This window comes from Eriocheir sinensis, unplaced genomic scaffold (genome assembly GCF_024679095.1).
Source record: "Eriocheir sinensis breed Jianghai 21 unplaced genomic scaffold, ASM2467909v1 Scaffold151, whole genome shotgun sequence".
Taxonomy (NCBI): Eukaryota; Metazoa; Arthropoda; class Malacostraca; order Decapoda; family Varunidae; genus Eriocheir; species Eriocheir sinensis.
This window is the reverse complement of record NW_026110862.1, coordinates 1-72,089: the sequence shown is the minus strand read 5'-3', so window position 1 is coordinate 72,089 and position 72,089 is coordinate 1. Positions and strand designations below refer to the sequence as shown.

At 42.9% G+C, this 72,089-nt stretch overlaps 1 protein-coding gene and 1 long non-coding RNA gene across 2 annotated transcripts; one reads left to right on the top strand and one right to left on the bottom strand.

Moving 5' to 3' along the window:
- Positions 1–50,622: 50,622 nt before the first annotated feature.
- LOC126990257 (piggyBac transposable element-derived protein 4-like) lies at positions 50,623–51,865 on the bottom strand. Its single transcript, XM_050848807.1, has one exon. It carries the CDS (start codon positions 51,787–51,789, stop codon positions 50,623–50,625), a length of 1,167 nt encoding a protein of 388 aa, XP_050704764.1. The 5' UTR covers positions 51,790–51,865.
- A 14,645-nt stretch (positions 51,866–66,510) lies between these two features.
- LOC126990258 (uncharacterized) lies at positions 66,511–70,249 on the top strand. Its single transcript, XR_007744179.1, has 4 exons — positions 66,511–66,604; positions 67,557–67,658; positions 68,815–68,907; positions 69,850–70,249. It is a non-coding gene; the product is annotated as an uncharacterized LOC126990258 (long non-coding RNA).
- The last annotated feature ends 1,840 nt before the right edge of the window (positions 70,250–72,089 follow it).

Here is a 72,089-nt window from a genome sequence, read left to right as displayed (position 1 = left end):
TTAAGAGAAGATAATGTGCCTAGGATGAATTGGCCTTTGGGCATTATTATTGATTTATTTCCTGGCAGTGATGGTATAGTAAGGTGTGTAAATGTGAAAACTGCCAAGGGAGTTTTGTGTAGACCTGCTCAGAAATTACATGACTTAGAGATTTTCTATGATGCAAACAGTGCCAAAGAAAATTCAGAGGTTCCCATGGAGCACCATATACAAGACAATGAAGAAGTAGGGAGAATGACGGAACTGAATCTCTTGAACATGTAAAGATAACAAAGAGGGGCGTGTGGTCGCCACGTGCTGTTCTTGATTTGTGAAGTTTTCCTGGTGATAGTGGGGTTACTTATGTATGGGTATTGTTACTGGTTCAGTGACAGGAACTTGTTGTTTGTGATACAAGATGAGATTATACATGTTTTCTTTGATAGGAGCTTGAGTGCTCCTATGGTGGGGAGTATGTTAAGGATGAAATTACACCAATGAATATTGAGCGGTTTGCCTCAGGCTGCTTCTTGGTTCAGTCCCCCTTGCTACTGCCAAGTTTTCTTTGATTTCTTTAAGAAATGCAAGTATTATTTTTTCTAGTCTTTTTATAAGAAAATTAGTAAAAGCATTTGTATGATTTATTGCATTGTTTTATGCATTTGCTAAGACTTGAAAAGGATGGTAGATATCTACCAATTGTATTTTTGTACGTTTGTTTTTGTAAGAAATACAGCTGGCAAGATGGATCCTCTCGTGTTTCCATGACCGAATCCTCTCCATGTCTTATGATCAGACGTCGCCTCACTTTCTACACTACTAACTATGTAAAATTCTTTGACTATTTGAACTCTAAAGTGGAGCACATCTTGACTCACTCTCCCTTTGCTGAAATCTCCATCTTGGGAGATTTCAATGTTCACCACCAGCTTTGGCTTTCATCCTCTTTCGCTGACCAGCCTGGTGAACAAACCTACAGCTTTGCTCTCCTCAAGGACCTACAGCAGTTGGTTCAGCACCCTACTCGTATTCCCGACCGTCTTGGAGACAGGCCCAACATACTAGACCCCTTCCTTACCTCTAACCCTTCTGTTTACTTTGTCAAACTGTTCTCTCCGTTGGGCTCCTTCGATCACACCCTTATTTCTGTATCCCGTCCTATCGCTCCTGTACACCCTCTGGACCCACAGAAAAGGCGATGCTTCTGGCATTTTGCTTCAGCTCGGTGGGACGACCTGAGGATGTATTTTTCCGATTTCCCATGGAATGATTACTGTTTCCAGGAGAGAGACCCCTCTGTGTGCTCAGAGCATCACAAAGGTTATTGATTCTTGAATAGAGGCATACATTCCACGTACTTTTCTACTCCTCATGCTAAAAAAGCCTTGGTTTAGTCATGTTTGTTCTCGTGCTATTAAAGATAGAGAGGCAGCTCACAAAAGGTTCCAGAGCCTTCGAACAACCGCTAACTTTGATCTTTACATTTCAGCCCGGAATCGTGCCAAATCTATTCTCTGACTTACCAAAACTTCTTTTATAAATAGAAAATGTCAACACCTTGCTTCTTCTAGTTCTTCCCGTGACTTCTGGCATCTAGCCAAGAATATCTCCTCCAATTTCACTTTTTCCTCTTTCCCTCCTCTCCTTAACCCTGATGGCAGCACTGCCGTCTCATCTGTCTCTAAGGCTGAACTCTTCGCTCAAACTTTCTGTAAGAACTCCACCTTGGACGATTCTGGGGATATTCCTCCCACTCATCCCCTCTGACTCCTTTATGCCTGTTATTAAGATTCTTCCTAATGATGTTTTCTATGCCCTCTCTGGCCTCAACTCTCAGAAGGCTTATGGACCTGATGGAGTGCCTCCTATTGTCCTTAAAAACTGTGCTTTTGTGCTGACACCCTGTCTGGTCAAACTCTTTCGTCTCTGCCTATCAACATCTATCTTTCCTTCCTGCTAGAAGTATGCCTTTGTACAGCGTGTGCCTAAGAAGGGTGGCAGCTCCAATCCCTCAAACTACCGCCCTATAGCTTTACTTTCATGTCTATCTAAAGCTTTTGAATCAATCCTTAACCGGAAGATTCGAAAGCACCTTTACACTTCTAACCTTCTATCTGATCGCCAGTATGGGTTCCGCAAGGGGCGTTCTACTGGCGATCTTCTTGCTCTCTTAACTGATTCTTGGTCATCCTCTCCTAGCCATTTCGGTGAAACTTTCTCAGTTGCACTACATATCGAATACCTTCGATAGAGTCTGGCACAAGTCTTTGCTTTCTAAACTGCCCTCTTTCGGATTCTATCGTTCTCTCTGTTCCTTTATCTCCAGTTTCCTTTCCGGCCGTTCTATCTCTGCTGTGGTAGACGGTCACTGTTCTTCTCATAAACCTATTAACAGTAATGTTCCACAGGGCTCTGTCCTATCACCTACTCTTTTCATGTAATTCATCAATGATCTTCTTTCCATAACAAACTATTCATATACAAGGGCATTGTCCGCCCTCATATTGAGTATACATCTCACGTGTGGGAGGGCTCCACTCACACAGCCCTCTTGGGCAGAGTGGAGTCTAAGGCTCCTCGTCTCATCAGCTCTCCTCCTCTTACTGATAGTCATCTAACTCCAAATTTCCGCCGCCATGTTGCATCTCTTTATTTTCTATGGATACTTTTATGCTGACTGATCATCTGAACTTGTTAATTGCATGCCTCCCTCCCGCGGCCCCGCTGCACACGACTTTCTACTCATGCTCATCCCTACACTGTCCAAACCCCTTATGCAAGAGTTAACCAGCATCTTCACTCTTTCATCCCTCACGCTGGTAAACTCTGGAACAATCTTCCTTCTTCTGTATTTCCTCCTGCTTACGACTTGAACTCTTTCAAGAGAAAGGTATCTGGAATCCTCTCCTCCCGAAATTGACCTCTCTTTCGGCCACCTCTTTGGATTCTTTTTGTGAGCAGCGAGGTGCGGGCTTTAAATTATATTATTGTTTACTTTTTACTGTGCCCTTGAGCTGTCTCCTTTGTTGCAAAAAGAAAAATGAGAAAAATATATTATGAAAGCCATGGAAAAGGAAATGAAGGGCGAGAGGACGATGTAATGAGAAAAAGAAAGAAACAGGAATGTGCAGAAACAAAGGAAAATGAAAGTAAATGAAAGCGGAGTGTAAGGATGGCGTGAAGAAAAGGGACTGGAAGCTAACAAAAAAAGTATGAGGGAGAAAAAGGAGAAAGATGCCGTGGAACACACACACACACACACACACACACACACACACACACACACACACACACACACACACACACACACACACACACACACACACACACACACACACACACACACACACACACACACACACACACACGCAAAAGGTTGTAATAGGCTATTAGATACCCCAGAAATATAAGTAAGTACAAGCGAACTTATGATATAAATGCATAAATAAGGTTGAGTGAATGAAACTTACCAAAAAATATAGATGACTGGAGAGAGAGAGAGAGAGAGAGAGAGAGAGAGAGAGAGAGAGAGAGAGAGAGAGAGAGAGAGAGAGAGAGAGAGAGAGAGAGAGAGAGAGAGATACTTCTATAACAAGCGAGTAATCATTTCTCATTATGCTCAATACATACAGAAAGATTTTTCACACACACACACACACACACACACACACACACACACACACACACACACACACACACACTTGCTGTCATTAGGTTGATAGTATTTCATTTCCTTTTGCCGGCCAAGCTTGTAAATAAAAGAAATAAAAAAACAGGTGCGGCGCTTGGACGGCCAAAAAGGCCAAAAAAGTATCCAATTTGCCCCCAAAAGGGTAAAAAGTTTCCAGTTTTGTCTAATAATTCGATTTTGTATCCATTTTGCTCATCGGCGCATGCATGTACGAGCACCGTCAAAATGTATCCATTGGATACAATTGTATCCATACTTGCAAGACTGCCTGCAGATTTTTTATATGCGAGCCTGCGAGGTGGGCACGAGTTGTCACGTGCGCTCCTCCGGTCCATCTCATCTCCCCGTGTTGAATCGTGTCTTTGGGAAGTTCACCGTTGATGCACTTCACGTTTAGAGGTAATGTACGCTTTTCCTGCCAGCAAATCGTCATGGCGGATCAAACGTGCAGTAAATTCAATGTTACATCAAATCAAAGGCAACCCGCGGGCCTGGCAGGAGTAACCCTCCATGCCGCTGTCGTAAGAATTTTCTGGCAGCTGCAAAATAGCTCGCCGAGAGAGGATCAGCTTGCTTACTGTTTCCATATTTCCCTCACCGCCACCTTTTGCTTGTCCTGTCATGGCTCCGATACGCGCCACAAGCATCAGAGCAACACTTTTAATACGGAGGAGGGCTTATAACAAACGAACAGGGCGGATTTTAGAAGAACTACCCCACGTTGATGTTCACTCAGTTCTTTCAGGTTTGGGCAAAATCAATCAACACAAAGGTCATAAGTGGACAAACTACAACACAATAAGCCAAATTAACATGCTCTCCTGCTGTGCATTCCCCCAGAGGACATGCGTAGTGGACACAGAGCGAAATATTTATGCGTTGAGCTATTTATCGCAACACCGCCAGACAGGTGAATTTACTTACCACCTGTTTATCCTTTTTCTCTTCTCTTGTAATGACATCAGCGTCAGCATTGTTCAGCTAAACGTGAGGCTTATGGAAATAACATGTCCTGGAGAACTTCAAGCAACAGCAGCCGGGGAGAACCAGTGGCGAGTACCTGAACAAAGGCGAACACTTCAGCAGAGGAGGGCAAATGCGGTACTTAGTGCGGTAGTGCGGTAGTACCGCGTCACAAAAAAAGAACCGCACTACCACACTACCGCAAAATTTCTGAAAATGCCGCACTACCGCGGACCGCACTAAAAAATCCTGCGGTACGTTTTTGCGGTACTTTGAAAACTATTGAAGACGACATTTGCAGCGCGGCATGCTGCTCACATAAATGTTCATTTTTTTTATTTTTTTTTACAGTGAATCGGACTCAATCAGTCAATCGGTATCAGTCATCACAATCAGTGATTCAATCATTCTGGCTTTTCAGTTATTGTTCAAAATTAAATACTATAAATTATAGACAGACTAAACTACTACACTGCGAGTCTTCTCTAACCCGCGCGATGCCGGCCATTTCAACCCCGGACCCGGACCCTTTGTGCAGGCCGATTTTTCATTGTACTATTTTAAGCATGTTTCCTTTGTTTGGATAGCTAGGATAGACACTGACGTATTTTTTGTATTTTGACTACCGCTGCCGCAGTACCGCACACCGCGTACTGCACTTGGAAAGAAAAAATGGGACCGCACTACCGCAACCGCAATGTTAGGCTGGGTTCACACAAGCCACTTTTAGTGGTCAGTGGCCGCCACAAAAAGTGGCGACCACAAAAAATGGTCGCCACGAAAAGTGGCGGGTAGGTGCACCATGCACACGAGCCACTCGGTGGCAGCCACTAATGAGGTCAGCACGTGGCGTTATGGATCTCGTCGAGGCAGCGGCTGTCTGTGCTCTCTTATCAAAAAGCGCTGAAGAAAGTACTGCCATGGGTTCACCCCATATACTTAGCAACAGACTACTGCGTGTAGCGTTCCACACATTATTTACAGAGCTAAAAGAACACGATAATTTTTTTACTACTTCAGGAGGTCACAGGATAGGTTTAATCATCTTATGACAATAATTGATCCACGTATAACACGGCAGGACAGGAGGAGGTGTATGCCAGTAGAAGAGAGACTTGCGGTAATTTCAATATAAGACTGAACATGAAGAATATTAAGTCACATTAGATGTAATTTATTGACATAATTCAGCAGTCTTTGCGGTTACATAACATTTTCCCCTTTCTACTTCCGGGTAAATAAAACTACCACATTCAGTAATAAATCCATACCAGAATCTTAATATGCAAAACTGTGAAACGAAATGAAACATTAGTTCTGAAAGCATATAAGAGCTTATCCATTATATCCTGAACACAAGTTTTGCGAGAAGGTCATACTTATACATCATTACGACAGTTAAAATTCAGGTGTTCGAGTGTCAAGACAGAGGGAAAGCGGCGGGTGGCAGGGTGGTGGTCACCGATAGTGGCTCGTGTGCACGCTGCCATTTGAAACAACGGTATCTAGCGCTGGCCACAGTGGCGTGGTCGGAAAATGGCACCGCCCGCCACAACTCGCCACTGTTTAGTGGTGACCACAAAAAAAATGGCCCGTATGCTTGCACCCATAGAGATGTGTGTGTTCTGTTTTGACCATTATTTTGTGGCGGCCACTGACCACTAAAAAGTGGCTCGTGTGAAGCCAGCCGTACCGCACTACTCCGGAAAAAAATACCGCACTACTGATTTTTCAGTACCGAGCCCACCTTTGCATATCAGAGATTTTTGGCAGGATTTTCGTAGAGTTTGGTGCCTTCAAGAGGTACCTTTATGACCCTGGAGGTAGTGTGACTCTACTTCTGTACCGTGAACGTGAAAACACCATGAAAACCCAATTAATATCCTTTTTGGCCTTTGGAAATAGTTGACGAGAGTGTTGGAGGCGTCTGAGGATACCTACCCAGGAAAGGATACATATTAACCCGGTAGCAGTGACGGGCCAAATTTGTGGCCTTACCGTGTATCAGCGACGGGCCAGATTTGTGGCTTTACCGTGTATCAGCGACGGGCCAAATTTGTGGCTTTACCGTGTATCAGCGACGGGCCAAATTTGTGGCTTTACCGTGTATCAGCGACGGGCCAAATTTGTAGCTTTACCGTGTATCAGCGACGGGCCAAATTTGTGGCTTTACCGTGTATCAGCGACGGGCCAAATTTGTAGCTTTACCGTGTATCAGCGACGGGCCAAATTTGTGGCTTTACCGTGTATCAGCGACGGGCCAAATTTGTGGCTTTACCGTGCATCAGCGACGGGCCAAATTTGTGCCATGATATAAACCCCCCAAAATATATGATACGTAAACTGATCACAAATGCTTTGATATGTATTATGTAATGATTTGTGTGAGTGATGATTTTTTCTCATTTTTCTCGCTTGGAGGGACCATTAAGAAACATGATCCCCGCTGCAACCGGGTTAACGAGGACGAGAAACGTAAGTGCACGGCAGAATAAGGCCAGCAACTTGCCTGTCTAGAATGAGGCGGAAGTTTCCCATTAATATGTACGGAAGAGTTTGAACTGCCGGGCACTGAGCAAGCCTCCCCTAAAGTCTCGCGGACACACAGAAAACCAGGTTGTCGAAAGGGTAACTAGGATACATTATTGTGGAGCACTACGGATTTATTTATTTATATATTTTTGCAGCAAGGGAGGCAGTTCAGGGGAAAAAATAAAAACGACAACAAAAATGGGCCACTATGCGCTGCTCCGAGCAAAGAGAAAAAGAGCGAGACGCCAAAAGCGAGGTGGAGCGAGCGGCGTCTTGATGCTGTCCTCTTCATTGTGAAAAACTCGTGAATACAAACAGATATACAGAGACGATACAAACATGATGACAGGGCGATAGCTAAATGTCAGCTGGTGTGTGAGAGAGAGGGAGAGAGAGAGCAAGAGGGGAAACCAATAACCAGCAAAAAGTGCTCATCACCAAGAGAGAAAATACAGAGATTGCAGGAACGTAACTAATGGACACCAACACCAACATATAAAGACATACACTACTCCCATACAGCTGCTGCTGCTGCTAAGATTAATCCCCATGTATGAGGAACCGGACCTTTGGCCGTACGGCGGTCCGGTAAAGGAGAGTCGAGGCAATGCAAGCTTCGGTAGCGGGTGTAGGGGGGCGTCCCCGCCGGCAGGTGCGCGCGGCGGAGGCACGGGTGCGCTGGGCAGCCCGTAGCATGACCCGGGTGAGCAGCCAGACAGTCAGCTTAAAACCGGCGGACCGGAAGGGCGGGCCAAGCTGCTCACTCGAGGAGGACTGGCGTGTCTCTGTCTCCCATACATACACCCACAGAGACATATACACCCTCAAGGACAGACATACACCACTCCAATAGACATATACACCCACATACAGACATACACCACCCATACACCCACAGAAAGACATACACACAAACTTGGACAGACATGCAATACTCCCATAGATCCACAGATATATAAGTATACTCCCACACTGACAGACATACACCATTTCATTACACCTATAGATATAGACATTTACACCCACATGGATAGACATACACTCACTGACACAGAAGTAAACACATAGGCTTACACCACTTCCATACACCCAAAAGAGACATATACACCCACAAAGAGACATACATCACTCCCATACATACACACCACATAGAGAAATACACCACTCCCCTACACCCACAGAAAGACATATACACCCACATAGACAAACACAACTCCCCTACACCCACATAAAATCATATACGTACACTTTCAATGAAAGACATACACCACTCTCCAACACCCACAGAAAAAAAAAACATATACACCCACATAGACATACACCACTCCCCTACACCCGCAGAAAAAACATATATACCAACATAGACATACACCACTCACCTACACCCGCAGAAAAAACATATATACCAACATAGACATACACCACTCACCTACACCCACAGAAAAAAACATATATACCAACATAGACATACACCACTCTCCAACACCCACAGAAAAAAATATATATATACCAACATAGACTCACCTACACCCGCAGAAAAAAACATATATACCAACATAGACATACACCATTCCCCTACACCCGCAGACAAAAATATATATACCAACATAGACATACACCACTCACCTACACCCACAGAAAAAAACATATATACCAACATAGACATACACCACTCCCTTACACCCACAGAAAAAACATATACACCCACATAGACATACACCACTTTACACCCACAGAAAAACATATACACCCACATAGACAACCACTCCTTACACCCACAGAAAAACATATACACCCACATAGACATAAACCACTCCCTTACACCCACATAAAAAACATATACACCCACATAGACATACACCACTCCCTTACACCCACAGAAAAAACATATACACCCACATAGACAACCACTCCCTTACACCCACAGAAAAAAACATATATACCCACATAGACATACACCACTCCCCTACACCCACAGAAAGACATACAACACTCCCCTACACCTAAAGAAAGACATACACCACTCCTCTACACCCTCAGAAAAAAAACATATACACCCACATAGACATACACCACTCCCCTACACCCACAGAAAGACATACAACACTCCCCTACATCCACAGAAAGAAATACACCACTCCTCTACACCCGCAGAAAAAAAACATACACCCACATAGACATACACCACTCCCCTACACCCACAGAAAGACATAAACACCACTCACCTACAACCACAGAAAGAAATACACCAATCCTCTACACCCGCAGAAAAAAAAACACCCACATAGACATACACCACTCCCCTACACCCACAGAAAGACATACACCACTCCCCTACACCCCCAGAAAGACATACAACACTTCCCTACACCCACAAAAAGACATACACCGCTCCCCTACACCCACAAGAAGACATACACCACTCCCCTACACCCACAGAAAGACATACACCACTCCCCTACACCCACAGAAAGACAAACACCACTCCCCTACACCCAAAGAAAGACATACACCACTCCCCTACACCCACAGAAAGACATACACCACTCCCCTACACTCACCGAAGGACATACACCACTCCCCTACACCCACAGAAAGACATACACCACTCCCCTACACCCACAGAAAGACATACTCCACTCCCCTACACCCACAGAAAGACATATACACCCATTTGGATAGACATAGAATACTCCCACAGATCCACAGAAATACAGGTATACACCCATAATGACAGACATACACCACTTCCATACACTCACTGAAAGACATATACAGCGGGTATTCGATATATGCGAATTCGCTCATATGCGACTAACCTGTATGTACCAAGTGTTCGTTTTATGCGAAAAAAATCGCTATTATGCGAGTAGCGGCGCTGGTGCGACTGGTTGGGGAGGTATGGTGGCCGACTCGCACTAGGGACAGTGGCGTAACACCCGTAGTACCGGGGTGGACGAACTCCAAGGGCCTTGGAGGTCGTGGGACGAGAGAGAGAGAGAGAGAGAGAGAGAGAGAGAGAGAGAGAGAGAGAGAGAGAGAGAGAGAGAGAGAGAGAGAGAGAGAGAGAGAGAGAGAGAGAGTGGCGGACTTACATGGAGGCTGCAGCCTCAGGCCCTGGGTATTCAGGGGGTCCCCGATGAGGCAATGATTAAAAAAACAAATAAATTAGCAAAAGAAACAAAGCCAACAAAAATAATGTGAAAATATCTTTTTACTTTCCCAAAATTTACTGCTTTTCTCTTCGTACTATTTTCATTTTAGCTAAAATACTATAACTAATGTGTCAACACTGCAACAAACAACAGTGGCAACACTGTACTGCCACTGTGTGGGATCTGTATCTTTCGCGGTTTTCAGAGTGAAATATCAGGGACAAAGTTGTGTTGTGTATATCAGCATGACCTGTAATAGCCACTGATCACTGTCAGACAGTGATAAAACCATAGCTGGGCACGATAACAGAAAACCTTATTCCCGATAACCGATAACTGATAATGGAAAACCTTATCGGCGATAACCGATATTCGTTAACTGGAAACACAAATATAGGCGATAACCGATATTCGATACCCGATATTAATCCACAATTCCGATAGCGATAAGTCCGATAGGCGAAAATGATACTATATTGATATTTCCAATAAAAAAAACATTGATGAATTCAAATTTTCATTATTTGTATTTTAGAAAACTTACAAAACCTGAAAACCAGAAGTTGACACGTACCTATGGACGGTAATACTAGAACGTTTGAACCGTGTTGTGTTTGGCGTCCCCACCGTCAAATGTTGGCGCTTTTGTTTACAAACACTGGTCTCTCGTGAACTGTGCATGCTCAGACCAGCAAGCGTAGACCTGTACAGTCTCACAAAGCTTTTTAACCGTAATTAAAAATTGCTGGAAGGCTGAATCAGACATACAGTACCACTTCCACCATCCCCGCTGTTTCTAGAACGACACTGTGCGAGTTGTATTTATATGTACAGAGTGCCGTTTTAGAAACAGCGAGGATGGTGGTACTGTATGTCTTAATGTGTTAAAAAGCTTTGTGAGACTCTACAGGGCTACACTTACTGGTCTGAACATGCGTAGTTCACGAGAGACCAGTATTTGTAAACAAAAGCGCCAACATTTGACGATGGGACACCAAATAACACAACACCGGGTGCCTTCAATACCATGGCATGCTCACAAACGAATATGGAATATCAAATTTGAGGCAGTGAATAATAATTTTGGGGGGCAAAGTTAAATGATTTTATATATATATATATATATATATATATATATATATATATATATATATATATATATATATATATATATATATATATATATATATATATATATATATATATATATATATTGATTTTTGAGTCTTGCATAAAAAAAAATAACCTAGTGTTTTAATGGTGATGATCAAAGTATGAAATATCTTCACCGATGATACTGTCGGGTTCATAGCGAGGAACTTCGAGTGTAAAACGCCAGACGTGATGCTATCCTTGTATAATTCCATGGTAAGACCGCACCTCGAGTATGCAGTACAGTTCTGGTCTCCTAATTACAGAAAGGACATTGATTTACTGGAAAGGATTCAACGACGCGCCACGAAAATGATACCAACCTTAAGGGCTCAACCGTACGAGGAACGACTCAAGCGATTCAATCTCTTTACATTGGAGAAAAAACGCCTACAAGGGGATATGATTCAAGTCTTCAAGTATCTGAAAAAATTCAATAACGTCGATTACTCAAATTTCTTTGAATTGCAAACCACCTCAAGAACTAGAAATAACGGTTTACCCATTCAGTCTAGTCGATGTAACACAGACATCGGAAGGAGTTTCTTTTCAAACCGAGTCATCCGTCACTGGAACAATCTTCCTTCAGAAGTAGTAAATGTGAATACTATCAACTCCTTCAAATATAGAATCGACCGTCACTTCGCTGCGTCGGGAGTAAACTGAATATTGAGTTGCTTTCATCTGCTTCTCAATATCGAGGTGCTTTCATCTGCTCCTCAATGTCGAGGTGCTTTCATCTGCTCCCCAGGCCCCAAGTGGCTGTCGAGCAAATTAAATCACCAAAGCGGGCAACCTCGTAATGAGCCAATAGTCTTTCTGTTGCCTGCATTTCCACGTTTCCATGTTTCCATGATATTTCATACCCCGAAGTTTTTTCATACAACACCGGGCGCCCGGGCCACGTGTAGGGAGGAGACAACGTTTTTTTTCTGAGTCGGAAAAAAAGTAGCGATTATCGCCAGTTTGGTTACAAAAGTAACGAAGATACCGATATATATTTAAATAAGTAGCGGATGGCCGATAACCCGATTTTGTTATCAGCGATAAGGTATCGCGATAACTTATCGCGATAACGCCCAGCTATGGATAAAACCCGGTCGTTGCCACAGACATGATTTGTGATGAGTCTTGCAGTGTTGACTTGATCTCTGAAATGAGAAACAAGGCTGGCTGATGGCCGCTCGGTGCATGGCATGGTTCATGGTGGGGTCTGTATTTTAATAACTTATGTGCTGATGGGTAAGAATCCGACTGACTGATATTATAGTGAATACGAGCAACAACATTGTGTTGTGTTTTATCAGCATTCGGCATGCTGTATAATGACGAGTGATCATTGTCGGCCAGAAAGTGACAAAACCCCGGTCATTGCCACATACAAAGTGCGATGAGTTTTGCAGCGGTGTGTTGAGTGGCATGATGCGTGGCAGGATCCTGCTGTTCTAACAACTTTTGTGCTGAATAGTGATTATAAGGACTTGTTGGATCTTTGTTGTGGTATAAACCGTAGAATGCAAGGGATGCATGTTTAAAAGATAAGAAGATTGCACCTAATCCTCACCCTAATCCTAAGTCCTAACCCAAATCCTAATCCCTTCCCAACCTCCTGAGCCCCCCGCACAACCCCCGCATACTATACCACCCAAATGCGGCCTTTTGCGGATCCGTGACTTGAAAACTTGAATACGCACGATAAATATATTATGTGGCCGTGGTCCATGTGGGAGACTGGTCAGCTGGCGTTGTGATGCACGACGCCAAAAGTACCACCACCAGGTGCCACCTACGAGGTGCTGTGCCTGTAAGTATGTTTCTCCGTTTACTGCGTCATGACTGACTGACGTAGTCGATTTTGATCATTTATTGCACGAATATTACATTGTTGACAACTAAAAATAGCGTAAGTGATAGTTACTATTGCCGGTTACCTTCATTACTTCATCCCGAATAGGTATGGCTGCCAGCTATATGAACTCAGTAATAATATTAAAATAGGCTATAATAATAATGTTAATATGATAAGCTAAAATAATATTAGTATAATAGGCTACCTATGTAAAATATAACATTAGGATATATTAATGATATAATAGGATATAGTAATTATAATAATGTAATAGGCTACTTATATTAATTTTAATATAATAGGCTGAAATAATATAAATATAATTTGCTGTAACGATAATAATAGTAATAATACCTAATAATAATAGGCTACACTAATTACTAAAGAATTATGCGCATACTACAGGTTTGACAAGTTTACCAGGAAAATGTCTTGCTATTGAAAATTGTGAGCTGTGATATTTTTTTTTTTCTTTTTTTTTTTTTTTTTTTTTTTTACAGCAGATTACCAGCCCGCGGCCATGGCGCTGCTTCGCTTACCGGCCGCCTCCGGCAAAACTTCACGAACAAAAGTTTGTCCAGGGCCTCCAGTCAGTCTGTTACGCCATTGACTAGGGGGCGCTGCGTGCAAATGTTTTCCCGCACTTTCCTCGCCTATAATTAACATTTTCCTCCCTCTGATCCTAAAGTTAATACTCAGGTAGCTAATTACCAGCCTAACTTTGGGTGTGTCTCCCCGGAAGCAATCAGCAGCCCTGGGTTGTCAGACTCGGTGAAGCTCTGCCTTGAATAAGGCACACACAGCTTCGAGTGTAATATCCATGTCCTGATTTCCCTTCAGTAAGAATCAAAATACATATGAATAGACATTACGTGATATAGCAGAAAAAAAAAACATGCATATTATAACTGTTGCTTTAGTGCTTTATTATTGTGAAACGATGCCGGAATAAATAGTTAGAGGGTTCGAAAACGGGTCGTGGAACATACCCCCCTATAATTAATGGGATGATAGGTTCGATATATGCGGATTCTCTTTATGCGAGCTTTTTGCAGAACGTAGCCCTCGCATATAACGAACACCTGGTCTTTATCCTCTTTGACAGACATACACCACTCCCATTCACACAAACATAGACATATTCACCCACATAGATAGACATAGAAATAAACACTAACATTGACACATACACCACTCCCATACACACACAAACACAAACATATACAATCACTTTGACAAACAGACACCACTCCCCTACACCCACAGAAAGACATATACACCCACTCTGAGACATAATACTCCTATAGATCCGCAGATATATGGATATACACCCGCACTGACAGACATACACAATTCCAATACACCCACAGACATATATAATCCCACATAGATAGACATACACCCAAAGACATAGACATGAACCCTCAGAGAAAGACAAACACCCACAGACATGGACATAAACCAACACAGATAGACATAAACCCACACAGGTAGACATACGCCCACAGACAGACAAAACCCATACTGATAGACATACACCCACATACATAGACATAAACCCACACAGATAGACATCAACCCACACAGGTAGACATACACCTACAGACATAGACATGAACCCTCAGAGAAAGACAAACATCCACAGACATGGACATTAACCAACACAGGTAAACATACTCCCACAGACATAGACATAAACCCACACAGAGAGACATCAACCCACACAGGTAGACATACACCTACAGACATAGACATGAACCCTCAGAGAAAGACAAACATCCACAGACATAGACATTAACCAACACAGGTAAACATACTCCCACAGACATAGACATAAACCCTAAGAGAAAACATACACCCAAAGACATAGACATAAACCCTCAGAGAAAGACATACATCCACAAACATAGACATAAACCCTCAGAGAAATGCATACACCCACAGACATAGACATAAACCCTCAGAGAAAGACAAACACCCACAGACATAGACATAAACCCTCAGAGAAAGACAAACACCCACAGACATAGACATAAACCCTCAGAGAAAGACAAACACCCACAGACATAGACATAAACCCTCAGAGAAAGACATACACCCACAGACATAGACATAAACCCTCAGAGAAAGACAAACACCCACAGACATAGACATAAACCCTCAGAGAAAGACAAACACCCACAGGCATAGACATAAACCTTCAGAGAAAGACAAACACCCACAGACATAGACATAAACCCTCAGAGAAAGACATACACCCACAGACATAGACATAAACCCTCAGAGAAAGACAAACACCCACAGACATAGACATAAACCCTCAGAGAAAGACAAACACCCACAGACATAGACATAAACCCTCAGAGAAAGACAAACACCCACAGACATAGACATAAACCCTCAGAAAAAGACAAACACCCACAGACATAGACATAAACCCTCAGAAAAAGACAAACACCCACAGACATAGACATAAACCCTCAGAGAAAGACAAACACCTACAGACATAGACATAAACCCTCAGAGAAAGACAAACACCCACAGACATAGACATAAACCCTCGGAGAAAGACAAACACCCACAGCCATAGATATAAACCAACAAGATAGACATAAACCCACACAGGTAAACATACACCCACAGACATAGACATTAACCCTCAGAGAAAGACAAACACCCTCAGACATAGATATAAACCAACAAAGATAGACATAAACTCACACCGGTTATCATACACCCACAGACATAGACATAAACCCACACAGTTAGACATACACCATAGCTGGGCGTTATCGCGATAAGTTATCGCTATACATTATCGCTGATAACAAAATCGGATTATCGACCATCCGCTACCTATTTAAATATATATCGGTATCTTCGTTACTTTTGTAACCAAACTAGCGATAATCGCTACTTTTTTTCCGCCTCTCAGAAAAAAACGTTGTCTCCTCCCTACTGCGCATGCGTGGCCCGGTGTTGTATGATAAAACTTCGGGGTATGAAATATCTTCGGTGATGAGATTTCATACTTAGATCATGAAAATTAAAACACTAGGTTATTTTTTTATGCTACTCAAAAATCAATATATCATAAAGAAAAATCATTTAACTTTGCCCCAAAAATGATTATTCACTGCCTCAAATTTGATATTCCATATTCGTTTGTGACCATGCCATGGTATTGAAGGCATCCGGTGTTGTGTTATTTGGTGTCCCATCGTCAAAAGCTGGCGCTTTTGTTTACAAACACTGGTCTCTCGTGAACTGCGCATGCTCAGACCAAAAAGTGTAGACCTCTACAGTCTCACAATGCTCTTTTAACCCATTAAGAGTTGCTGGAAAGCTGAATCAAACATACAGTACCACCATCGTCGCTGTTTCTAGAACGACGTACACTCTGTACATATAAATACAACTCGTACAGAGTGCCGTTCTAGTAACAGCGAGGACGGTGGTAGTGGTACTATATGTCTGATTCAGCCTTCCAGCAGCTCTTTATTACGGTTTAAAAGCTTTGTGAGAATGTACAGGTCTACGCTTGCTGGTCTGAGCATGCACCGTTCATGAGAGACCAGTGTTTGTAAACAATTTTTGACGGTGGGGACGCCAAATAACACAACACCGGTTCAGGCATTTCTAGTATTACCGTCCATATGTACGTGTCAACGTGTGGTTTTAAGGTTCTGTAAGTTTCCTAAAATACAGATAATGAAAATTTTAAATCATCAATGTTGTTCTATCTGAAATATCAATATAGTATCGTTTTCGCCTATCGGACTTATCGCTAGCCAGTATCGGAATTGTGGATTTATATCGGGTATCGGTTATCGGTTATCGCCTATATTTTTGTTTCTAGTTAACGAATATCGGTTATCGCCGATAAGGTTTTTCATTATCAGTTATCGGTTATCGGGAATAAGGTTTTCTGTTATCGTGCCCAGCTATGACATACACCCACAGACAGACAGAACCCACACAGATAGACATAAACCCACACAGATAGACATACACCCACAGACAGCCAAAACCCACACAGATAGACATACACCCACAGACAGACAGAACCCACACAGATAGACATAAACCCACACAGATAGACATACACCCTGGTGATCTCCTAGCCTTCTTAACTAACTCTTGGTCATCCTCTCTTAGCCGTTTCGGTGAAACTTTTGCTATTGCGCTGGACATATCAAAAGCTTTTGATAGGGTCTGGCACAAATCTTTGCTTTCTAAACTACCCTCCTACGGTTTCTATCCTTCTCTCTGTACCTTTATCTCCAGTTTCCTTTCTGATCGTTCTATTTCTGCCGTGGTAGACGGTCACTGTTCTTCCCCTAAATCTATTAACAGTGGTGTCCCACAGGGTTCTGTCCTATCTCCCACTCTTTTTCTGTTGTTCATTGATGATCTTCTTTCCAAAACGAACTGTCCTATCCATTCCTACGCCGATGATTCCACTCTGCATTATTCAACTTCTTTTAACAGAAGACCCACCCTTCAGGAACTTAACGACTCAAGGCTGGAGGCTGCAGAACGCTTAGCCTCAGACCTTACTATTATTTCCGATTGGGGCAAGAAGAACCTGGTGTCCTTCAACGCCTCAAAAACACAGTTTCTCCACCTATCCACTCGACACAATCTTCCAAACAACTATCCCCTATTCTTTGACAACACCCAGCTATCACCTTCCTCAACACTAAACATTCTCGGTCTATCCTTAGCTCAAAATCTCAACTGGAAACTTCATATCTCATCTCTTACTAAATCAGCTTCCTCGAGGCTGGGCGTTCTGTAAAGTCTCCGCCAATTCTTATCCCCTGCACAGTTGGTGTCCATATATAGGGGCCTTGTCCGCCCTCGTATGGAGTATGCATCTCATGTGTGGGGGGGCTCCACTCACACAGCTCTTCTGGACAGAGTGGAGGCTAAGGCTCTTCGTCTCATCCGCTCTCCTCCTCATACTGATAGTCTTCTACCTCTTAAATTCCGCCGCAATGGTGCCTCTCTTTCTATCTTCTATCGATATTTCCACGCTGACTGCTCTTCTGAGCTTGCTAACTGCATGCCTCCCCCCCTCCCGCGGCCCTGCTGCACTCGACTTTCTACTCATGCTCATCCCTATACTGTCCAAACCCCTTATGCAAGAGTTAACCAGCATCTTCACTCTTTCCTCCCTCACGCTGGTAAACTCTGGAACAATCTTCCTTCATCTGTATTTCCTCCTGCCTACGACTTGAACTCTTTCAAGAGGAGGGTATCAAGACACCTCTCCTCCCGTATTTGATCTTCCTTTCGGCCACCTCTTTTGTTTCTTTTTTAGGAGCAGCGAGTAGCGGGCTTTTTTTTTTATTATTGTTTTCTATTTTTGTGTGCCCTTGAGCTGCCTCCTTTGTTGTAAAAAAAAAAAAATAATAATAACACAGACAGCCAAAACCCACACAGATAGACATAAACCCACACAGATAGACATACACCTACAGACAGACAAAACCCACACAGATAGACAAAACCCACACAGACAGACAAAACCCACACAGATAACAAAACCCACACAGACAGACAAAACCCACACAGATAGACAAAACCCACACAGATAGACAAAACCCACACATACAGACAAAACCCACACAGATAGACAAAACCCACACAGACAGACAAAACCCACACAGACAGACAAAACCCACACAGATAGACAAAACCCACACAGATAGACAAAACCCACACAGACAGACAAAACCCACACAGATAGACAAAACCCACACAGATAGACAAAACCCACACAGACAGACAAAACCCACACAGACAGACAAAACCCACACAGATAGACATAAACCCACACAGATAGACATACACCCACAGACAGACTAAACCCACACAGATAGACATAAACCCACACAGATAGACATACACCCACAGACAGACAAAACCCACACAGATAGACAAAACCCACACAGACAGACAAAACCCACACAGATAGACATAAACCCACACAGATAGACATACACCCACAGACAGACAAAACCCACACAGACAGACAAAACCCACACAGACAGACAAAACCCACACAGATAGACATAAACCCACACAGATAGACATACACCCACAGACAGACAAAACCCACACAGATAGACATAAACCCACACAGATAGACATACACCCACAGACAGACAAAACCCACACAGACAGACAAAATCCACCCAGATAGATATAAACCCACACAGATAGACATACACCCACACAGATAGACATACATCCACAGACAGACAAAACCCACACAGATAGACATAAACCCACACAGATAGACATACACCTACAGACAGACAAAACCCACACATACAGACATACACCACTCCCATACATACACCCACAGTAACAGACATACACAAATCCCATGCATACGGCCACAGACAGACATATACACTAACATAAGACACACATACACACACCACTTAGTACACACACACAGGCGAAGAAATTCACATATACATCCTTTTTAATATCTCAGACAGGTGTTGAGAGAGAGAGAGAGAGAGAGAGAGAGAGAGAGAGAGAGAGAGAGAGAGAGAGAGAGAGAGAGAGAGAGAGAGAGAGAGAGAGAGAGAGAGAGAGAGAGAGAGAGAGAGAGAGAGAGAGAGAGAGAGAGAGAGAGAGAGAGAGAGAGAGAGAGAGGGGCAAGGATTGAAACCGTACGAGGGGAATTATACTGTTATTGACTGACTGGTTGGGTATGACCTGTGTGGCATAGGAAGTAAAGGAGAGGGATTAAGATAGTAGAGGATGGAGGGCGGAAAGGAGGGAGGGAGGGAGGTAAGAAAGGGCGTCTGACTGTCTCGCAAACTGGCTGGCTGGCTTGGATTGGTTATTATAGGACAATTTGAATGATGTAAATGGGTCATCCTTTTAGAGTTTTTTGTTTACGTTTTCAAAGGACTATGGATAGGAGGATGAAGGCCTTTTCCGATGATTTTCAAGGCAATAGGAGTAAGAGGACTGACTGATTCTGGGGGCTAGGTCATATTAGACGAGCTGATGGCTATAAATGGGCCTTCCCTTCAGAATGTTTTTGTTTACGCTTTCATAAAGACTGTGGATGGGAAGCTAAAGCCCTTCTCTAGTGATTTTTAAAGCAATAGGAGGGACGAGACTAGCTGTTTTGGGGTTTGGTTATAATGGACGAGGTGATAGCTTAAATGGGCCTTCCCTTGATTCAGTTGTTGTTTACGGTTTCGAAGTACTGTGGATGGGAAGGTGAAGGACTTTTTTGGTTATTTTGAAGGCAATGAGAAAGACAAGACTGACTGACTTTTAGTTCTGGTTATATTAGACAAGATGAATGCTCTAAATGGACCTTCCTTTAATGTAGGTTTTGTTTACGCTTTCCAAGTTGGTACTGTGGATGGGAAAATGAAGGCTTGTTTTGGTTATATTGAAGGAAATGAGGAACAAGACTGATTTGCTGGCAAGCTAAATTTGTTTTTGTTGCATGAACCAGGATCTCAGGGCCATAAAAGGACCATGTTTTGAGAGCTGATATAACCAAACTGCTACGCTTCTAGGGACGGTGTAGAGGTGGACGGACGTCGTGGAGAAATTAGGAGAGAGGAGAGAGATAAAGAGCCCTGTGACTTCCTGACTAACCGGCTGCCGTGGTTTGGTTATTTGGACAGGGTGAAACCAATGATGGGACGGGTTTTGAGGGCGCCTACCCACTCTGTTACGCTTCCATAAGATATTGAAGAAGAAGGTGGAAGTCTCGTTTGATGATTCTGTGATTATTGGCGTGGATGGGAGATATGGCGGGGAGGGAGGGAGGGAGCGAGGGAGAGAGGGAGGGAGGGAGAGAGGGAGGGAGGGAGCAGGCGGCGGGTTGAGAGGACACAGCTCGACGAATCGGTCAGTGGCGGTGAACATGAGTAGACCAAGACCAAAATAAGACCACAGACCAACATCGAGACCAGACTTAAGGAGAAGAAAAAGGTAGAGTGAATGTGAGAAGAAAGTTTTCTCTTTACTTTGCCTCCGTTTAGAAATGTTAATCATATTCCACTCGCTCGTCCAATACATCTATGTAATGTTATCGCCTTAATTTCACGTCCGCTCAGACTATACAACTGTGTTCGTTATCGCACAGTTATATTATCAAGGAGACTCAGGATGTCACGTAGTTTTTTTTTCAACAAGGACTTGAAAAAATATTAAAACAGGGGGAGGAGGAGGAGGATATGAAGAGGATTAAGAGAAGGAGGAGGAGGAGGAGGAGGAGAATAAGTAAAGGTATAGGTAAAACGAAAGGGAAAAAGAAAGGGAAAGGGAAGCGTTAAGGCAACGAGAAAGGGAAAGTGAAAGGAAGAGGAGGAGGAGGAGGAGGAGGAGGAGAATAAGTAAAGGTATAGGTAAAACGAAAGGGAGAAAGAAAGGGAAGCGTTAAGGCAACGAGAAAGGGAAAGTGAAAGGAAGAGGAGGAGGAGGAGGAGGAGGAGGAGAATAGACCTCTTCCTTACCTCAAACCCTTCTGCTTATTCTGTCAAACTGTTCTCTCCGTTGGGCTCCTCCGATCACAATCTTATTTCTGCATCCTGTCCTATCGCTCCTGTACACCCTCTGGACCCACCGAAGAGGCGATGCTTCTGGCATTTTGCTTCAGCTCGGTGGGACGACCTGAAGATGTACTTTTCCGATTTCCCGTGGAATGATTATTGCTTCCAGGATAGAGACCCCTCTGTGTGTGCTCAGCGCATCACAGAGGTGATTGTCTCTGGAATGGAGGCATACATTCCTCGTTCTTTCTCTACTCCTCACGCTAAAAAGCCTTGGTTTAATCACGCTTGTTTTAGTGCTGTCAATGATAGAGAGGTAGCTCACAAAAGGTACCAGAGCCTTCAAACTAATGCTAATTATGAACTTTACATTTCTGCCCGAAATCGTGCCAAATCTATTCTCCGACTAACCAAAAATTCTTTCATTAATAGAAAATGCCAAAACCTTCCTTTCTCTAACTCTTCCCGTGACTTCTGGCATCTAGCCAAAAACATCTCCTCCAACTTCACTTCTTCATCTTTCCCTCCACTCCTCAGTCCTGACGGCAACACTGCCGTCTCATCTATCTCTAAGGCTGAACTCTTCTCTCAAACTTTTTCTAAAAACTCCACTCTGGACGATTCTGGGCATATTCCTCCTTTATGCCTGTTATAAAGATTCTTCAAAATGATGTTTTCTATGCCCTCTCTGGCCTCAATCCTCAGAAGGCTGATGGACCTGATGGAGTGTCTCCTATTGTCCTTAAAAACTGTGCCTCCGTGCTGTCACCCTGCCTGGTCAAACTCTTTCGCCTCTGCCTGTCAACATCTACCTTCCTTTCTTGCTGGAAGTATGCCTTCATACAGCCTGTGCCTAAGAAGGGTGACCGCTCCAATCCCTCAAACTACCGTCCTATAGCTTTACTTTCTTGTCTATCTAAAGCTTTTGAATCAATCCTTAACCGGAAGATTCAAAAGCACCTTTCCACTTCTGACCTTCTATCTGATCGCCAGTATGGGTTCCGCAAGGGGCGTTCTACTGGTGATCTCCTAGCCTTCTTAACTGACTCTTGGTCACCCTCTCTTAGCCGTTTCGGTGAAACTTTTGCTATTGCGCTGGACATATCAAAAGCTTTTGATAGGGTCTGGCACAAATCTTTGCTTTCCAAACTACCCTCCTACGGTTTCTATCCTTCTCTCTGTACCTTTATCTCCAGTTTCCTTTCTGACCGTTCTATTTCTGCCGTGGTAGACGGTCACTGTTCTTCCCCTAAATCTATTAACAGTGGTGTCCCACAGGGTTCTGTCCTATCTCCCACTCTTTTTCTGTTGTTCATTGATGATCTTCTTTCCAAAACGAACTGTCCTATCCATTCCTACGCCGATGATTCCACTCTGCATTACTCAACTTCTTTTAATAGAAGACCCACCCTACAGGAACTTAACGGCTGGAGGCTGCAGAACGCTTAGCCTCCGACCTTACTATTATTTCCGATTGGGGCAAGAAGAACCTGGTGTCCTTCAACGCCTCAAAAACGCAGTTTCTCCACCTATCCACTCGACACAATCTTCCAAACAACTATCCCCTATTCTTTGACAACACCCAGCTATCACCTTCCTCAACACTAAACATCCTCGGTCTATCCTTAACTCAAAATCTCAACTGGCTGGAGTAGGTAGGAAGACACCTACCGAACGGGCGCAAGCCACTCCCGGTGAGGTATATATGGGAGGTGAGAAGGGAGCTGAAGCCCTCCAAAGACCCTTCCCATGTCCTCACTAACCGTTTCCCTATTGTCTCACCAACACCGGAGAGTAGTTCAGCATGCTCTCTAAAGACAGATCCTCTCTTTATCCACACCACACTACATTCACACAACATATACACCTTTTCCCAAAATCAAAATTTCAAAATGGCGCACATACACCAAGCCTCGGAGTCCCCGACTGGGGGGGGGGACCACAAATACCCCCAGGGAGGACTCCCCTTCTGGCTGCCGACCCGAGAGGTGTCATGATAACTCCTCGAACCTCTTTCTTCTCAATTTCTGCAACATTCGCGGTCTTCGCTCTAATTTTCATTCTGTGGAACATCATCTTTCCTCCTCTAAACCTCACCTTCTCTTCCTTACCGAAACACAGGTTCTGAGGCTACTGACAGCAATCTCTACTCTGTTCCCTCCTACTATCTCTATCCTAAATTTCAATCCAAAGCTGGATGTTGCGCCTACGTGCGCAACGACATCACTTGCTCTCGTGCCCACGACCTTGACTCTTCTGAATTTTCCACCATCTGGTTAAGACTTCACTGTCATTCTATTACTAAATACATCTGTGCTGTTTATCTCTCACCTAACTCTACCAACTATGTAAAATTCTTTGACTATTTGAATTCTAAAGTGGAGCACATCTTGACCCACTCTCCCTTCGCTGAAATCTCCATCCTAGGAGATTTCAATGTTCACCACCAGCTTTGGCTTTCATCCTCTTTCACTGACCATCCTGGTGAACAAGCCTACAACTTTGCTATCCTCAACGACCTAGAGCAGTTGGTCCAGCACCCTACACGTATTCCTGACCGTCTTGGAGATCGGCCCAACATTCTAGACCTCTTCCTTACCTCAAACCCTTCTGCTTATTCTGTCAAACTGTTCTCTCCGTTGGGCTCCTCCGATCACAATCTTATTTCTGCATCCTGTCCTATCGCTCCTGTACACCCTCTGGACCCACCGAAGAGGCGATGCTTCTGGCATTTTGCTTCAGCTCGGTGGGACGACCTGAGGATGTACTTTTCCGATTTCCCGTGGAATGATTATTGCTTCCTGGATAGAGACCCCTCTGTGTGTGCTCAGCGCATCACAGAGGTGATTGTCTCTGGAATGGAGGCATACATTCCTCGTTCTTTCTCTACTCCTCACGCAAAAAAGCCTTGGTTTAATCACGCTAGTTCTCGTGCTGTCAATGATAGAGAGGTAGCTCACAAAAGGTACCAGAGCCTTCAAACTAATGCTAATTATGAATTTTACATTTCTGCCCGAAATCGTGCCAAATCTATTCTCCGACTAACCAAAAATTCTTTCATTAATAGAAAATGTCAAAACCTGGCTTTCTCTAACTCTTCCCGTGACTTCTGGCATCTAGCCAAAAACATCTCCTCCAACTTCACTTCTTCATCTTTCCCTCCACTCCTCAGTCCTGACGGCAACACTGCCGTCTCATCTATCTCTAAGGCTGAACTCTTCTCTCAAACTTTTTCTAAAAACTCCACTCTGGACGATTCTGGGCATATTCCTCCTACTCATCCCCCCTCTGACTCCTTTATGCCTGTTATACAGATTCTTCAAAATGATGTTTTCTAAGCCCTCTCTGGCCTCAATCCTCAGAAGGCTTATGGACCTGATGGAGTGCCTCCTATTGTCCTTAAAAACTGTGCCTCCGTGCTGTCACCCTGCCTGGTCAAACTCTTTCGCCTCTGCCTGTCAACATCTACCTGTCCTTCTTGCTGGAAGTATGCCTTCATACAGCCTGTACCTAAGATGGGTGACCGCTCCAATCCTCAGACTACCGTCCTATTGCTTTACTTTCTTGTTCTATCTAAAGCTTTTGAATCAATTCTAAACCGGAAGATTTAAAAGCACCTTTCCACTGCTGACCTTTTATCTGATCGCCAGTATGGGTTCCGCAAGGGGCGTTCTAATGGCGATCTTCTTACTCCCTTAACTGATTTTTGGTCATCCTCTCTTAGCCGTTTCGGTGAAACTTTTGCTATTGCGCTGGACATATCAAAAGCTTTTGATAGGGTCTGGCACAAATCTTTGCTTTCAAACTACCCTCCTACGGTTTCTATCCTTCTCTGTACCTTTATCTCCAGTTTCCTTTCTGACTGTTCTATTTCTGCCGTGGTAGACGGTCACTGTTCTTCTCTAAATCTATTAACAGTGGTGTCCCACAGGGTTCCGTCCTATCTCCCACTCTTTTCTGTTGTTCACTGATGATCTTCTTTCCAAAACGAACTGTCCTATCCATTCCTACGCCGATTATTCCACTCTGCATTATTCAACTTCTTTTAATAGAAGACCCACCCTTCAGGAACGTACCGACTCAAGTCTGGAGACTGCAGAACGCTTAGCCTCAGACCTTACTATTATTTCCGATTGGGGCAAGGAGAACCTGGTTTCCTTCAACGCCTCTAAACAACAGTTTCTCCACCTATCCACTCGACACAATCTTCCAAACAACGTTCACCTATTCGTTGACAACACCCAGATATCACCTTCCTCAACACTAAACATTCTCGGTCTATCCTTAACTCAAAATCTCAACTGAAACTTCATATCTCATCTCTTACTAAATCAGCTTCCTCGAGGCTGGGCGTTTTGTACCGTCTCCGCCAGTTCTTCTCCCTGCACAGTTGCTGTCCATATACAGGGCCTTGTCCGCCCTCTTATGGAGTATGCATCTCATGTGTGGGGGCTCCACTCACAGCTCTTCTGCACAGAGTGGAGGCTAAGGCTCTTCGTCTCATCAGCTCTCCTCCTCATACTGATAGTCTTCTACCTCTTAAATTCCGCCGCAATGTTGCCTCTCTTTCTATCTTCTATCGATATTTCCACGCTGACTGCTCTTCTGAACTTGCTAACTGCATCCCGCGGCCCCGCTGCACTCGACTTTCTACTCATGCTCATCCCTATACTGTCCAAACCCCTTATGCAAGAGTTAACCAGCATCTTCACTCTTTCATCCCTCACGCTGGTAAACTCTGGAACAATCTTCCTTCATCTGTATTTCCTCCTGCCTACGACTTAAACTCTTTCAAGAGGAGGGTATCAGGACACCTCTCCTCCCGAAACTGACCTATCTTTCGGCCACCTCTTTGGATTCTTTTAGGAGCAGTGAGTAGCGGGTTTTTTTTATTAATGTTTACTTTTTTGTGCCCTTGAGCTGTCTCCTTTGCTGTAAAAAAAATAAAAAAATCTTCCTTCATCTGTATTTCCTCCTGCCTACGACTTAAACTCTTTCAAGAGGAGGGTATCAGGACACCTCTCCTCCCGAAACTGACCTATCTTTCGGCCACCTCTTTGGATTCTTTTTAGGAGCAGTGAGTAGCGGGCTTTTTTTTTTTATTAATGTTTGCTTTTTGTGTGCCCTTGAACTGTCTCCTTTGCTGTAAAAAAAAAAAAAAAAAATGGAAACTTCATATCTCATCTCTTACTAAATCATCTTCCTCGAGGCTGGGCGTTCTGTACCGTCTCCGCCAGTTCTTCTCCCCTGCACAGTTGCTGTCCATATACAGGGGCCTTGTCCGCCCTCGTATGGAGTATGGATCTCATGTGTGGGGGGGCTCCACTCACACAGCTCTTCTGGACAGAGTGGAGGCTAAGGCTCTTCGTCTCATCAGCTCTCCTCCTCATACTGATAGTCTTCTACCTCTTAAATTCCGCCGCAATGTTGCCTCTTTCTATCTTCTATCGATATTTCCACGCTGACTGCTCTTCTGAACTTGCTAACTGCATGCCTCCCCCCCTCCCGCGGCCTCGCTGCACTCGACTTTCTACTCATGCTCATCCCTATACTGTCCAACCCCTTATGCAAGAGTTAACCAGCATCTTCACTCTTTCATCTCTCACGCTGGTAAACTCTGGAACAATCTTCCTTCATCTGTATTTCCTCCTGCCTACGACTTGAACTCTTTCAAGAGGAGGGTATCAGGACACCTCTCCTCCCGTATTTGATCTTGCTTTCGGCCACCTCTATTGTTTCTTTTTTAGGAGCAGCGAGTAGCGGGCTTTTTTTTTATTATTTTTTGTGTGCCCTTGAGCTGCCTCCTTTGTTGTAAAAAAAAAAAAAAAAAAAAAAAACTTGGTCCGAGTTCCACCGCAAGCCGCAGCCAATTTTCAACCATCGCCGTGTTGGGGGAAGATTTTACAAACGCTGTTCAGATCTTCAATCAACCGTAACTTTAACGACATCGATTAAGTAGAGCACCGGGGGGCAGAAAGGCCCAAGGAAGTCTTACAACACCGCAGCCATTAAAAATATCATTCGACTGCTCCACTAATGGGCTGGGTCGCCCAAGATACCCCTGCTTACCACCTCTACAGGCAGCACTAAAAATAATAATAATGAACAGAAGAAGAACAATGCTAATTATGACTATAATAATTATTATAAATATAATATTATAATAACAATAATACTAATATTAATAGGTATAGTTAGACAAATTGAAAATAAGACACTAATCGAATCGCTTTAAACTTACAACTTTGTAAAAACTATCGTTGAAGTTTTTAATGCTCTCCAATCCCTTTAAAACTAATAAAAGTCCAGGAGCAGACAATATACACCCTATACTATATTCTCCTTTCTCACATCTTTATTCAGTTATGTCCTTCAAACAAGGCATCATTACTTTGGGTAAGAAGATAGCTAAGTAACACCGATTATGAAGAATAGAGACAAAAAGTAGCGGATTTTTACAGGCTTATCAGTATACATCAGTAGTGAGTAAGCTACACGAGAGCATACTTGTGAGTTACCTTGAATGCCACTCACTACTTTTAAGGATTCACAACATGGCTTCCGTAACAAAAGATCTTGCTTATCGAACCTACTGACCTTATATAACGACCTCTTTTCTTTCACTGGACGTAGTCTATTTTGATTTTTAAAAATTATTTTATAAAGTTCCACACCATACATTACTGTAGGAAATCCAGTTACGAGGTTGAAGGTAAAGTTAGCAATGGGTCGCTAATTGGCGGGCAACAGACAGCGAAAACTGGTGACTGATGGTGTTGACTCAAGAGTGGCACCTGTCACTAGCGGTGTCTCTTAGAGTTCAATCCTTGGCCCAGTGCTATTTATAGTTTACATCAACGACTCAAGAATCTCATCAGTAAATTTGCAGACGACACAAAGATTGGTAATTCGACCCCTCAAACAGACAGACAAAGCATCCAAGAAGATTTGCATTATATTTCAGCTTGGTTTGATAGGTGGAAGATGCTCCTCAATATTCTTCAAGTTCGAACACAAACTAAGAGGTCCGACTACGAAATGCGTGGCGTGAAACTCAAAATCGTTCAGTGTGTCAGGGACCTGGGTGCCAAAATCGCGTCAAACCTTCAAATTTACACAGCGATGCATTGATACAGCAAATAAAGCGAACAGAATCCTGGTCTTCTGGAGAAACATCGTCCCCGAGGAAAATTGATCGTATATTTCAAAATACTCAAGGGTTTTACGAATGTGGACAAATCCAAATTAGTTGTGATCGGTGACATGTTTCGAGCGAGAAAAAATGTCACAAAGCTTAACCGTAAGCAACTATATTCAGACTGCACCAAAGCTTTCTTCACCAACGTTATGGCGCAGGAATGGATTGAGCTCCCACCTTAAGTGCTCCAGTGCAACACGATTGACTCATCAGGAAACAACCTCAATATTCACTAAAACTGAAATGCAAACTCTTGGTGACATTTGACATATGAGTTCACTTAGGCTTAAGGACAGACCACCTAGTCTGGATCATAGGGTCTGTGTGGTCTAAATATCTATGTAAATCTATATGAAAGCAGTGAGGAATGACTAAACACCACGGTTCGAATACTGGCAGGGTAAATTTAGAAAAAAAAGTAATACTAATGATAATAATAATGTAAAGACTAACTATAATGAAGAGATAATAGGAGTGTGGTCGCAAGCACGGTGTATTCCTGTCCCAGCGAATACAAAGGTAGAGGAACGGGCTGTTGATCATTTTTTTTTAATATATCAATTGCATTGGACTGAATCAATGAAGATGGGAGCTTATTCCGTTATCCCACAACAATAATGGTGAAGAAAAAAAAACGGTGCAATCTAAAATTGTTTTGTGAGCTCGTCGCAATTTTTTCCTCTCATTCGCGACGACGTGCCATTAAGTATACAACGGGGATTCATTTAGATTCAAAAAAACCGTTAAGTATTTTGAAATAACCGATTGGGTTTCCTCGCAATCAACGTTTCTTTGGAGAGAACAAATGAAGCCCTTGATGCCTCTCCTTGTGTGGCTTGGTGCGTTGGGAAGGGGTCACCTTCTTTCCATGCGTCGAACATGCAGCGCCAGAGAAGTAATAAGAAGGGTCAATGGTTATTAAATGAATGCTACATGGTCTTCTTTTCTCTAATCATGCTGTCGCGAACCTTACCTACAAATTAAAGTTTCCCTTATAGCCTGTAATTACCTAGTAGTTTTTCTCTCCTTTCTCAAAACTCAGTGTAACTTTTGCCATCCTCCAACCAGGGGTAGGCGGTGGCTGAGTGGTAGCGTGTTGGGCCCACATTCACCGCGTGATGGACGACGCGGTTCGAATCTCCACGCTACCACCTGGGATTTTTCAGTCACCGCCGAGTGGCTTAAAACTACCCACATGCTGTCCTGAAGACCACCCATCAACCCGGTATCTAGAGGAAACCGTCCAAGTGAATCAAGAAAGAGTTCCAGGAGGGGGGGGGGGGTGAGGCGGTAGCTGAGTGGTTAGCGTGCCGGCCCCGTATTCCGCGCGTTGTCTATGATAAGGGTTCGAATCCGCCGCTAACCACCAGGGATTTTTCAGTCACCGCCGAGAGGCCTAAGACTACCCACATGCTGTCCTGAAGACCACCCATCAACCCGGACTCTAGAAGAAGCTGTACAGCGCAAGTAAAATCAAGAATGAGCTCCGGGGGCAGCATGAGCCAATAATAATGGCGACACTATAAATAATTGCCTGCGCCATGACGGGCTCGGGCCGACCATCAGGCCCCGCTGTAATAGCCTACCGGCGCTATAGGCCACATGTAGAAAAAAGAAAAAAAAGCATGAGCCAAGAGAAGATGGCGCCACTATAAACACTTGCCTGCGCCATGACGGGCTGGGGCCGACTACCATCCGGGCCCCTCAAGAGAGCCTACCGGCACTATACGTAGGCGTACACGTAAAAAAAAAAGTAGGCATAATGGTCCATATGTTCATACACTTTCGGCACTCACATCAACTATTTCCAAAGGCCACAAAGGAGGTTAATCGGGTTCTCATTAATGTTTCACGCTCATGGTGTCGTATTATCAACAGGCTCAAAAAACCTACTTATGGAAATACGTATAACCTCTACGAAGGCTTTATGAAATGTGGGAGTGTGAGCCCCGGAAAGTTTGGGAGTGTGGGCCTGAGCCATTTCAAAAGGACATTCAATTAAGATATGGGATGACAGTTTATTCTTTGCTTTTCTAAATAGTTCAGAATACATGTCCTGCACGCGTACATGTGATCCGAGAGAGAGAGAGAGAGAGAGAGAGAGAGAGAGAGAGAGAGAGAGAGAGAGAGAGAGAGAGAGAGAGAATCAGTGGGTATTAGGCTATGTCTGCTAGGCTATATAAAAACGTGAAAACAAACTAAAAGAACTATAAAATAAAAACACATAATACTACTACTACTATTACTACTACTACTACGAAGAAGAAGAAGAAGAAGAAGAAGAAAAGAAAACTACGAATAAGTAAAAGAAGATGATGAAGAAGAAGAAGAAAACTACGAAGTAAAAGATGAGAAGAAAAAGAAAAAGAAGTGGAAAAGGAGATGTAGAAGGAGACGAAAAGCAAAATGGAGAAACCAAGCAAGAAAACAAGAGAGATGAGGAGGAAGGGACGAAGCAGGCAACCACAGCACAACACAGCCCCGTGCTCACCTTCTTTATCACTCCCTCCCGTCAGCTCATCTTCCAGTGTGCTCTCCCTCCCACCGCACCTTCACTAGGGTTTTCACTCTCTGCTCCTTCCCCTGGGGCGACGTGAAGGCCCCAGGAACGCCACCACGAGGGAAAATATGACACGAGACTCGGACCCGACACTCACCACTCAGCCTTCCCGCGTGCACTAGCGAAGGTGACGTCACGCAGGGTTGCCCATTCATAGGTCCCCGGGGTTGCCAGACGCTTCCACAACTAGTATATATATTTATTAAATTATATATATATATATGAATATATATATATATATATATATATATATATATATATATATATATATATATATATATATATATATATATATATATATATATATATATATATATAAACATCGCACATCGCTTATATGCGACGGAAGCAGTAGAAAAAAAACAAGATTGTATCAAATAGTCTTGTCAGATCATGCGCGAACGAACTCTTTCAGGTTTCAAGTCATGTGGTTCTGTAAGTGCAAATTAATGATAGTTTAATATTTCATTGCACAGCACACATGGGTAATATTCGAAAAAGCATAAAAAATACGCAATTTGAGTCTAGGTTATATCAAATACTACGGATGTGATTTACATTCAATAAGCAATAAAAATACCTTTTCTTTACACATACAGAGCAAGTTGTTTGATAAGTAGTCAGGACAAAAGTCCGGCGTCGCTTCCAACCCCAGCGTGAGTCCGAGACACCTGAGTTTCGAAAAAACGTGTGCCATCTCTTGGATTGGTGCTCCGTTTGTTCGAACCTCAGGTGTCTCGGACTCACGCTGGGGTTGGAAGCCACGCAGGACTTTTGTCCGCGACTACCTAATATGAAGTAAATTATAAGTATCAAAAGCCTATTGTTTGTAGGCGTTCGATCTGACTGGAGCAGTGGTTCTTATCCTGGGGGGCGTCAGTAATTTCCAGCAGGGGTGGTGCGAGCCCTAGGAAATGTAGTGCAGCTGACTTGCCTGATGGGCGAGCCTCCCATAACTCACTCTGCGAGGGGGGTACCTCTTTGGCCGACTGGTTAAGGAGCTCTCCCGTCTCGCTGGTCGTGGGTTCGATCCCCAGCGCCGGCAAAATCTTTCTTTGTCAGGATTAATTTATCGTGTGTTTCGTTACACTCTGTGGTCGTGTGGGAGTGTAGTTAAGGAGGATTTCAATGTGAAAAAAAAAGAGATTTTTTTTTATTCGATAATCAAAGGCTAATATAATTGTACTTTAATTTTGCGTATAATTTATAGGCGCATCGAAGCATTTAAAGGTCCAAAATCAGCCTGGCATTTAATTAAAGCGCCGACCAGCTGTCACGTCGCTTTAACTTAGAGCAAAATCTTGAATTCAGGTAATTTTGCGTGAATACTTAGACACTTAAGTTTCCCCCCTCTTCATTTACGTTTTATCTAATACATGTCTCGTTGAGAGAACGTGAAATGACCCGAAGAAGAAGAAGAAAAAGAACTCAGATACTCCCAGAATACCAGCCGACAGCTTTGTTTATAAATCTTGTAAGCTGTTTTTACCTGTTTCCCTATTGTTTACTTGCTTTTTTGAGGATGGGAAGGAGAAAGAAGAGCCTTATTAGACTTCAGAAAGGAAAATTGCTTTTCCGAAAATCCCAGTGGTGAGGTACGATTAGTACCGGCAAAGGCTTACTAGTTAAGAAACTCTGTATGCCATTGATTTATTTACATATGATAAGGGATGCATAGAAGTACTTCCATACAAAAAATCATAATTGTAGGGTAAAAAGAAGTGGAGTTATTATAAAAATAGAAAACTTTTTCTTTCTTCTGCCGTCCTGAAAAAAATAGTTTTTTCAAATCAAAAATGGTATTTTGTCTTTATTTATAAGCCGATTTTCATGAAACAAAGTTTATTTAAAAGATCACGAAGTTTGCAACAGCGTACAAGGCGCCTTTTTTATTTATTTATTTTTATTTTATTATTATTTTTTATTTCATTTTTTTAAGTCAGAAAAAAAATCCATGACCTATATTAAAAATCTGTGCCTTGTACGTTATTAGAAATGCATTGAAATACAACATGTTAAAAAACAATGATAATAAATGAGATAATGGAAGAGAAATAGAAATAATAAGACTAAGAGTAAAATGGGGGTGTAAAAATCCTCCTTAAGAGAAAATTCTGGCGTTTCACTGGTGGCAAAGCGGTGGCATCCTCTCCTGTGATTCTGTTGTCACCCCGAGTGGGTAACAGGTAGAGTGATGGCCCATGCTCTCCGAAGTTCATAGAAAATGGAAAATCTCAACACACAAAAATTAATCTAAATAAGAATAGGGAGCCGTGTAGTGCAGCTGACTTGCCTGATGGGCGAGCCTCCCATAACTCACTCTGCAAAGTGTGTGTGTGTGTGGGGGGGAGGGTTCTCTTTAGCCAACTGGTTAAGGAGTGGCTCTCACGTCTCGCTGGTCGTCGCGGGTTCGATCCCTGGCGCCGGCAAACCTTTCCTTGTCTGGATTAATTTTTCGTGGGTTTCGTTACACGCAGACGTCGTGTTGGAGTATAGAAATGAGAAAAAATTATGGCGTTTCAGGAAAACTAGGAATTTCTTTAATTATGTTTGTTATTCTCTTACTAACATGAACGTTGGCTAATATTGAGAGGTTTATGAAGCCCATTGGGGGGTGGCGAGGTCACGTCCTGGACCTGTATACTGCTCGTTGGTGACTGGTGAGTCCCGTTCTCTCTCATTCTTCTGCACACGTCCGTGGCAATAACTCCCCCTCTCTCATATTTATTCAGTTAAGGCTGTTGAAGTATGTTTTATCTTAGCTGTTATATTTACTTTTCAAATAGTAAGCAACCATAAGATTCATCAAATAATCTGCAATGAGTGCCAAGAAGCGGAAGTATATTGAAGATTATATTCGTTTTGGATTCGTGTCCCTCCAAAAGGGTGACACTGGGGTCCCACAGTGTGTGATATGTTACAAGACTCTTAACAATGATGGAATGCGGCCCTCACGCTTGGAACGCCACCTGAGGACAACACACCCTGCTCTAGCTGACAAGCCCAAGGTATTTTTTGAAACACAGACACTCCATGAAGCAAGGACGGCATTGGGGCATTTCGTCAACAAACATCAAAGGTTGTTGAGGCTTCCTATGAGATCGCCTTGTTGATTGCAAAGAGCAAGAAGAGCCATAACATCGGAGGCTCTTAATCTCACTAATGACTAGGTAATTCATACTCAATTAAAAGACTAAAGACACTTTTTTTTCATTTTCTTTGAAATCTGGAAGGAAATTTTATTCATAGATGTAAGGGGGCGTGGAGGATGGACCAATTCCTAGGCGGCGTGGTACTAAAAGGTGAAGAACCACTGGACTAGACTGTTTGGTACAAGCTTGTCTTTCGTGTGCTTGTATGGTATATGGTATATTACTCTTAGGGGAGGCGGTGGTCGAGTGGTCAGTCTGCGGGCGTGGTGAGCCCATGGACCAAGGTTCGAGTCAAGCCGAAACACGCTGATTTTTCAATCATCGCCGAGTGGCGGAAGATCACCAATCATGCTGCCCAGATCTTCAAGCTACCCTAACTCAGCGACTTCGACCAAGAGGAGCACCGGGGGGCAGCATGGGCCAGGCAGAAGTCACAGATCACGGCAGCCACTTTATATAAAATTCGCGGGCGCCACTAACATGGTTGGGTTGCCCAAGAAGCCCCTCAAAAAAAGTCTACAGGCAGCGCCTAAATATACGTATATATTTACATATATTATCGATGCCAATTCGTATGTTTGGGATTTATATATAGAGTGAGAGCTATCTGAATACATAAGCATTCATATATATTACTGAAAAAACAGTTGGATATTTATCACAAGTAGCCAACGATATCGGACACGTTGATTCATATCCTGCCACGAGCTGGCAATACGCGTGTGCCACATCCATAAAAAGTACGGGACCCTCTTCATCCCGAAAAAAAATGTTTTGCTTGTAAATTCAAACAATCATATATATATATATATATATATATATATATATATATATATATATATATATATATATATATATATATATATATATATATATATATATATATATGAAGGTTAATTGCCAAATTTGACCCATATTTGCAGGTGTTATTAACGTAAAGCCTAAAATATCAAACTGAACTGAGTATGCCTCCTTTGTTGTAAAAAAAATGAGTATGGGCTACACTTTTAATTAATATTAAAAACATAATGTCTGTTACTGAAATATACCACTCAAGGGCAGGATTTGTCTGACGAGCCGCCAGTTCAATATTATTGTTATGCTGCTTAACATGCTTCTCTGCCAGAATAATCTTTGTCTGGTCAAATCGGGGGGAGCTGCTGCCCCCCAGCTCCCCCGGCACGTACGCCTATGGCCACATCTACCTTCGTGAGTGGACTGATGGAACAAAGCCGGGTATAAAAATAAAATATTACAAATCTGTTGAGGGTGATAAAGTAATAAAAGCATAAAGTCCAAAATATAAAACTAGCATAAAAAACGATGAAAGCGATGAAAGCAACAACAAAGAAGCATAAAGCTGAAATCTTTTAAATATCATATTACTTGATTGAAGATATACACATAAACCAGGAAGATGAATAATGTAAAAAAAGCCGTAAAGTGATAAACAGGTAGAACAAATGATAACATATAAATGATAAATGCACAAAATTATCGATACCGTAACATAAAGCACTAATTGTTGTGTTCAGTTTATGAATGAAGGACATTATAGGGTTGACTATTTCATTTAGGCAAAAAACATAGTGCGTTATGCATGTACAGACTATTATTGCTTCTAACGTATATGGGAAACCGATTGTCAGCAAGTAAAAATAAATACCACTGATGATTATAATATGCCGAGTGTCAAGACAGCTTACGTATTGTTTTATACTTGGGTGATGATTATAATTGGTTCGCCGTGTCTTGGCGCCGCAACATCTGGGTCATACAGTATGGAGCCGGATCTATTTCAAAATGGCTTATGTTTTAAAACTATATAAAACAAGTAAAATAAATAAATAAATAAATAAAAACCTGATAAAAAAACACCAATAAAATACAAAACCGCTTAAAAATAAAAACTATAAAAATATAATACAAGATAAAAACAACGATAGAAAGTCAATTAAACCTACAGGAGGTTGAGGACGCCAGCTTCCTGTAGGAAGCCATAAACGTTATGTCCCGAGGAGAGTGCCTTCTCCCCAGCACCAGAGAGAAACTCCCATCTCCGCCCCGACACCGGGGGAGGTACTGCTCTTGCAGGTCTCCCAGACTGGGGCACTCAACCAGCAAGTGCCGAACAGTCAGGGGGATCAAACAGTCATCACAGTACGGCTGAACTCCCCGGGACATGAGGAAGCCATGTGTGTATCGAGTGTGACCCACCCTAAGGCGGGCCAGGACAGTCTCCTTCTTACGGCTTCTTATATGGGAGTACGACCAGGGACGCACAGCCCTGGTTGTGACTTCTCCCAGCTTTGTCGTGGCAATGACCGCCGCCCACCTGCGCTGCCACACACGGATCGCACGGTGGAATACAGGTCCCTAATAGGAAGAGCGCACTGTGAGGGAGGGCGAGAAGCAGCGGCCCGCGCCACCTCATCGGCCGCCTCATTACCACCCACAGAGACGTGGTCAGGTACCCAACAGAAGGTCACCTGATGCCCACGCCTTTTTGCTAGAACTAGGCAGCTAAAAATATTTAACACAATAGGGTGGGTGCTCTTAAAATCTTCTATTGACGACAGGGCTTCCTGTGAGTCAGAGTAGACAGTAAATATATTGACAGGCAAAGTGAAGATGGTGCGAATTGCTAAAAGAATGGCAGATAGTTCTGCGGTAAAAATTGAGGCTAGGGCAGGTAATATTCCAGAACGGGAAAAGTCTGGGAAGACAGCTCCAAATCCAACGCCAGCATCGGATTTGGAGCCGTCGGTGTATACTGGTACATAAGTGGCGTGACTAGCTGTGTGGGACAGGAAAATCTGTCGAGCAGTTGCCGTAGAGATGTTTGCTTTGTTAAAGGTGAAGTAGCGGTAGAAATGTGTGTTTGGGAACTCCCACGGTGTGATGGGGGGTACCTGATAAACTGCTATTTGGAAGTATGGTAGTGAGCGGTCCCCAATGACATTCCGGACACGGAAACCAAAGGGGCGAGGTAGGAGAGGTTTGTTTCTATAAAGTCTCTACATTGGTGTCTATGGCAACGGTGTATGCAGGGTTATTTGGTTGGTGTTGTAATCTGTACCAGTACTTAATAAGGAGTCCGTCTCTATGTAAGTCCAAGGGTGGCACTCCCGCGTCAACTAAAAGACTCGATATGGGGAATGATCTAAAAGCGACTGTTGACAATCAGATTGCAGCGTGATGGACTGCGTCAAGTGTGCGGAGGCGGGCGGTTGTTGCCGATGTGTATACTTCGCAGCCGTAGGACAGTCTCGACCCGATGAGTGCCTGGTAAAGGCGTAGGAATATTGTGCGGTCAGCGCCCCATGAAATGCATGACAGGACACGAAAGAGATCGAGCGATCTCATGCACTTACTTTTTAAGTCTTTTAGGTGTGGAAGCCATGTGAGGCGCCTGTCGAAAGCGAGTCCCAATAACCTGTGTTCTTCTGCAACAGGGAGACGTGAGCCGCACATGATGAGATCAGGGTCTGGATGGTGGCCTCTCAGGCGGCATAAGTGCATGGCATGATATTCTTGGCCTATTAATAATAATAATAATAATAAAGGACAGTCAGTGTGCAACTCACCAAGCCTCCTCCCTTTCGGGTTAGTCGATAAACGGGGTACCCGGGAACATCTGGGAAGGTAAACTTTGGGTTGGCGGTGGCTGAGTAGTTAGTGTGCGGGCCCCGTATTCACCGCGCAATGGACGACGTCGATTCGAATCCCTACGCTACCAACTGGGATTTTTCAGTCACCGCCGAGTGGCCTAAGACTACCCACATGCTGTCCAGAAGACCACCCATCAACCCGGACTCTAGAGGAACCGTCCAAGTGAATCAACAAGGAGTTCCAGGTGGCAGCATGAGCCAAGCATAACTGGCGCCACTATAAAAAACGCCTGCGCCATGACGGGCTTGGGCCGACCACCAGGACCCTGAAGAAAGCCTACCGGCGCTACAGGCGAAGACGTAGGAAAAAAAACCTGTGGTAAACCGGATGTCACACCTGCCTTGTGTCCCGGGGTGATGGGATCTTATAAACCACAGACTTGAGGGCCAATATGTCGGAGATGAAAACCGTGGCAACGCGCAAATAGCGAAATCCTCCATTTTATTTTTATCCCTTTAAAAAATGTCTAGAGTAATAATAACGGTAATAGCAGCAGCAGAAAGAACAGTAGTAGTAGTAGTAGTAGTAGTAGTAGTAGTAGTAGTAGTAGTAGTACTGGTGGCAGTAGTAGTAGTAGTAGTAGTAGTAGTAGTAGTAGTAGTAGCAATAGTAGTAGTAGCAGTAGTAGCAGTAGTAGTAGTAGTAGTAGTAGTAGTAGTAGTAGTAAAAGTTGTTGTAGTATTTGTAGGAGAAATTACCAGTCTATTTTTTTAAATATTTGTTTACACACACCCCCAAAAAAATGCACCGTTTTTGTTTTTCTCACTATATGAAGAGGCAAAAGGTGGTCTGGTTAAGTCACACACACACACACACACACACACACACACACACACACACATACACACACACTGCAATGGTCGTGTCTTATTTTCACAACCTCTTGTCCAATTAACACTGAAAATTGCTCTCTCTCTCTCTCTCTCTCTCTCTCTCTCTCTCTCTCTCTCTCTCTCTCTCTCTCTCTCTCTCTCCTTCCCCCTTCTCTATCTTCTCCTCTATTTACTTCCTCCCATCGTCCTTGCCTACCTCTCTCGTTGTCCCCCCCCCCCTCTCTCTCTCTCTCTCTCTCTCTCTCTCTCTCCTTATCGGCCGAACCTGGATCACTATAAGATTTAATTTCCTTCAACGCGGAGGAAAATATTATACCCAGAGCTTATCCTTTCCTCCCCCTCCCTTGCCTCCCTGTCCTCTCCCTCCCCTCACAAGACGCCATATTGCCTCCTCCTCCTTTACTATAGCCACGCTAGATTAGGCTAAAGGTACGTTATAAGGTGTCAATAAAAAAATAATAATAATAAGTATTTGAGACTCAATTTACATATTTCGAGTTGATGTTTTTTAAGAGGTGAAAATTTGTCGGTACCTATCACGTTTATTATTATTATTTTTTTTTTTTATAATGTGTAGTTGGAGTTCGCATACTGTATATATTTTCTGATTTTTTTTTTTTTTGGTAACACGTGAATGTGTTTTTGGAGTTGGCATCTGTATTTTCTTTTTTTTCTCATATTTTCTGGTTTGGTATTACGGTTTTTGTTAATCTGCTACGTATGTTTTATATGGGACGTACACAACCCCAAATAAGTCTCGTTACACATCTAGTATGATACAAACTGACACCAAGGACGAATCCATTGATAACAGGCTACTCATGTTGGTATCCCTGCGTGTGGGTTCACTTGCCTGAATCATGTGAGCGGGACTCGTAAATGAAGCAGAAGAATTTGAGCTGGCACAGTAACGCTTCACGAAACGCAGGTGGAGCCTTGCCAACCCTGCCGAGACTACCGGGTTGCTCAGTGTGAAAAAGTTGGAAAGTTTCGTTTAGTCGGCGCAACATCTGTGGTCATATGCCGGAGAGAGACAGAAGGGGATAAAGTTGGAAAGTTTCGTTTAGTCGGCGCAACATGTGTGGTCATATGCCGGAGAGACAGATGGGGAAGTAATTATAGCAGAAGAGAACAGATCCCAAGAGACGGGATACAACCCACGATTAATACCTGGTACCCGTTCACTGCTGGGTGGACAGGGGCGTAGGGTATCGAAAAAGCCACCCAATTTTTTCCACTCCGCCCGGGAACCGAACCCGAACTCTCTTGGTTGTGAGCCGAGTGTGCTAACCACTGCACCACGAAGCCCCTGCTCAGTGTGAAACTCGTCGAACCCCACAGTGACGATACTTTTTTGTTTGTGTATAGTGTGCCGGTAAAACTAGAGAATTAACGATACGTGACACCATGGGCCTTATTCTTAACCCGTCCGCTGCGATTGGCACGGATTTGGCCTTCTCTGGTAGCCTGGTAACATATAGTCCCAGGTCTTTCTCTGCCTCTGTGGTGGTTAGTGGAGTGTTTCCCATGTGGTATTGGTGTGCTGGATATCCCTTCACTGGTAGCCTGGTAACATACACTCCCAGGTCTTTCTCTGCCTTTGTGGTGGTTAGTGGAGTGTTTCCCATGTGGTATTGGCGTGCTGGATATCCCTTCCCATGGTGCAGAACTTTACATTTCTCTTCATTGAATTGTAACAGCCACTCTTTGCTCCATTCCAGTAGCTTGGTGGTGTCTGACTGTAGGAAATCCGCATTCAAGGAGTTAAACTTATTGACGGCCAAGCGTGCCCAATCGATAAGGCTTAAGAGTTGTGAATATTTCTTTTGGTAGTTTCATGACCCTGGTGGTAGTTCAACAAAGCTTCTATCTGTGCCATGGACGGGAAAATGCACTAACGAAAACCCAACTAAGAATTTCGTAAGAGTTGTAAATATTTCCATTAGTAGTTCCATGACCCTGGTGGTAGTTAGACAAAACTTCTGTGCCATGAAGGTGAAATAGCACTCATGAGAACCCGAATAAGGCTCTCGTAAGAGTTGTGGGCATTTCTGTTGGTAATTTCATGACCCTGATGGTAGTGTGACAAAGTTTATGTACCATGAATCTGAAAAAAACAGCACTCGCGAGAACCCGACTGTTGACAGACTGGGCTAATCACATTGACGTGATCTTCTTGATGTAAATAAAACCCACACTGGCAGAAGATATTTTCATCACCAAAGCTGACAAGAGTAACACTGTAGTTATCCTCAACAAGAATGGCTATATTACCAAAATGAACAACCTTCTGAGTGATACCAGCATCTACAAAAAACTTAGGTCATTACCCCTAAAGATGTTAACCTCAGCATTTAGTAGAAAGTGAGAGAACTGCTACACAATGTACCCAATATTGATGCCAATAACTTTGTTCAAATTAACCAAAAATTGCCATACATCTGCAGCTTACCCAAAACTCACAAAGATAATATTCCCCTTCGCCCGATTATCTCACAATGTGGTTCGTTCGCATACAAACTTCCTAAATTTCTTGCCAACAAATTATCACCCCTCGTCGGCACAATATCTGGGGCTCATGTGAAGAATTACACAGATTTCATCAACAAAAATAAAGAATTGAATCTTTTCTCCGGAAAACTGGTAGCTTTGATGTAGATTCCTTGTCACAAAAGTTCCTATCGACGATGTACTGGAGTTTTTGTCACGAAAATTGCCACATTGACCTGGGTATGCCTGTTGACGCATTCATTGAACTCGTAAAATTATGTGTAAGTTCTAACGCTTTCTCTTTTGTTGATGAATTTTACTTGCAGCGCATGGTCAGTGGAGCGGTCAGGCATCGCGGAGGATGCTACAATTGCGGTGAACATAACCATAACCAGTCTAGGTGCCGATATGACCACAGGATAAAGTGCACCTACTGTCACAATTACGGACATAAAGTAGACTGTGCCATCATCACAGTGCGTAGTCCCTAGGCGAGGAAGACACTGCCGCAGAGCATGCTAAGCAAAAGGACAGTCTTGTAATCGAACATATAAATGCAAGATCTCTCTTTGCCAATATCGCAGAGTTACGACTCGTAATAGTAAGTAGAAACATTGACATATTATGTGTTAGCGAATCTTGGCTCCTCCCTCACGCCCCGGACGACTACATTTACATCCCGGGCTACAATGTGTATAGGTGTGACAAGGACTATGGAGGAGGCGTGAGCGTGTACGTGAAGGACTGTCTCGCCACGAATGTGATCACTAGTAACGCGGACAGGCCCAGTGGAGTGGAGGACGTGTGGCTCAGTATCCAGTGCAGAAAACTACCTTGTTATTGTAGGATGTGTGTACCGACACCCTAAAGCACCCCAAGACACCTCCGACTACATAAACAACACCTTACGGGGCATGTATTTGAAAAATAAGTGTCTGTACATGCTAGGTGACCTCAATGATGACCTATTAGTGACAGGCAATAAGCTCAGTACAATAATTAGCATGAACAAACTCCACCAAATTGTTGACAAGCCTACTCGTATAACCTCACAGTCAGCAACCCTCCTGGATGTCATAGTGACCATGCATTAACGCAACACCGTGCTACATGCGGACGTAACGCCAAGTATTATTGCCAACCACTACCTTATAACCGCAACGATCGACATTAATGAGCCAAAACGTGTGGCAACATTGAAGAGCTTCCGTCACATGGGTGCATACAGTAAAGACGTGCTCTGCAATGCCATGTTAGGTCACACATCAGAACTTAATAACATCTATCATACAGACGCCATTGACATTCAACTCAACATACTGATGACAGTCTTCACTCGCTGCCTCGATGAATGCGCCCCCATTATCAGTACTAAAATAAACAAGCCGTTCGCCCCGTGGATAAACACTGACATTCGGTCAGCCATGACTGCTCGCAACGCCCTTCAGGCGCGACTTAAATGTAACATACTCAAATACAGAGCTTCAGGAGTAATACAGGCAAGAACGCAATCGAGTAAAGGCTCTAATACAAAACGCTCAGCGAGACTACTATACAAAAGTTTGAAAACTGTAAAGGCAATATATCTGCAACCTGGCGTGTAATAAGAAACATCGTGCCCAGTAAAAAGAGCATCAATAATAGCTTTGGACATGACAATGACCTCGAAAAGGTTGAAAAACTAAATGAACATTTTGCTTCTGTTGGGAAGCAAACGTACGAGAGAACGCGGGGCCGTCTAAGACATGTCAATTCGGATCAAGAGGCATCACACCATAACGCAGTTCACGAACATCTTTTCCGACCTGAGCCGGTCGACACGAACACAGTAACTCTAACTATAAAACACCTCAAAAACACCAACTCCGTGAGCTCAGACGGTATATCACTCCGCCACATAAAAGACTCCCTTCACCATTTACTACCTAACAACAATAATAAACACCTCAGTTGCAACAGGAAAATTTCCCTCTGCATGGAAACACGCTACGATCACTCCCATCTTTAAAAGCGGTGACCGCAATGACATAAACAATTATCGTCCTATCTCGCTGTTGCCAATCCTATCAAAAGTCTTAGAAAAAATCGTCGCCCAACAGCTGACTGTCTTTCTCCACAGTGAACAAATTCTCTCTGTAAGTCAATACGGTTTCAGGCCCAAGCTCTCTACAGAAACAGCCCTAACCACCGTTACTAATGAGCTGTACTCTAACTGTCACTAGTCACGCTCCTAGACCTCTCCAAAGCCTTCTACAGCGTACATCATAATACACTTCTTGAAAAGCTCGCCAAAGCACAAGAAGACACCTTCTTGTTCAGCCATTATCTGAATGACAGAAGCCAAGTGGTAAAAATCAATAACACAATAGAAAAAACAGCAACTAATAATTTCGGAGTCCCTCAAGGATCAGCGTTGGGCCCAATCCCCTTTAATATTTACGTCAATGACCTCCGGGAAGCGATCACAGACTGTGAGGTTATACAGTACGCTGACGGCACACAACTGGTGCACACCGGCTCTGCAGACGCTCTTCCAGACCTTCCAGACCTCAAGGCTTACTTTAATGCTAACGGCTTAATGTTAAACTCAAATAAAACACAGTGTATATTCATTGGCACCTGACCTATCATCAGAAAAATACCTTCAGACACTAAACTTACCTTTGATAATATTTCCATTACTCCCAACACACAAGTAAAGAACCTTGGTGTCACGATAGACTGTCACATGAACTTTGATGTGCACATCCACGAAATGTATAAGAAAGTCATGGGCCATTTACTGTTCTTAAGCATAGTCAAGAATAAATTTGAAAGTGAGACCAGGAAAACAGTGGTAGAGTCCATCGCCCGCAGTGCTGTGAACTACTGCCTCCCGGTGTACGGCACCACCAACGGCACGCTGCTACGCCGAGTTCAGCAACTACAAAACTTCCCTGCTAAGATATGTGCCGGTGGAGCAAGGCGATCTGACCACGCTACTCCCTTCGTGGCTCAAAACGGACAATAAGTTTTTTTTTTTTTTTTTTTATGTCGCCGTCCATGTGTATAAGATACAAAACAAAATGTTTCCCGAGTGGTACATGCACCTCCCCACACACAACGAAGTCACACGCCACAACTGCACAACACGACACCAACACAGACCACACGTAACTCTCACCCGCACAGACACCGGCGGGCGCTCCCTCACCGTCTTGGGCCCCAGAGTGTGGAACGCCCAGCCCCCACACGTCACAGACTAGCACACTGTCCGGCTTCAAAAAAACGTTTGAAGGACTTCCTCATTAACGATGGTGTAACACATTTATAAGCCAAGTCGGTCCTTAAGGCTACACTCAGATACAAGTTTCTTGATATTCTAGATTAGCTCTCTGTTAGTCTCCCAGTCTTTTTACCTCTCGTATTTTTCGTATATTATTAGTTTTCCATCGATACCTGTATATCTAGTTTGATACCTATATTTTTAGTTTTCTATACCAATGTTTCTAGTGAATGTATATCTTATGTTCTATATGTACAGAATAGCCATTTTTATGGAAATTAAAGGATTCTGATTTGGTATGGTTCCCCTTTATCTCCAGTATTAAGTAACTTATATGTGGAATATTTTGAAACTGAGCTTTTGCCAAGCATTTCACCTCCACTATTAATTTGGTTTCGTTACGTCGATGACATTTTCTTGTTCTGGCCTTCAACCCAAAATAATTTTGACGAATCCTTTGCCCAATTAAACACCCTCGCCCTTTCCATAAAATCAAAGTTGAATGGAAAGTAAATGACAGGCTTCCATTCCTAGATATTTTCATAAAAAAAAAAAAAACTAATAACACACTCAGCTTCACGGGATATTAAAAACCTACAAACTGCAACTTATTCATACATTATTTCTCCAGTCATCACCGCTCCATAAAATTGTCTGTCATTTCCTCAATGTTTCTCAGACCCTCAAGCATTTGTAGCTCACAGCACTTGCCGGAAGAAAATAATAATATATGGAGGATCTTCCGTAACCTAAAACATCCAGATTGTCTTATAAAACAAGCATACTTAAAAGCAAGAAAATCATATTTTGTGCCCAGAGCTCCCTCCCATAGGAAAAACATTTTCTGTCCTTACCATATGTAGCTGAACTGCAAAACATTAAACCAGCGTGTCACAAACTTGGGCTTGATATAGCATGTAAATGTATACATTCAAAACCATGTTAGTCAAGAACAAAAGTATTGTGTCATCTGCAGCTGGTGTTTATAAAATCCCTTGTGAAGATAGTGAACTAGTTTATATTGGCGAAACAAGTAGAGATCTCAACACACGCATCAAAGAACACAAGTATGCTGTTAGAACAGGTAACGATAATAATGATATTCTTAAACATATGGAAAATAACAAATCATATGATTTCCTGGGAAAGTAGCAGCCATATGTTGTATAAATGTAACGATTACAAAAGACGTAAGGTTATTGAGGCAATGTGTATAAAGAAACATTACACTTTTAATTTGTGGGACGGTAATTTCAAGCTAGATCCGGTAATGAGGTCACTGGTGGAGAAGTTTCTTCCCACCCCCCTTAATCCCTCCATCTGTCAGTGGCAGCGTTGGGGCGGGGAGGTGACCTTACTTCCCTCTGTTTGACCTGACGAGTAAAGGTCTGCCCACCCCTCCCTGTCCTGCCCTTTCCATATTTACCCGTTCCTTTTTGTATACAAGAACTGTTAATCATTATACCTACTTCTGTCCTTCCTTCACACCACTGAATATGGTTGCAGTGTCCACCGAAACTGTTTGGTAAAAATATACCTTTATCGTCTGCCAGTGTGCACGGGTTTTATTTACGCAGACTGTTGACATTTCTATTGGTAGTTTCATGAGCCTGGTGGTAGTTTAACAAAGCTTCTGTGCCGTGAAGGTGAAAAAACACTCACGAGAACCCGACCAATCTCCTTTTCGGCCATGAGAAAGAGTTGATGTTTGAGGTGGAAGCGTCTGCGAACACCGACCAATTATACCAATTATATTGGGTAGGCGGTGGCCGAAGTGATAGCGTACTGGACCCACATTCGCCGCGTGATGGACGACGCGGGTTCGAATCCTCACGCTACCACTCGGATTTTTCAGTCACCGCCGAGTGGCTTAAAACTACCCACATGCTGTCCTGAAGACCACCCATCAACCCGGACTCTAGAGGAAGCCGTCCAAGCGAATCAAGAACGAGTTCCGGGGGGCAGCATGAGCCAATGCAAGATGGCGCCACTATAAACACTCGGCTGCGCCAGAACGGGCTGGGCCGACCATCAGGCCCCACCTGGAAGAAGCCTTGGGCCGACCATCAGGCCCCACCGGGAAGATGCCTACCGGCGCAATAGGCAACAACGTTAAAAAAAAAAAAAAAAAAAAAGATACAGAAGAAAAAAATAACACGTTTTATATTTTTCTCAAGATACGAAGATGCAAAATGTAACCTGGTAAAGTCACACACACACACACACACACACACACACACACACACACACACACACACACACAGACTGCAATGGTCATGCCTAATTTCACTACCTCTGTACGACGTTGTGGGAAGGCAAGTGTAGTAAGTAAGAGCTGAGCGGACGTAGATTGGCTGCTGTTTGTGTCCTAGATGGTGTCATGTGAAATGTGTCCACATGTCTGGAATTGAGCAGGAGAATATCCCGAAAATTAATTGGGTTTGCAACCCATGCCTTCATAAAGCATCTCTGGCTACCAAAATTGTGGAGAAATTGGATGAATTCAAGCAAGAATTATCTAAGGAAATATCAGGGTAAAGGAAGAAGTTGAGTCTCACGCTATGAGTGTGAAAGAAGAGCTTGGGGAGGTTGCTGAGGTGTTGCAGCGCGCTAATTTATGCAGAGTCAGCGGGTACAAGCTGGCCTGATGTTACCAAACGCAGGAGGAATGTTCAGGAAAATCTACTTGTTGTTAAGGCCTCTGAGCAAGATAAAAAGGCTACTGAGTTAAAAAGTGAAGTCTCCCAGGCATTACAAGGCATTCAGATTACTTATTCAAGATTCACTCATGGAGGTAATATTATAATGAACTTTGATGATGAGAACATGACGAATGAGGCAGCCCCAAAATTGGAGTCTATTGAGCAAATTAGTACCAAGAGTGTTGGTAATATGTAACCAAAGACCATGATATGCAATGTGCATAAAGAGGAGACCAAGGAAAAAAATAAAGGAGATCATCTTAGACCGCAATGAGTTCTTACACAGAATTAAGGGTGTTGAGAATTAGATTGAGCTGATTTTCAGTAAACCTGCAGCTGGCGGCACGATGCACTACATATTGAGGTGTGACCCAACTGTGAGAGAGCTGATTCACAGGAATCATGACAAGTTAAAATTAGAATGGAGAATATACACAGTGAGAGACGATGCCATGCAATTATATGTTATCACTGTCAGAGATATGGCCATCTTGAGGCCAACTGCACTGCTTAGAGAAATGGGGAAGCCCAAAAATGTTTCAAATGCTCTGGCGATCATAAATCGAAGGACTGCTCCATGGCTGAGAAGAAATGAATAAATTGTGTGAGGTACAAGAAGCCTGAAATCAACCACTCAGCGACTGATCAGTGTTGTGTAGTTCTCCAGACTGAAATTGAGAGAATTCGTAACATAACTGATCATGGCTATTAATCAGTGTTTGTACTCACAGATAAATTGTGTGTGATGAATGTTCAATGTGTTGGGAATAATCGTTGGATATCTGTGATACTATAACGATAATATCAGACATGAAAACGGAACAAATGTATAATTGTGATATTATTCGTGAAAGCAATTAAGACGTTCACTCACTCACTACGACGTTTGAGAATAAGTGCATCGAAGATTATTGTTGAGGCTAACATTGCAATTGTTGACGGCCCTCGAAAGCGCTGCATCAGCGGCGGAGCAGGGCCTGTAACCTCATCAACGGTAAACGGTTAACAAAGAGAGGTGCAGGGTGGCTTACGTCCTCACCACTCCCAGAGTCTTACTAAGGCCCCGTTCACACTGTGCCGTCTCTGTGCCACGACAACCCAGCGACTCTGGGTAGACGAGGTCTTGGGTGTGAAATGTTGATGTGAAAGGGTCGCACATGGTCAGAAAGAGGTCTAGAAACGGTCGCCGGATGTTGATTCAGTACAGTGTGAGGGGGACCTAAAAGTCGCTGGGTTGTCGTGGCCCAGAGTCGGCACAGTGTGAACGGGGCCTAAAGAAAACGTTGGGGCGCCACAGAAGACTTCGCAACCAGCTTCCTCTATTCCTCTTGGTTCTCAGACTCTCTTAAGGGGCTATTACACTGGGCAAATTTTCCGTGGATCTTCAGTCAAACCACGATTTCCGCTAGCTTGGTTCTCCGCTAGCTTGGTTCTCCGCTAGCCTGGTTCTCCGCTAGCCTGGTTCTCATTTGTTTCTTGTTCTTGCTGATGATGATGATGGTGAGTAATACCGTCGTCCTTCAGTGAAATCTACCGTAGCTTTGGAAAATCGTGGACACGTCAGAAAACCACGGAAATATGAGAACCACGCCAGCGAAAATCGTAGTTTGACTGAAGATCCACGGAAAATTTGCCCACTGTAATAGCCCCTTTAGGCAGCTGCTGGGTGCAAGGCCGATCCATGCACTCATGTTGTCCTCCCATCACTTTCTCTGTCTTCCTCTCCTTCTGCCTCCTCGCACTGTTCCTTGTAGAATGGCTTTGGGTAAGTCCTGTTGATCTGGATACATGCCCATACCATCTCATTTTCATTCTCCGTCTGGTCCAGTGGCTTGCATCACCACACAAAAACGCTCCTCCCGGCAGAAAGTATCATAAGGTTCCAGAAAGTATGTCCATGTGACGCTTCCTGGATTTATTATGCTCTCTGTTTCTATTTCTGCTCAAAGGGCCAATGGGACGGAGATGAGCACCGAGGTCACGCGCAGGTATAGTCTATGTCCTCAATTTTATCTTATAGCTTTGTGATGTGCTTTGGTTTTGGATTTTTTTTTTTTTATTTTTTTTAAGAAGGCGTGTTCCCCCTCCGTTTCCCAGATATGTTTCAGTTTGTTAAATTTTATTCTTTTTTTTTTTCAGTTTTGTCGTTTCATTTTTTATTGATGTTTTTTTTTTTCTTATGATTTTTGTTTGTTAACTTTTATGATTTACAGTGTTATGGTGATCAGGTTTTGTAGTTTCTGATGCGGCTTCATGGTTCAGATTATCGTTTTGTCCAATTTTTGATCGGGGAATGATATGACTTGGAAGTCGATCCCTAAATCGCGGTTAACCGCGTATTGGGCCACCGGTGTACCGAGCAGATGTTTCACTTGTTGCGTATTGGTACATATGTGGCCCGAAACACACTTTCTGTAAACCTTTGCAAAAAGGGGTATAAAAACAATTTGTATGTAAATTTGTATTTATTATAATTGCAGATGCCTTGTAATGGTACCAGGTAATAAATTAAAAATGATGAGGTAATAAGTATAAATGCAAAATTAAAAGAAAACAGACTTGAAAAATAAATAAAGTTTTGTGACATTTTACTTTCAAATTATAAGATCCAATGTGCCTTTTATGGCAAGTAATGTTAAAAAGTAAATTTTATTAAGATTTATAATTAAAGAAAAATTGTCCCCTCATAACAATATGAAAAATAATGTTCCTGAACTCTACTCATTCCTTGGAATATCCAAATGTTTAACTCTACATTTTACTGGTGTAAAGAAAATTCCACGTAGCAAAAAAGTAAGGAAAATATATGATTTCATAACAGAAAAGATTATGTTTGGAATAAATAGATTATCCTAATGTTTGATTTTTCAGTGTGTGTTTTACATATTATGCATCATGTTTTTCATTGAAACAAGGAATGCAAAGGTGTGGCTGGCCATCACATTCATTACAAAAGGTTGACACTCTCCTAGCCTTGTTTGTGGCCACCTTGTATCCCTCACTCTGTGATATCTTTTCATAGCATCCTCTGCATCGCTTCCTTGTGTTCTTCTTTTGTCCATCTGCTTCCTGAAGAGTGTGCTCTTTTCTTGCACCCGATATATCAGAAGTCCTCTTCCCTGATCTTGTAATTTCTTCATGAATGTTTTTAGTGAGAGACAGAACTACAGACTCTGTGAAGGCTCTCACACCTACTTGTTTTGCTGAACAATATTTAATGAATAGAATTTGAGCATTTGTTACTGAAATCCCAGCAATCATTTCCAGAGCCAGCTTCCTGTACCACTTCCGTGATTTTCGTAGTGGCGAGTAATAGGAACTGAGTTGATCAGCAACATCAACACCTTTTTTTGCCTTATTGTACTCAATGACACTTTCAGGTTTTATAATCTCTTCTCCTTTTCTGTTCTTCTTTCCACTTGGAAGTAAGCCATTACCATGCTCAGGCACTGTTGATAGTGTCAAGACATCTCTCTTATCTTTCCATTTGTATAACTTTACTCCTTGTCTGTTTTCAGCTGCCTTCATTTCTCCCTTCTTCAACTTTGCTTTCACTACTTCTTTGCACAAATATTTCCTACCTGGCCTAACAGTTCCACAAATGTAAGTTTTCTTGACCAACAAGTACTCTGCCAGGATGACTGAGGTGTAATAATTATCACTGTAAATAGTGCATCCTTTACCTAACATTTCATTACATAAGTTTACCACACGTGATTCTGTTGAATTTAGGCCAGCAGTATTATCACCCTTCCCTACATGAACCTCCAAATTCCATGTATATCCTTCAGGTGTGCAAGCTTTGTACACCTTCATTCCATATTTGTGAGCTTTACCTGGTATGTACTGTTTGATGCCTAATCTCCCTCTGAATGGCACCATGCTTTCATCAACAACAAGTTTGGAGCCAGGTTTGTACACAGACTGAAAATTATTAACCAGTAAGTCAATCAGTGGTCTGACCTTGTACAATTTATCTTGAGAATTTAGATGAGCTGTGTTGTCTACAAAATGCAGACATCTATAGAGAATTTCAAATCTTTCCCTTGACATCAGCTTTGGTACAAAGGGGTCATCATATAAGGTACTTTTAGACCAGTAGAGTTGAATTTCTGGCTTTACAACTAATCCCATGTAAATCAAAATTCCATATAATATCTTCATTTCTTCTCTGTCAGTAGGTTTCACGACACTAATCTTGACCTACGTGTTACTCTTGCAGCATCAATTTCTTGTTGTGCATACCTATTAGTTTCAAGAACAATCATATCAATGATGGTATCAGATACAAAGAGAGCATATAGATCTATAGGCAGCACCTCAGTTTCATCATCTGCATTATTTACAGTGACACTCATTTCTTCCTTCCCAGTAAAGGCATGCATGCGTTGTTTTGAAGATACAGGTAACCATTCAGGTCGAGTGTTGTTTCCATTTCTTCCTGATGAATCATTTCCATCTGGCGTTTCATCTTGTTCATCCTGATCTTCACCTGTTTCGGACTCCTCACTTTCATCAGAGAGATCATCACCTGGGTCATCTGAACTGACTGAGAAATCTGAATCATCTGAATCTTCAGATGAGGTATCTGGTCGTCCTCCATAAAATAAATCTGCATTCATGTCTGTTGAAAAGAAGAAGGAAAAGCATTAATAGTTTTATGTATAGCTGATCAATATGTAGTATATTGTATCGATTCTAACTCATACAGGCATCATAAAAACTACAGCAAAAAGCGGAACAAGAAAATAATTATCATCAGTGCATCATGAACTGGAATATGTGCCTGGTACACTGATGTACCAATACGCAAGAGAGAAAAAACAATATTAGTGGTCTGCGATTCGGTACATATATGTACCATGGATTTTAACGCTCCATACAGCAGACAAAGCTCTCAGGAAGACACGTACCTCCTCTCTCTGCGAAAGTCCAACCAAGGAGACTATAGAACAGGAGAGGGGGCCTCTATGGGAGACCGTGGGCGGGTGTTGGTGTATGTCGGTTGCAACAGATGGCGCAGGAGCAGCTTTGTTTACATTCAGGCGCCTCCCCCCCTCCAGACCCACCCCCAACCCCTAGAACCAATCAGCAGTGTTGCTACATGGGATCAAGCAGCAAATGTTGCTACTTTTTTTCTTCAGTCTGGTTATTTCCCATTTTAAATAAAAAAAAAATAAAGGTAGATAAATATTAAAATGAACAGTAGGAACTATATATACTGTATATATTTACTAGGTAGATATAGCCTGACTGCATGTCATGAGTATTGCTATTATTGTTATATTATTATACCACAATTATATTACTTTCTCTGCATGTGTGGTTAGATGTGTTTTATGTGTTTAACCTTTCTGTATACATACTGGAATGAACCAAGGAATTGTAGCCCTACTGCCGTTCTTTAAAACTATGTGATCATGTTTTTTCTTCCAAACTCATTGTTTTAGCACGCACGCTGACTTCCATCAGTAATGATGATATATATACATTGAGTCATTGGTTTGTAGGGGGAAAGAGTGGGTGAATATAATTATCTCGGTCTAACTTATACTATTTATTATACCGCTATTCGCAGAAATATCTTTCTCTGCTCCGATTGCAACGCTGCCTCGTTCAAAAATCATAACACCGCCGCGGCCGCCACGTTTACCAGCCGGAGCCTCAAATCATGTCCCTTTGTGGTGAAAAAGAGGACACAGCCTGGTGTGAAGCTACATTTATTACGGAAGGATGCCACCCGGGGTAAGTGATATATATATAAATAATGATAATGTGGAAATTCTAATCATTTTCACGCTGACAGCTGTTCTGAACTTGCTAACTGCATGCCTCCCCTCCTCCCGCGGCAAGAGGCCGAATGGCCTACACACGACAGCTCCAGATTCCACCCCATTACCACCTGTCAGCCTCGTCCATGTAGCTATCCAGTCTACTCTTAAAACAAGCTATCGTCCCTGCACTCACTATGTGATTGCGGAATCTATTCCATTCCCCCACCACCCTATTATTAAACCAATGCCTGCCCATTTCCCTCCTAAATCTATACTTTTCTAATTTAAGTCAATTACTGCATGTTCTATCTTGCCAAACATCTTATGCAAAAGTTAATCAGCATATCTCCACTCTTTCATCCCTTACACTGATAAACTGGAACAGCCTTCCATTGTCCGCATTTCCTCCTGCCTATAATTTGACCTTCAAGAAGAGTGTATCAAGACTCTACTTTTGTCTGTTTGGGAGTGGTGAGTAGTGGGGCTTTTTTTTTCTAGTACGCTTTGTTGCTCTTGAGCTGTCTCCTTTGTTTAAAGAAAATAATAGTTAAATAAATGGAAGTTGGCCGCCAATGCTTCCAACACATTTTGGTGCCATATCTACAAGTGGCTGGTGACTGTAAGTATCTCAGCAACCTGCATGCATCTATGCCATTCCTTTCATGGTGCATGGAGCAAGCTTCACATAACACTCAGACAGAGACAGTTTAATTATGGTTACATATCAGACTCAGTTTATTGCTCAGTCTATTAGGTGCAGTGCTGTTAATATTGTTGGTGGTAGTATTAGTACAATTAATGTATTTATTTTAATTAATTTATCAATATTTATTTATTATATTCTTAGTGTTTGAAAATTCCAATACTAGCATTAAAATAAACAAAAATATCAGAAATATATTTATACTCATTAATTATTATTGCTTTTCTTATTATTACTTCCTTCAATGTCCTGGCACTTTGACATCTAGTGTTTTTCTGTCTAGCAGCCAAAATTGTGGTCTTTCTGAATGTGTATGTCCTAAGTCTTCATTGGTGTATCTAGCTATATAACAAAAATCTGCATCTCTCTCTCTTCTCACCCAGTTATCCCCGTACATCCTTTCAGTATCCAAAGAATTTCAATTTACATCTTGTAATCACTCAACTAATGCAGTGCAATCCTCATCTCTGTATTTTACCGTGTGGACATACTCTTTCCTTCCATGTTCCACTGTCGTATGTTATTCCACATCTAACACAACCACATCCCAACAGAGCCGAACACGTCCGATATCATCCACGAGAATGTGGCAGCTGAAGGGGGAGAGGCCAAGAAAGAGGCCAAGGGTGAAGATATTTAGCCACCCCCCCTGAAGTACATGGCATCATTCAACCCTCTTGGTGAGCTGCAGGAATGTGCTTCCCATTGCAGTGCACCAGCTCCATGTACTGATTTTGGTATGAATACTTCATCTAGTGTTTGTTGATTGTTGTGATATTAATCTAATTATGACTTCACAAAATAGACTGTGCAAGTCACTTAACACATGCCCTGCTCAACATCACTTTTAAGTTGTAGAATTCCTTCATATGGATGCTGATTTATGTATCCTGAAATGATTGGATATTGATTGTCTTAACATTTTTTTTTTGTCCATGATCACTGAACCATGTTACGGTATGTCTTTGGGTGTAGATCCAGGAAATGAGTTTTTGGGAGGACGTCAGACTTTTTGCGGGTGGAAGGAACATTAGCATTACCGATTAGCCATTCTAGGCAGTCCTGGTCTTGAAAAACTGGTGAAGTGACCTAAATCAATGGGTATAACGGCCTGGACTTTGTGCCAAAGCACTGCTTTAGCCGCAGCGCGCTTTTGAGCTAGTTTTCCTGTATCACTCAGGAACATTGGGGGGGCCTGTGCCCCCCTTTGGATCCACCAATGGAGCTATGTCTTATAATATATCTATCCTTTACAGTCTGATGGTGCATCCTTCTAGGTTGTCAAGTTTTAGTAGCTACTCATGAGAAGTATTCCTTATAATGATCATTGATTTCCAGATGGTTTGCACTAAAAAAAGTGTTGTGTAACCTGCCGCAAATAATAATCAGCTGTAGTCAACCCTTGCTTTAAAGAACCAATATGGAGGAAGGGGGTGATGTTATCTCCAAAAATCTTTTACATCTGAAGTATCCAACCTTTTTGTGTATAATAAACTTTGTTTGTTACATGAACTTAAAAGTTCACAATTTCCATACATGATTCTTTTTTCCTTGTATTTGATGATTAATCCTGACATGTATTTCCATTATCAGTAGGTAATATATAGTAACAAGACAATAATACACATTATAACAATGTATATATTAAAGCCCAATGAGTGCACGAGATCATTTACCTCATCAGTGACGCCAAGTCCAGGAGTCCTTCCCTAAATTCTTTGCCCAAATTTGTGACACCAAGTATAATAACTAGTTTTAGTGACCATTTGCATCCGTTTTTCACTTTGATTAAAAACTTGCCTCTCAACAGGTGTGAACTTGATGGGGTTGGAGGAAACTTGACTCGGCCATCAAGCTCACCACAATATAGTAAGGAACCTCTTGTTCTCAGTGATAATTTATCCTCTTTAGTTACTATTCCGTGTTGCTTTAATCACAACTAATGCGTTGGAAACATTACAGCTTAATAACATACTTCACATCTCTGCATACAAATTGAGTTCAATATTCAACTGTTACACCAGTAGGCTTCATATCTCAAGAAAAAAAGTATGTAAAAAGGTTGAAATTTTGAATGATATATTTAAACTCTTTATTATGTTTCTATGGGTGTAGTACCGTTACGATTAGTCGAGTGATCAGCATATGGGTCTTATGTTTTTGATAGCATAGGTTCAAATTTTGCCATAGGCTGGCATTTGATAGTAACAGTAGTGTCCACAGATACCTACCTGTTTCTTGTTTATCCTGTTCCACTTTAAACCATGACTGGCCAATCTTTGAAGAGGTAGCATAAACTTGAAGTGCCACTAACAAACCTTTGTCCATTCTTCTGATGTGATTTTTTTTTTTTTTTTTTTTTCCCCACCTGCCTATAGCGCCGGTAGGTTTTCTTCAGGCGCCTGGCGGTCGGCCCAGGCCCGTCATGATGCAGGCTTTTTTTTTATAGTGGTGCCATTTAGTATTGGCTCATGCTGCTGCCCAGAACTCATTCTTGATTCACTTGGATGGTTTAGCAGGGCTTAGGTATGACTAACATTGCAGAAACAGAGAATTTTTATATTTTTAGTGTGGCAACACATTGACAAATGTTTTAGTATGGGCTGAACATCAAAGATATATATGGTAAATGGGTGCTTGTAGATCTTGACATTATATCTGTCAAGAGTCTCCAGTTGTATCCTCTCCCCCATCTCTCCTGAAAATATTACTCTTGTCAGGCAATCTAAGTGAAGCCTTCCATCGATGCTGGCGTGCAGACATAATGTCAATGCTTAGATTCACTGTCCTTATAGCACTGAAAATAATGCAATTACATGCACATATTTTATTATTTAGAATTGTGATTAATTGTGATTAAATATTTTTTCATGTATTTTCAGACATGAAAAGTGAAAATTGCTGCACACCAACAGTCTGTCGTCTGCACCGGGAGGCAAGGCAGCTCAAAGCCCAGGCTGTTACAAATCCTGGGCAGTTTTTGCCCAGAGCCAGCAACTTTTTAGATCCAATAGGGATGGATTTTTTATGAGGTCAGGTTCAACATGCTGCAAGATGCCAAGATCTAAGCCTAGTAGGAGATATGGGTTACAAGAGAGGAGGTTTGCTCTGGCCTTATACTATCAAAGTCCAAATGCTAATAGATTTCTGAGCACAGTATTTCACTTGCCTTCAGTTTCAACACTTCAATCATGACTCAGGGGTATTTCAGTACACGTTGGCTGGAGCAAACAGACTCTGACAGCCCTGCAGCAAAGAGCACAGGCTTTGTCAAAAGAAGAGAAACTTCGTGGGATTTGCCATTATTTAGTATTACTCTTGTTATGCCAAGAATTTTTTTCCATATAGTACTTTGCCAAATATTGCAAGTAATGCACCATTGTTGGGCTTGCTTGTTATAAGTCATATCTTGTTCAATTAACAAGCTTTGGGTGTCTGCCACTTTCCAGTTGTAATGCAAGGAATCATTTATCTTCCCTGCTAGATATCACACGTAATGCACCATTGTTGGTTTTGCCTGTTATAAATCAGATCTTGTTCAGTTAACAAGCTTTAGGTGTCTGCCACTTTCCAATTGTAATGCAAGGAATCCCCTGCCAGATATCGCATGTAATGCACCATTGTTGGTTTTGCCTATTATAAATCAGATCTTGTTCAGTTCACAAGCTTTGAATATCTGCCATTGTTTATTTCAGGTGTAATGCTTGGAAGCATTTGTTCTCTCCCCTACCCAACAGTGTGCAATGGTTTATTGTGGATTTTGCCTGTTATATTTAATCTTGTTCAGGTAGCAAGCTTTTGGTGTCTGCCTTACCTAATATGTCCTGCAGTGACACTTGGCTTGGTTTCATAATGTGAAATACAGCATGTAATTTCATCACACTAAGTGTCTATCATCACGTGTCTGGCATCATTAATGTGGCTTCCAGGAGTAATCTTGTTTGTATTACAGCTTGCAAATTTTTTTCTGCTTTATATGATATACATAATCACATAGGTATGATTTACAAAATGTAATGGCAGTTGATATTCTTGACTAATGCCTCATAAACCTTGTGAAAAATAATGCTTTTTTTGGGGGGGGGGCAGAGAGTGGTTTGTTTGGTTGGCCAGTTCAAGGAGTTTCATATCAAATGATTTTATTACATCCAACTTTAATGTGTGCTAAAAACATATATTTTATTACATCCAACTTTAATGTGTGCATAAAACATATATTTTATTACATCCAACTTTAATGTGTGCTTCCTGCAATAAATGCTACATGTTTACTGATGTAGCCTATGAAATACATATCACTCTCTGCCCTGTAATTTGGTGTGTCACATACTGCAGCATAATTTTCCTGCTATTTTCTTACTCTATGAGTTGCCTTATTTTGTCTCATTTGCTTTCATCATATGTGCCTCCGCTGCATAGTTGTGTCTACTGAGCTTAATATCTTCATGACCCTGACACCAAGGTCAGAGCTTGTGAGATCATACCGTGTCCTACATTCCATTTTCACCTCCAGGCTCGCCTGTCTCCCAGGACCACCAAGTTATTGCATTCCATTTAAGACAACTCATGTGTTACCTTCTTAATGTCCTCCATCATGTATTTCAGCATGTTTTATGATGCTTTGCTCTTATATTGATGTGCCTTGCAACATTTTTATACAGTTTTCATTGTATATAACGCACCATTGTTGGTTTTGCCTGTTATAAATCGGGTCATGTTCAGTTAACAAGCTTTGAGTGTCTCCCATTGTTTATTTCAGTTGTAATGCTTAGAAGCTTTTGTTCTCTGCCCTGTCAAGCAGTATGCAATGCTTGCCATTATCTGGCACTTGTACAGTTAGTATGATATTTTTACTCAGCTAAGAGCATTTTGCAAAAGGTAAAGGTAAGGCTGGGGGCAGACGCTGTAGCAGCATGTGGCCTCGGTGCTCATCTCTGTAACATTAGCCCATGAGCCTGTGGTGTTAGGGAACCCATTACCCTGGGACACAGGACCAGTGTGACATCCGGGTTACCACAGTTGCAAAGTCCTTATAGTAATTTAGCATGCATAGAATGTTGTATGCTTTGCTTGTATTTAAAGCACTGGATATGTTTGCTACACACACACACATATATATATATATATATATATATATATATATATATATATATATATATATATATATATATATATATATATATATATATATATATATATATATATATATATATATATATATTAGCAAATGCTTTCAGCATCATATTTTTCCTAAAAAAACAAATTGATATAGTGTAGATAATACCTAATAAAACATAAGAACAAATATATTTTTCTTTACCCCATTAGTAAATCATTTTACAATGAAAAAAAATAAGTGAAGGCTGGATAGGGTGCTGTGGCAGGTACTTCAAAAATAGTTAAGCTATCCCTGAAAAGTGACGTTTTTGGTGGGCTGCAATAGATGGCGCTACTTCCGCACGCCCGAGGAATTACTACATACCACTATCTCTTCGTATATAGTCTCTTTGAGTCCAACGGACACTGATGTGGCGGCAGCTTGAAGGTTCCGCGTGGGGGGCGAGACCGCTGAGTTGCCAAACGCGGTTAACGCAATGGGAATTAGTCAGTAATAATGCACTTACTATCAGCTGGACCTCAACTTACTGTAGTTTTGATTTCGTTACTTCCCTCTAAAATTAAATAACTTAGGGAATCAACAGAGAACCGAAGGGAACGAACGAAGGAGTCCTTAAGTGCCTTCCTCCAAGCTTGTGTTTCAGCAAAGCAAACTTATAACTCCGCTGAAAGTCAAAATAATGCATCAATCAAGGAAATTTTCGGCTCCTTCCAGATGGTGGCCCTAGATCATGTCTGGTCTCTTTGGTGCATCGCCGTTGCCCCGCTGCTCTCTGCTGGCGGGCAACTTGTTACTGACGCTGGGAAGAAAGCTGAACTCCTCACGACACATTTAATGCAGAGCTCAGGCGTGACCGTTTGCTATTGGACCCGAACCGAGTCCCTCAGACCCAGGGAAGTGAATGCTCTCTTAACTGGAAAGATCTTGATCCTCATGTTGGCGTCGATCCTCTGGTTTGGCTCCCATTACTTGACAGATTCCAGCGTCTTCTCTGTTGCCCTAACTCTCTGTCCTTCCGCTTCTATAATCTTCCATATTATCTCGTCCTCTTTCTGCTTCTCTCATTGCTGTTTTGCTTTCACTTTCTTTTTCTCTTTCTCGACGCCTCAGGTGTTTGGGGGCAGCTGGACAGGCGGCTTATAGTGTCCGCACTCCTCCCTCTCCCTGCTTCTCTCTTTATAATAATAATAGTAATAACAAGTGCAGTTTTTAGTCTTCGAATCAGGGTCGATGTGGCTGCAAGGGAGGATGAACAGCTGGATGGGTTGGATCTCCGGGCTGGGATTCGAACCCGGGCATTTGTATTCGTAACTAGGCGTGGTAACCATTTGAAGATCGGGGATTACAGAAAATTTGGTGACCTGCACTGTACGCATGCGCAGGGAACCAAATACATCGCGGTGCATTCGACGTTACGATCTTGGATACCCGTTATCAGTGAGCAGCGGAGCTTTTTACTTGAGGAGCCTGTGGGCCTGGCGATCGGCGCGCTCTCCACCCATTTGTACGGCCTTCCTTTTGGACCGGTCGATAAATGTTTGCCTGGGGAAACTTAGGGAAGGTAGACTGTGGTAACCCGGATGTCACACTGACCTGTCTTTCATAGTAGTGGGTTTTCGCTCACCACAAGCGCTAAGGCTAATGCGACGGAGATGGGCACCGATGCAGATAGAGCGTGTGTTCTCAAATTTCCATAAGTGAGCGAGAGGACTGACTGGCTGGTTGGTTTATTCCGTGGCTGGCAAGCTAGACCGTTATTGAAGGGCTACCATCAGCAAAGTCAAGGTTCTCTTAAAATGTTCAGGTATTAATTTTTTTTTTTTACGTCTATGCCTATTGCGCCGGTAGGCTTGCTTGAGGGGCCTGGATGGTATTCGGCACCAGCCCGTCATGGCGCAGGCAAATGTTTATAGGGGCGCCATCTTCTCTTGGCTCATGCTGCACCCCGGAACTCGTTCTTGATTCACTAGGACGGTTTCCTCTAGAGTCCGGGTTGATGGGTGGTCATCAGGACAGCATGTGGGTAATTTTAAGCCACTCGGCGGTGACTGAAAAATCCGAGGTAGTAGCGTGGGGATTCGAACTCGCGTCGTCCATCACGTGGTGAATGTGGGCCCAGCACGCTACCACTCAGCCACCGCCTACCCTAAAGATAAAGGTAAGGCTGGAAGTACAAGTTGTCGGCTGCTCTTGGCCGCGCTACACATCTCTGTATCACTGGCTCTTGACCATGTGGGGGGTGAGAACCCATTACCCCGGGACACAGAGCCAGTGCAACATCCGGGTTACCACAGTTTATCCCCAAAGGTTTCCCCAGGTACCCATTTATTGACCACCTGGAAAGGGAGGATGACAGCTAGGTGGGTTGGGTGCCCGGGCTGGGATTCGAACCCGGGCATGTGTATTCGAAGCTAGACGTGGTGACCATTTGAAGTAAGTAATTAAGAAGTATGGGAGAGAGAGAGAGAGAGAGAGAGAGAGAGAGAGAGAGAGAGAGCAATATATAAGGACAATAAACACTAACTCGATCACGATGGAGTAAAGAGACACAGGAAAGGAGGAGTGGAGGAGTAATAAACCAGGGAGGGAGAGAGGGAGAGAAGGAGGGTCTTAACTTCCTCCGCCTTCCTCATCTCCATTATCTCGACGTTCTAATATGGAAAAAAAGATCACATTTTTTTTTTTCGTTCTTTAATTTCTGACGTTTCTTCTTATTATTTTCCTCCTCCTTCTTCATTCTTAATCATTGTTTTCTTTTTCTTAGTTTTCTTCTTCTCTTTTTCCTCTCCATCAAAATCATCTTTGCTTTCTTCTTATTATTTTTACTCACTAGCTACTACTATTACTGCTACTTTTTCTTTAAACACGACAACTACGGGCCTCTATCCATCAGAGTTGCGTTGTGAGCGGTATCTTTCCTCATAGTCTTTCACAAAGCAATTCATTGGCCCCAGCCCGCCAATGACTGTGGCCGACAACCATCTTTATTTAGTATTACAAACATTATTAAACATATTGTTCTTAAGTTAACAGAGCTTGTGGTTGATACGACTATCAACCATCGTCCCCTCAAAGTCCAGGTCGGCAATGTGGGTGGCTTTGGGTGCAGGTGACCTGGTTCCTCTCAGGCAGACCAAGGCTGATCTCAGGAGGGAGAAGGACAGCCTGCATCTCATCCAGGCGACCACACTGCTTCTCGGCTGCTGTTACTTACCCGCCAGTGTTTCGGCGAGTCTTGCGTTGAAGCTCCGCGCCCTTGGTCCCAACCCTCCCGACGTCGTGAATACTAACGGGGTGAAGGAGCCCTGCTGGTCCACATTCTGGATTCTTTCTTCATATGCTCTGTTCTTCTCTTGTTCATTTCTTCTGTGGGCTGCATCGAGGGTCATGTCTTTGTGGCAATGGGCCATTGGATCAAAGATCCTTATGTCAAAACACGCCCTTTGTCCAAGAGTCCAAAAACCTCTGGCGCTAACATCCACTCGTGCTTCGTTCGGAACATTAGCGGTGCGTCTGGCGAGGTGTTCGCCTTGCAGAGGAAGCAGCATGGGCTCGACGGTCACGTCGTGACAGACGTCCTTCAGCATCTGAGCTGTTACGTCTCTCACTTCATCATGTCTCATGCAGGCGAAGCCTCCTGTCTTGCATGTCATGGCATGGTTTTGGTTGAAGGGTGCGCCACAGTTACACATGTTTGGGAGCCTATCCACTGGCCAACCATACCTCAGGGCAAGGGGATCTCTGAATTTTTTTGTGTTGCTACTACTACCACTACTACTACTTCTACTACTGCTACTACTATTAATACTACTACTATTACCACTACTACTGCGATGGTGGGTGTATTTCTGATTAGTTTCGCCGAGGGTTCTTCAGCGGAACGGAGGTGTTTTAAGTGTCATCCGGATATAGCGAGGTCACAAAAGACGCTCCGCTCACTGCTCAGCTCCGCCCACTACTCAAGAGGCCAGGTCACTATCTATTGTCCATCGTCTGCCGCCGGCGATGTTTAAGGCCTCGGTGACCTTCCTTCCTTCTTGACCCTTTACTTCTGCTGCGCCATCCTTCTACGGTGTGTTGATCATTGTTCACGTGGTCCACCAGGGCACGGCTTTGGCGGTGAAGTCTTACGCCGATCTTATGGTCTTGTAGGGAATCGACTCATTTCAATATATCACTCTGTTTTCTTCTCATTTCCCATTATTGTTTGTATTATTAATTGTACCTTCTCTGCTTTATTTTTTTTTCAGGCTGTTGCTGCTTCTTCTTCTGCTGCCACCTTGTCCCGCTCTGGGTGTCTTAAGCCCCGTTCACACTGTGCCGACTCTGGGCCACGACTACCCACGACTCTAGGGTAAAATACCTGGCTGCTGAAAACTTCATCCCATCCTCCCACCCGATATCAAGGCACGACGGACGGTCCTTCTCTTCGGAGTTGACTCGCACATCCTGCAACACTCCCTGGCCGAAATCAAAGAGGAAGTGCAGCGCCTCAATGAATTCACCAGCAACAACATCGATTCCATCTACAAGTTCCCGAAGAACGCGCCCGTAATCAAGATCACGTTACTGGAGACTCCACCCGCCCAAAAGTGCCTGGAAGCTGGCCTCAAGATGTTCAACCTGAGAATACAGAGTCACAGCATAAAACAAGAAGAGTACATCCCGATACGGACATGCATGCGCTGTTATAAGGTGGAAGACCACAACACCAATGAATGCCCAAGACACATCAACTTCAAAATCTGTTCGGAGTGTGGCGCCGAGGGACATGTATGGCAGTCATGTAAGTCACAAGCAAAAAAGTGCTTCAACTGTGGTGGAGATCACAGGACCCTCGCAAACAAATGCCCCGTCCGGAAGGCTGCCTCAGAGAAGGTTAAAGAGGCCATGGTTGCCAAGAAAAACCAGACCTATGTCTCCGTCACCTCCAGCACTATTCAAAACCCACCGACGCCTGCACTGAACCTAGACTCGGACAAAGCAACCAAAATCATGGCATGCATTCTCCACTCACTAGTTGCTGATCTTGGCACTCCTGGCACCTACGCCAAAGAGCTGCATGACTTATTCACTGCCAACGACCTCCCGCCAATCATCATACCCAACCCCCCAGACTCGAGTAAGATCATCCGGCAGACAGTAGTCCCTCCTGCTATCCCAGCCCAAAGTGACATCTTGCCATCCTCTCATGACGACGAAGACTCTTCCTCCGCTGAGGAAGGCGCAGCCCAGGATTCAGGCAGTGAAACGGAACCGGAAACCGAATCTACCCAAAAGACTGACACTGCGACCAGCAGCAGCGGGGCCCGATCTAAATCATCTCACCCAGTCACTCGTTCGGCCTCCCACGACGCCGGCAACAAACCCCTGCCATGCCCCCAACATTCCCTCCCCCCTTGAGCGACCCCACGCGCCGCTCCCCCTCTCCCGACACGACCATAAGCAGAAGAAAGACACAAAGAAAAGGAGGCACTAAGTCACGATGACGGATCAGATAAAAGTATTACAACACAACGTTCTACACTGGAGAACAAGGAGATTCGACCTCACAAACACCTACACATCAATTGACCCTGATGTAATACTAATTAACAGCCATGGCATGAGAAATGGCGAGCCATTAAAGATACACGGCTACGTCATCCACAAGAAAAATGCACCCAACACCCCTACAGACGGCACAGCCATAGCAGTGAAGCACGGCCTCAAACACAGAATCATAGACGACTTCTTCTCCGACATTCTGGCAGCGGAAGTTCAGACCTCGACCGGAAAAATTATCATTGCAACCCTCTACCAACCGCCGGCGAGAGATTAGATCCCCGTCCCTGACTTCATATCACTCTTCCGACGACCCATACCAGTCTACATGTTGACTGACCTCAACGCCAATCATCCGATCTTGGGCTACAGGACCACCAACGTCAAGGGCCGTCAACTCCTCCACTTAACTAACAATAGGACACTCCAACATGTTGGCCCACAGTTTCCGACCTTTGTCTCACACAACATTACCCCCACCCCCGACATTATCCTGACTAACTACAGAACCTACCACAATACCCACATTGCCCAAGGCCCAATAACTACCAGTGATCATTTCCCCATCATTTTAACTATTTCTGCACAACCCATCCTCACCCCGTGCCCCCCTGCACCAAACTTTCAGCGCGCAGACTGGGCCGGCTTCAAAGCCGACTTAGACACCAAATTCCACAACCCCGAAGCAGTTATTGACGCCACCACGGCGGCTGTTGACGAAAACATAACACACTGGTACACAACAATACACTTCTCCATGTCAACACACGTTCCCACAACACGCTTCAAAACAACACCTTGCACAAACTACAGCCATCACACCAAAACTCTCAAAATCCAATTCACAGCTATAAACAGAGAAGCTTCGGAACACGGATGGACCCCTGACCTATGCAGACTCTACAGACAAATCCAGACACGACTCCAAAACTCTCTCACGGCGGACAGCAAGAGAAGTTGGGCAAACCTCATCACAGAGACAGCCTCGCTGCACAACGAGCCCGCTGCCTTCTGGAGGAGAATAAAAAACCTAATGGGAAATGACACTATCCAAACGTCTTACCTAAAGAAACCAAACGGAGAAAAAGTACACACTCACGACGAGAAAGAGGCTGCCTTTCGAGAAATATGGGAGGACGTCTTCTCGGGCGGAGATGAAGGAGAAGGCGATCCCGAGAACAACGAGCGGATTGAAGAATACGTGCGAGACAACATCCTCAGGACGCGGCCCCAAGAACATCCTCACCAGTATCCATATAAGACTCAGGTCAACCTATAGATTTCGATTGTCTCGGGCTCATGCCGTTTTAGCTCGGAAGGCTACAATATACACGTCACGCGGAGTCACGGGCTGGGGGTTAGTGGCGAGAGATGGTGGCAGTGTACAATGGAGCAGCGCGGAGGGCACATGAGCGGAGCGCATTGGCCTCACTGAAACAATGGTGCATGTTTGCACTGTGAGAGGGTGCCGGTCAAGGAAGAAGAAGGAGCACTCTACTCTTTTACACAGGTTCCCTAAATGTGCGGTTAATCAGGAATTATGGATTAAGTTTTGCCAGCAAAGAAGAAGAATTAATCCCACCACAACAAGAGTGTGCAGTTTGCACTTCTCAGGAGCCGATGATAAACGGAACCTAAAATATGAGCTATTGAACTTACCAGTGCCAAGACACTTACAGCAGCTACAAGAGGGCGCAGTGCCAACGTTACATCCTCCATCACATGAAGGTAAGGGACGTAATTATCAGTTCCTCTCCGACTTATGTAGCCTAACTCGATCGGGCCTTATTATAAGTGCTGATAACAACTGTGTTACTAAATGTTTTTTCCCTCCTCGACCTCTTCATCCTCCTCTTCTTCCTTCCCTCCATCCTCTTCCTCCTCCTCCTCCCCTTCCTCATCTTTCTCCTGCCCCCCATTTGAATTCTCCCTTGCAACGGTCACCTTGCATGTTGCTGTATTTTTTTTCCTCTTTCATAAGACATCAGTTTTCCAGTGGCCGTGATTGTGTGTGCATGCAGGTACTTCTTGATTTATTATTTAAGTGCTGATAAAAACTGTTCCTTCCCTTCTTCTTTTCTTCTTCTTCATCTTTTTATTATTATTATTATTATTATTATTATTATTATTATTATTATTATTATTATTATTATCATCATTATCATCATTATTTTTACCATTATTATTATTGTTATTATTATTATCATCATCATTATTATTATTATTATTATTATTATTATTATTATTATTATTATTACTACCTATTATTATTATTATTATTCCTCCTTTTCCTCCTCTTCTTCCTCCTTCTATTCTTGTTGATTTATTATATAACCTCTTGATACGGTGATGTTTTCTTGTTTAGTTCGTTCTCTTAAGTGTTAACTATGCTAATGAAAGTCTTCCTCCTCATCATCCACCTCCACCTTCAGTTCTTCCTCCCCCTCGATCCTCCTCCTTTTCTTCTTGTTGATTAATCTTTTAATTTTTAATGATACCAACTGTGCTTATGAAAATGTTCCTCCTACTCCTGATCGTCTTCATCCACCACCTCCTCCTCTTCGTCCTCCTTCTCTTCTTCTTTCTACTCCTCCTCCTCCTCCTCCTCCTTGTCTTCTTGTAGATTTATTATTTAAGCGCTGATAACAGCTATGTTAATGAAAATAAATTTCACTTGCAGCCCCTGCTTCAGCTGCTGAGTTGGATAACCCCCAGGAGGGGGTGCTCGTGGATGACTCTCACCCACAGCCCTCACAGCAGCAACATGGTCAGGAGAGTGCCGGTACGTATTCCTGTTCTTTTTCATACCAATGTTAATTTCAAGGAAGATTTAAAAAAAATATTGAAGTTCAATGCATTTCGACGCCTGCTCCTAGGATCTCCCACCAGGGGATGAACACGGCAGAAGAGATTCAATCTCTCTCTATCCTGACACTCCCTCCTTGCCTGCTCTAGGTTTCTCAAGGATCCTTCACTCTCCCTGACATACTCCTGCACCCTATCCCTTCATTTCACAGGAGGTAATCTAACATTCCCTTCCTCTGTCTCACTCACATATACCCTCCTGGTCATCTTACCCTCGTCCATTCGCTCCATGTGGTCAAACCACTTTATAATGTCTTTCGTTTTCGAGGGTTGTTTCAAATGTTTCACTTCTTCCACCACTCCACACTTCTTCCCTTCACCCACATGACACATTCCAAAACGCTTATACACACTCATAACTCATTCCATCCATTCTACTCACACCACATGCATTCCTCAAATAACTCATTTCCACTGCCTTCACTCTAGACCTCTGACTTTCATTTCAGGCCCATGTTTGCGCTTGGTTATGTGAGGTTTGGTACTATTACTGTATTTCTCAAATCCTTCTTTACCTCCATGCTCACACTTCTGCCCTTCATGATGCGTCCCAAAGACTCTACCACCTTTTTTCCTTGCAATACCCTTCCTCTTGTCCCTCCTTATGTACCACCATGTTTACATGTCACTGATCCCAGGTACTTTAAATCATTTACCTCCTCCACTTCTTCACCATTCAGTTATTTTACATTCTATTTCACATTCTGTTCACACTATATGGGCATACAAAATCCACAACCTCACTTCTACTCTGCTCATAGACCCACACCTTTCTTTTGTTGACATTTACTTTTAGCTTTCTCCTTTTACACACACTATAAAAGACACTGACCAAATTTTGTTAGTCACTTGCCTTTTCTGCAATGAGCACTGTGTCATCAGCAAATAAGATTTAATTCAGCACCCATCCTTCCCTCAGCGTACATTCTTACTCCAACTTCCCCAACTTTGCCCTTCATTTCTCTCATAACACCATCTATAAGGATTTGAATTGGAATAATAACTCTGATACTATTGTTACGAATATATAGTACTTAATAAGATATAATAACAATGTAAATCTTCACTTGCAGCCCCTGGTGCTGAGTTAGATGACGACCTGGAGGGTGTACTCGTGAATGATCACCCACAGCCTTCACAGCAGCAACATGGCCAGAAGGGTGCAGGTACAAGTTCCTGTTTTTCTTCATATCAGTGATAATTTCAAGGAAGATTACAAAATTATAAGGATTTTATTTCGAATAATAACTGACGCTATTGTTATGAATAGTATCTAATAAGATAATTAGGTATTGGTAATATGGATGGTTGTATGAGGGAAATGAAAGCCAGAGTGGGTAATTTAGGAGCAAGACTGGGGGTAAATAGCGATGATTGGGCTGTGGTCGGATGTTTGTTGGAAGATGACACTATGGCTTACTGAGAGTGAAATGGAACTTCAGAGAGTGGTGGGTGAATTCCATAGGGTGTATACTAGAAGGAAATTGACAGTAAATGTTGGGAAAATTAGTGTTGGTGTTTCAGAGAAGAGCGGTAGAGGTGGTGGAGTTCGTCGTTCCTTATAGGGTGAATCTGCCAGCCGCTGAGAGTTGTGAGATAAAGATGGGTGGAGAGACAGTGGAAGTTGTTAAAGAATTTAATTATCTGGTGTCAGTGTCAGGTAAGCCTGGAGAGATGGATGGTGAAAATAGGACAAGAGCTGTGAAGGGTAAGAGTGCTATAGGAGCATTTGGTAGGATTATGAACGGAAGGAGCGTGTCTATGGACGTTATGAGTGGCTTCAGGAATAGCATCCTTTTGCTGACATTGACATATAGATGATAAGTGTGGATATGGAATACAGAACAGCTGTCATCGATTTCCTTATTTTGTCACTCCACAGTCTATAATCCTTTAAAGTTCTCCGATTGCTCTTACAAATTCCATTACAATGCATTTTTTGACACTGAAGTGTGTGTGTGTGTGTGTGTGTGTGTGTGTGTGTGTGTGTGTGTGTGTGTGTGTGTGTGTGTGTGTGCATGAGAGACAAGTTACTATATTTTTTTTCAGTCGAGTATTCTTGTTTTTCTAGACAGCCCTATTACTAATTTAGAATAATGTCTTCACAGGCACTCCAGGGAAGGACGCAGCTTGTGTTCCTGCAACAAGTGACTGTGGAGACATGGATTTCCATCTGTTAAAGGCCAGACAAGAAAAGACAGGTCTTCTTGCAGAATTAGCGGAGAGGGATAGCATCATTAAGTCTCAGAATGAAGAAATTGTGAAGTTAAGGGAGAAGTTGCAAAATGCTGAAAGTCAGCTAAGCGCGTACATGTCACCTTCTCAGATTGATTGTGTCTTTAGCAAGAAAGCTGTTCACCGGTGGCTGGATGAGGATATCAGCCATGCACTTTCCTTAAGAAATTTGAGCGCCAAGGCCTACAAGTTTGTGAGGAATGAATGGAAGATTCCTCTCCCATCAGTATCTACACTGAACCGCAGGACAGCCCAAGTAAATGTCGAGCCTGGCATTTTGGTGTCTGTTTGTCACTTCTAAAGAGAGGCTGTGTCTATGACAGAGCGTGACCGTGTGTCAGTCCTGTCTTTTGATGAGTGTAGCGTAGCCAAAGAGTGGTCCTACGATAAAGCTACGGACACCCTGTATGGTCCCAAGAAAAATGTTCAGTGTTGTATGTTGAGAGGCCTTGTGGGATCTTGGAAACAGTTAGTCTATTATGATTTTGACCGTCCAATGACAAAGGACCTTCTATTCAGTATAATAAGTCACGTTGAAGCAGCTGGATTTCCAGTGGTGGCTACTGTAAATGATATGGGGTCCTCTAACATGGCTTTGTGGAATTCCTTGAAAGTAAGCACTGAAACCCCATATTTCACCAATCCAGCTGTCTCTAGCAGGAAGGTGCATGTGCTTGCTGATGTACCTCATTTAATGAAGTTGATGCGAAATCACTTTCTTGATGATGGATTTGTGATGCAGGATGGGAAATTGGTTGACAGCAGTTGTGTCAGGGAAGTGATTGAGCGAAGTAAGGCTGACTTGAAGACCACATACCATTTGTCTAATAAACATATAGAGGTCAGCGGTGCTCAAAGAATGAATGTGAAACTGGCAGTACAATTTCTTTCGGCCACAACATCTAAGGCCTTAGCTTACTTTGGTGAAAAAGGCTTACTTTGTGGCAAAAACTGGAGCGCCACAAGTGAGTTCATAGCACTTGCCAACAATTGGTTTGACTTAATGAATTCAAGAGTGTTATTTGATAAAAATAAGTACAGGTCAGCATATGGGGCAACAGAGATGCAAATAAATGTTCTAAAATTGATGATTCATGTAATCAGTAAGATGCATGTTGATGGCAAGAAACATCTCTTACCTTTCCAGAAAGGTATAATAATATCTTCCAAGTCATTGATGGAGCTACATTCCATGGTAAAAACAAATTATAACATAAATTTTGTCATGGCTTACAAACTAAACCAGGATGTCTTAGAGCACTTTTTTGCATACATGCGACAGCTGGGAGGGTGGTATGAGCATCCTTCTCCTGTCTCAGTGAAGTACCGTGTGCGGTCATACCTCATGGGGAAAAAGAGCAGCCTCATGGGGTCAAAGTATAACATTCTAGAGGAAAACAAGGAAAACAACTTGGCAAGTGCTCCCTCATGTTGTAAAGTAGAAGAGAGAGGAACACAATGAAACCGCCTTAGAGCAAGAACTTTGCCTATCATCAATGTCTTTCATTGCTTGTGCTAATGACATGGAGGAAGTCCCTGAGAACGTTGACGATGGTGAGGCTGATTTAGGTAGAACCCTGGAAAATGAGACAGAAACTCAAGGTATGGCATACGTTGGTGGGTTTATTGCCAGAAAGTTTCCACAGTACCACCTTGGTTCGAAATATCTGAAGAGTGAGAAATCAGCATGGATTGATACAGTGAGCAGGCAAAGTGACAAACTGGTAAAGCCAAATGACGAGTTCATGGGGAAATTGAAGACGCTTGGTCATCTTTTCAACTGTTATCATGGCGAAAAGACTCTTAAACCTGGGAAATCTGTGGTCAGCAAAGTAGCAAGTAGCTTAAAGGACTATGTTGAACTGCCAGAGGAAGTTATCTTATTTTATGTAAGGTGTCGAACTTTCTTTCGCATCCGTATCTTGAATAACAGCATAAGAAACAAAGTGATGCAAAGAAAAGTACGTTCAAAGATGTTCAACTTGGTAAGGTAATTAGTAAACTGTCAGAAACTGCACTGTGAACTTATTTTCATTTATGTCTTCAGATTACTTATAAGTAGGGGTAAGACATCCGGACCTTAAGCCTGGTTTTCCGAAGCGGGTGCATGAGT

What these genes read in the sequence shown, in the direction of transcription:
- LOC126990257 (XM_050848807.1), bottom strand. Translation starts at nt 51,789, where the DNA reads ATGTCAAGGGAAAGATTTGAAATTCTCTATAGATGTCTGCATTTTGTA.